Consider the following 72,089-nt stretch of genomic DNA (forward strand, 5'->3'; position numbering starts at 1 on the left):
GGCTCGGCTAGACCACACTTTCTGTTTCTCGGTGCTGCGTTTTTCTCCCCAAGGTCCCATAAATGTGACCAAACATCTCTTCAACGACCCGGCAGGTAGAGTTTAGAGGGTCTGCTGGGGAGTAGCTATGCGACTTCCCACTTAGATTTCATCCCAAACAAATAGGGGGAGTGTTTCTTTAAACTTTTTAAAAATTAAATGTATTTTTCTTTTTTGTTGAAGTCCAGTTGGTTTACAGTGTTGTTTGGGTTTCAGGTGTACAGCAAAGTGATTCAGTTACATAAACATGTATAATTTATTCTTTTTCAGATGCTTTTCCCTTATAGATTATTATAAGATACTGAGTATAATCCCCTGTGCTATACAGTAGGTCCTTGTTTATCTTATATATAGAAGTGGGTATCTGTTAACCCCAGGCTTCCCTGGTGGCACAGCTGGTAAAAGAATCTGCCTGCAATGCAGGAAACCTGGGTTTGATTCCCCTTGAAGAAGAGAATGGCAACCCACTCCAGTATCCTTGCCTAGAGAATTCCATGGACCGAGGAGCCTGGTGGGCTACAGTCCATGGAGTTACAAAGAGTTGGACAGGACTGAGCAACTAAGGCACACACATCTGTTAATCCCAAACTCCTAATTTATCCCTCCCCTCCGCTCCCCTTCCCCTTTGGTAACCATAAGTTTATATCTATGTTTGTGAGTCTGCTTCTGTTTTGTAAGTCAGTTCATTTATACAATATTTTTAGATTTGGAAAAAGTAATATAAATTACCACTACTATACATGAAAAGGAAGCTAACACTATAGATTGAGAGACATTAGAATACTATTAAGATAATAATACTATGAACCGCTTTATGCCAATAAACCCAACCAGAAAAAAAGTTCTTCTTGTTAAATGTTAATACAGTCTTGATGTTCATGTTGATATTGGCGTTACAAACCTCTACACCACTGCAAGGAAGGAAAGCATCAAAGTCCAAGGAAGCTGGAGAAGCAGGTGCCCTGCTCTGCCACTCAAAGCCTCATGTGCTCCTTTATGATGGATGAGGAGGAGGCAATCTAAAGCAACCGTCCACCACCCCCGACTGTGGATAAAGTATTATTTACTGTGCAGTTGAATTAAAAACAAGGACTCGCTATAGCAACCACTCTAACAAGGGGCACTATTCACAGGCTGCCTTGCTGCCTGGGGTCCGGCGCCCATGAAGCACCTTTTTGAAAGCACTTGTGGGCAAACCAGTGGCATATGGGGCTTTTACAGCATGTACGAGGCGGGGCTCCTGCCATAAAAGGTTTCTCTGCAGACTGTATTGCTTTGGGAAGGGAAATGGGAGCGCCAGCAGCTATGTTTTCCTGCAGTTTAGGATTAAGGGAAATTTAATTGAAAATAAAACACAGAGGCACTGTGGTGGCCACTGAGGAAACACAAAGAGCTCTTCATGGAGCCAGGCCACCACGTGGCAGCAAGGGACACACTGCCAGCTTCATCTGCTTGTGTCCACGGGACATCCGGGGGCTGGGAACAAGCCACTTTGTGATCACCCATCCTGTGGCACCAGTTTTGGGGATCTGAGCATTCCTGAAAGAACTAGGGAGGATTCTGCAACATCACAGAGAAGGGTGTGTCTACTTAAGGTCTCTGTCATTTCTTCTCACCCCAGCAATCTTTTCTTACATCTTGCCCCTGTGCTTTCTAGAGCCTTCTTTGTTTCACATAATATCTCTGGAAATCTTTGTTTCATTGCATTTTTTTAACCTCAGGGAAAAGAATCATGCAATCTCTTTCTCCCTCTCAATGAATTTTTAAGAAGACAGAGATATTCATTATAACATACTCTAGGCAAAATTAGATAAGAATAAAGGGCTGAGAGGATTTTATCTTCTCAAAGACAGTGACCTGAGGTCTCTGGCTAATCTGAGCGACTCTCTTAAAGCTTACCAGGTATTAGAGATGAGCAATTTTTTTTCCGCTGTTTGTGTGTGTGTGTTTATCCCTTTCTATCCCCAAATAACAGCTTCTGGTATATTCTGGCATGACCTCTTCCAGCACCAAGTCTCCATGTCAAGGTGACATCTGTCTTAAGTGTCTGTTTCCCTCCTGCTTTCTTCTTTAGAACAGCAAAGTTTACTGCCAAGTATTACCACTGCTTCCTGAGAGAGTCTAGCACAAAAAGCACCCTCTAGCTTATTATGGCCAAAGAACTCCAGGGGTCAGACCCCTGGTTCTTGTGTCAATTACATTAGCTGCCTTGGTTGAAAATGTCTGCCTTATAAGTACTGTTTTTTCGTATCAGTCTTGATAATTTAAATTCATGCATTCTGCTGTTTTTACTCACTACCACTTCCACACCACTCAGAGACTGTCAGAGCCTAGCATGGTGTTTTGCACATATCAAACCTTAAGTGTTTTGTTGTGAATGAATGGTTGGATAGATAGAGGAATCAAAACGTTGTTCTGCATTGGAAGACAGCAGTTTGTTTTAACCTAACTGCAGATGGAAGAAAGCAGCCTAAAACATAACTTTCTAAAGTGCCAGCTAACTTTTTCGAGGAGCTAATACATAAAGGACACTTTGATTTAACTCATATTTGAGATGGAGAAAATAAGCACAAATAGCACAGCGAAGCATTCCTAATTTTGATAATCCTGCTTTTGGAGAAGACAGATCCCTTACAGAATACAGGCCCCAATTCCTTATCCGTAATTCCAGAATCCAGAGAGTTTTAATAAACAGAAGCTTTTCATAAGATGTCTAGGAGGAACCTGGCTTGAACTGATACATAGCTATTTGGAGCTTTTGTTTGCATTTATCCTACCAAGAGGGGCTATTCACACACTTCTGCAGAAATGTTAATGTTTGATTGTAGGGAGTTCCAGATGTCCCTGGAGTGTTGGGTAATAGGTGGTATGCTCACGGTATTTATGCCCTTTCTAAAATCTAAAAAATCTTGAATATCAACACATATGCCCTCAAGGGTTTCAGAAAAGGAATCAGAGATCTGTATTAGCAAGATGTTGCTTTACTATGTTGAGGTTTATTCAGTAACTAGAACAGATTGCCAGCAAGACATCCAGACGTCTTAAATATTGTATACAAAAGATCCTAGGGCTTAGGACTTTACAGCATTGTATTTTTGTGGAATTTGCTCAGCGTTCAAATGATCTTTCAATGAATTTGTGGGGGAGAAAGTGGTCTCCCCGTCCTATTCCTCCGCCATCTTTGGACTGCCCCATCCCCAGCATTGTATTTTTAAAGCACAAATTCTTCATCCAGCAAATAGATCATGGACACAGATCAGGTGTCTGCATGATCATACGGTAAAGGAAATTGCCACCTCTCCTTTTCTCAAGGAGCTGAGTCTCCTGAATAATTTTATAAGAAGTGACACAAAAATTACTTACCAGAGGCTTTAAAACATGCTTTCATTGTGGATCCATTTGAAGCTTTGCTGCTTTTAATTTTTCACCATTAAGACTTGCAAAAACCATCACACGATTCCTTAATTGCAACCACATTAACTGAGGCCGACTTTTAAAACCTGGGATGTTTTCTATCACAATGGGGACTGTCTGGGTGCTTCCATTACACCGTGTCTTCTGTGGACAAACAGCACCACTGATCACTCAGCACACCAATCGGAGACGGCAGATGCTGGTGAAGGCTTGGATCAAAGAAACTTTGAAGTTACAGCTCAAGCCCAAATACCAGCTCTGGCAGGATGCATTTCTGTTTCTAAAAAGTCACAATTACTCCTGAAAGCTAAATGGGTTTGAAAAATTCAGCCACCAGCTCCAAATCCCAAGTCAGTCTTTTCAAAGTGGGTGGAAAAACAAATGGGGAGTTCCTGAGGTGGGGAGGGGGGTTGAGGGAGGAGGAAGTGAGGGGAGCCCAGCTCACTCAGTGACATTGTCTCAGACAGAAGCCTTTGCATCAGATGTTCAGGCCTTCAAAGCCCAACTTATAACTAGTTTGATGAGTGTAAAAGCTACAGATTTCACTGTATCAAGAAAAACTGATGTTAAGCAAATTCTGTGTCTGGCAGTTGAACGCCATATACTGCAGTCTGGGCCATATTCATTGGGAAGCTTTGTGGTGTCCTGGCACTTAGACATGCAGAGCTTCTGGACACAGAGCACAGTGACTTCTGTGTCTGTGTTTCTGAAGCACAGAAGAGTCTTGGCGTATACTTAAAGATTTTGGTGCACTGTGATTTGGTGATCTTTTAAGGAAGCGCTTTGGCTGGTGTTTCACTGTTTCCTATAGCAGTAATATGGGAACCCACTCCAGTACTCTTGTCTGGAGAATCCCATGGGCGGAGGAGCCTGGTAGGCTGCAGTCCATGGGGTCGTTAAGAGTCGAACATGACTGAGCGACCTCACTTTCACTTTTCACTGTCATGCATTGGAGAAGGAAATGGCAACCCACTCCAGTGTTCTTGCCTGGAGAATCCCAGGGACGGGGGAGACTGGTGGGCTGCAAAGAGCAGCCTGAGGTCACACAGAGTTGGACATGACTGAAGCGACTTAGCAGCAGCAGCAGCATAGCAGTAATAAAAGCTCCACAGAACTTGATAAGCAGGGCAAGGGGAACCAAGGGCTCATCTAAACCTTGACTTAAGGGATACATTTGGTTCTCCCCACTATGTCCCATGGCATCTTTGTGAATGGAAATTTTGTTCCACTCTTCGGACCCTTGCAGGCTACTTGCGCTCGTATCTCCAGGGGGACAAATTCTATTTCAAGGAAAAGAGCTCCTCTTCTCTTGCAACAACAGATCTGTCACTACTGCAGAGTTTGGAAGATGCTGTGCACAGCCCTGGGTGGGAAGATGGTGCACTGAGTCCACCCTACAGTGTGAATGGTGCACGGTCATTAGGTGATGACTTTCATGGGAAATGTCCTGAAGAATTCCAGTAATGAAATTCCAGGCAGGAGTCTTGAAAGGCCTGTGAGTACCAATCCATTCTGGAGTCTGGGTTCAGAACGGACTTTGTCAGGCGTGAAGTTGGGCACTTTCAAGGCATGCTTTGACATGGCTTTAAACAAAGAAGAGCAAGTCTCTAGCTCTGACTTTTATTCACTCACAGCGTATCTCAAGAAAGGGGACAGACTCATCTCCTTTGTCAGAGCTGTCATAGTATTGAATTTCTGGCCAGCCAGAGGTCACTGGGGTGATTTTGCAGATGGTGGTCAGGGAAGATTTCTAATCGTGAAGCTTTGGAGGAGACGAGGGGGTAAAGATTTGTATGGAGGTGGATTTTGGTTTTGGTCTGGTTTTCAGTTTTCCAGGAAGGTGCCAATCTGGAATTCTGCTCAGGGATAAGCTTTGCGACCCAAACCAACCACAACTCAGTAACAATTCCTCCTCTGGTTTCTATATCCTATTTTCTTAATTGGGTGGGCGGGAGAGCACAGTTTCACATGGAGCGAGTAGGTGGCACAGGCTGCAGAAACCCATACTTGCAATCCTTGGCAGAGATACGTACTGCCATTATGCCTTCTAAATGTCAGCTGAGGTAGGAGCCGGCTCCAGATCTGAGAGGTGCCAGACACCTGCTCCCTCGGCTCCAACACAGGCTTCTGCTGGTATGATCAGTAGCTCGTACACAATGCTTTCTCAACACTCTCTGAGCCTGACTCCAGCAGTAGTTCAGAGTTCTGGGTATGTTCAGATTCTCCTCTCAGTTCTTAACTCCCATCCTCCTTGCCCATGCTGCGGTCTCGTCCAGAAGAGGAATGGGCCAGGAGGAATGCGCCACCTGGGCTTTCATTAGGTACTTAAGTCCTCAAAATCCTTGAGATGCTCCTTGTGCTGTCCTGCCCCTCTGCAGAAGCTGCGACCTTGCAAAGAGCCAAATGCCTCCACCAGGAAGCAGTGGCTTTCAGGACCACCTTCCTTACAAGGAAAAGTTTCTGACTTAGAAGATAAACTAGGCTGGCTGAGTTGCCCATGCAAAAGAATGGTGGGACTGACTTAATTGACAGTGATCCTATTCTGGGTTATTTTCACTTCTTTTCACTCACAAGTAAGTTTTATAAACGGTTTTGTTCACTTTTTCTAAAATTGAGAATGTGTGTGCTGTGTGTGTGTGTGCACTCAGTCGTATATGTCCAACTCTTTGTGGCCTCGTGCACCATAGCCCACCAGGCTCCTCTGTCTATGGAATTTTTCAGGCAAGAATACTGGAGTGGGTTGCCATTTGCTACTCAAATGGCTCTTCCCACATCTCAAGTGGGTCAAACCTACATCTCTTGTGTCTCCCGTACTGGCAGGTGGATTCTCTACCACCACACTACATGGGAAGCCCTAAAATTTAGTATGGGAGCAACAGTATCTAAAATTAGATGGACCCAGCAATTTAAATATAGTTACCAGCCCCCAGATCCATCAAGTTAGGATCTAAGACAACGATAATTAACCTCATTTGAGCATTTACAACACGCCAGATACAAAGAGCTCCGTCATACTCATAACAACCTTATTAAGCAGACAAAGTTGTTATCCCCATTTTACAAATGAAAAATAAGAAATAAGGGCACAGAGAGATTAACTAAGTTACTAGTTAGTTATATAGCTGTATAGTAATCATAGCAATATTCATAGAGAATTTACTCTGGGCTGAGCCCTGTCCTAAGTGCTACAAAGCAATTACCATCCACAAACATGTTGACTCATTCATTCTCAGAACAATCCTGGAAGTAGCTTCTCTTCTTATCACACTTTATATATCTGAAAATTGAGGTACAGAGAAGTTGTCACATGCCCATGCTAGCACAGCTAGTATGAGGACAGGGATTTCATGAACCTAGACTGTCTGGTTCCAAATTCTATTCTCTTAATCAGTATAAGAAAGCTGAGTGCTGAAGAACTGATGCTTTCAAGTTGTGGTGCTGGAGAAGACTCTTGTGAGTCCTTTGGACAACAAGGAGATCAAACCAGTCAATCCTAAAGGAAATCAACCCTGAATATTCATTGGAAGGACTGATGCTAAAGCTGAAACTCCAACACTTTAGCCACCTGATGCGAACAGCTGACTCTTGGAAAAGACCCTGATGCTGGGAAAGGTTGAAGGCAGGAGAATGTGGGGTTGACCAAGGATGAGATGGTTGGATGGCATCACTGACTCAATGGACATGAGTTTGAGCAAACTCTGGGAGACAGTGAAGGACAGGAAAGCCTGGCGTGGTGCAGTCCATGCAATCACAAAGAGTTGGACATGACTTAGGGACTGAACAACAATTAAGATGCTATATTGCCTCTTATATAGTCTTTATATATTGTTATTTTTAATTATTTTTAAAATAAATGCTTCATATTATTAGGATTACATAGTATACTCTATGTGAATATAGCATAGTACCTGACACCCAGGAAAACACCACCATAAATTTAAGTTACTATTATTATTGGCTGTAATAATATTCAGGCTGTAGAAATTTTTCCCAGTGGGAAACAGAAAGAGAAGAATACATTTTTATCTTCCTTAATGCAGTTGTACAAGAGTGCCCAGCGAAAGCTAATAAATAAAACATATTTTTGATAAGTAGAAATATTGATAAACTATATTATTTTCTGCTCTTCCTATGAATGGGAACCATTGCAACCATCTCTGTTACCCTTTAGAATGTTCATTACTGACAAGCCTCAAAGCCAAAAAGTCAAGTGAAAAGAACTGATGTCCTATTAGATTTTAAGTAGGAAAAAATGTAATAGCCTCTTCATTTCCAAAATACAGATGATAAGGCCACCTTATCTAGTTCTCAGAGAGGGTATGAAGCTCAAATGAGATAGCAAATATGAAAAACCTTTGAAAAGTGTGCCCCCTGACCACAGTGATATCATTCATGTGAGATGATGGCCTGGAGAAATCCCAGATTTATACAAGTCACAGATGCTGTTGGGCATAAGGGCCATGCTGGGAAGCTCAGACACGAAACGAGAGGCTGTTGAGAAAAGGGAGCCAGTTTGGGGAAGGAAAGAAGAGAAGGTTTGCTTTGGGGGAGGCCAAAAGGGAAAATCCACAGGATAACAATTGCAGGAAGAGAGATTTCTGTGTAGGGAGCCAGTACCAGAACATCGACCGTGCTGATGTCAGACACTTCCTCCTGCACAGCTGCAGACAACTCCGCCCTTAGTTAGCCTCTGCCCTGTAGCTCAGCCTTCCCTCTTGAAGGAAGAGACCAAGACCAGGAGCAAATGAGGGACAAGTCTTGGTGGCGGTGGGGGTGGGCAGGGCAAAAAGTCAGCAGGCAGCACATTCCTATCCAGCCTCTGGAGCCACCTCTAAACAAACTGTGGAATGTGTGTCTTCAAAGAAAGGATTCATGTGTTTAAATGCTATGTTAAACTGCCTCAGTTGTGTCTGACTCTTTGCGATGCTATGAACTATAGCTCACCAGACTCCTCTGTCCATGGGATCCTCCAGGCAAGAATACTGGAGTGGGTTGCCATGCCCTCCTCCAGGAGATCCTTCCCACCCAGGGACAGAACCCTCGTCTCTTACATCTCCTGTGTTGGCAGGGTCTTTACCACTAGCACCACCTGGGAAGCAAAAAGAGCCGAGAAAACACAGACAACGGCTGCCACACCAGCCTCAAGAGTCCTAGTCAAGGAGAATGGGATAATTCGAAATCTCTTCAACAACATCACCAACTCTGATCTCATCCCAGGGCAAATTCCCTCCAGTCTGTTTCAAGCCAATTCTGGCAGAGGCATTTGATCAGCCAAACTGGGTGTCAGAGGACTTGCAAATAGGCTTATTTGTTAAAATGGAAAATTGTGATTTACTATCCCTGCAACTAGCCAGATTAACAAATGAGAATGCTTTCTAATGATAAATTGTGCTAATTTGGGTTTCACTGGTCAAGTGAGATGTTACTCTGTATTTCACAACCAAGTCTGACGACAGGAATCACTGAAGATGTTCCAATCATATTTGGGGGAGTTTTTCTGCCAAGACTCCAAACAGTTGAGCAATAACAGTTGTCTCAAATTTCCTCTTAATAAGCAAAGTTATTTGGGTGTGTTTATGTGTTCCTTGTGGATTTTTGGAAATCATTTCTAGCTTATTTGGATAAACTGCTTCGTAAGGATTAAAATATCAACACAAGCAAGAAAAACAGAATAGAATATCATTAATCATACTTACTTTTCAAAAGTCTTTTTTCCTCCACTTTTAGGAGAAATATATACACATTTTAGAAGTAATAAAAATTCATAAAAGCTCAAAATTAGTCATTGTTTGTTTGGTAGTAACAAAAACCCAGCTCAAATCAGCTGAACTGGCTCAGCTGGAGGAAATTCAACTGGAGTGGATAGCTTCAGGCATGGCTGGTTCCAGGAACTCCCCCTGTGTCATATGCTGTGGGAGGGGCAGATTAAAACAAAACAAAACAAAACAAAACTGCTAGCTTCACGGTGCACTACAGACAGCCAGAAACAAAATAATAGCCCATATTCCAACCCCTCAAAACAATCATGCTTGATATTTTAACATATTTTCTTCCTGTCTCTCTCTCTCTCTTTTTTTTTTTCCCCCTTTTTACATTGTTCACTTGTAAATTTTAAGCCAAGCCAGCCATTGCACAATGGAAAATGCAATGAGGACATGAGTGTATTTGCATCAGCTTCATCAAGATAGGCCCTTGGACAATCCTTGCTCTATGGCTGTCTTTCTTCAGGGACAGTACCATCCGAGAAGATTTTTGGCAGTGATAGAAATGTTCTGCATCTGCACTGTCCAACATGCTAGCCCCTCACCACATGTGGCTGATGGACCTTTGAAATGCAGCTAGTGTCACTGAGGAAATGAAGTTTTGGTTTCAATTAATTATGGCAGATTTAAATCTAAACAGCCACAGGTGGCTAGTAGTCACTGTATTGGACCACACAAGGTTGACATGACAAATTACACAAGTGGAAGCCACAGCTTAGAGTTGAATACACACCAACCATAGCCCTCTCGGGATGAAGCAGCACTGAAGGGTCAGGTCAGAAAAGTCTAATTAAAAGACACTTAATGAGCTTCAGGCTCCTTTTGTTCTTGAGTGAAGCCCTTCCATCTGGCGCAGCCTGGAGCATGGGTCTCTCTGCTCACCCAGGGCCAGTCTTAAGTGCTAGCCTTTCCCCCACACAGAGCAGAGCTCCCAGGAAAATTAGCAGGCTTTCCGGTAAGGTCTTCATTTGCAAGTTTCTTCCTGTTTTGTCCTGAAGAGGAAAATATAAGAAGGTAAGAAGAAGCCTGCCTGGATCTCAGACCTTGGCTGTGAATTCCCACAGCTTTAAAAAATTGCTAAAGAGGGTGACATCTTTGTGATTTTAGGGTTTCCACTGAAACAGAAATGTGTATCATGTCATGATTCTGCTTTCTTTCACGTTTTCTTTTTCTGTTAGTGAAGTTTTGCAGTCCTTTGGCAATTAAAATACAGACCCCCATTACTGTCACTGTGGTATTTATTTTTATCAGCATCAGTGTTGTAAATACCCTAAGTGGTGCAGCAGAAAATCCTAACCTTCGAGGAGTGCCAAACACGAGACTTCAATGGCAAACGTACACTCCAGTATGTTAGTCTTAAAGATACAATAGCGAAACCCCTTCAGGAAGAGCCGCGATAATGTGAAATCTGTTATATGCCTTCTGTTCTAGATTTCAAGCTCTTAAAAGGTAGGGACCCATCTGTCTACTGCCCAAGATGGTACACCCACTGGTAGGTGAGCAGGAGCCTGAAGACAGGGCTGTCTGGCTCTGAAGACATCACGCTTTCCCAACAGCAGCCAATCACATCTCCCCTGGGTGATTATCGGCAGCACGAGGAGGGGCAAAGAATTGAGAGGCTGTGGGCTTTCCAGATGGGCTAATGGTAAAGAACCTGCCTGCCAATGCAGGAGACATAAGAGACTTGGGTTCGATCCCAGGGTTGGGAAGATCCCCTGCAGGAGGAAATGGCAACCCACTCCAGTACCTTTGCCTGGAGAATCCCATGGGCAGAGGAGCCTGGCGGGCTACAGTCCATGGGGCCACAAACAGTCGGACATGACTGAAGTGACTGAGCATGCCCCCAAAGAATGCAACCAAGGGTTACACAGGCTTTGTTCCTTTCATCCCATGTCTTCATCCCCAACGCGCTTTTGAATCATCACATTTGTGGTGACTGTTGAACGGTACAGTTTGAGTTTGTGGTTGGGTTTTTTTAGTCCTAATGTGAGGGCTACTTGAAGAATGCCAGGTACCTGCCAGGCACCTATGCCCAGTGCCATGTTGCCTAGCATACCTGGCGTTCCACAGGTCTCTTCCAGATGAACTCAAGCTCTGTGCTTGTTCCAGCCAAGGGAGAACCAGACCACTCACTCTCCCTCAATCCTTCTGAGCCTCAGTCTTCACATCTACCATGGGGATATTCATACCACCGTCTCTCTGCATCAGGTAAAGAACTAAGGCCTGGGGAGCAAATACGGCCCTGCCAATTCCTTTATTTATTGTGTATGGCTGCTTTCTTGGGCAGAGCTGAGTAGCTGTGACGGAGACCATATGGTCCATAAGACTACCTCGTTCTTTCCAGGAAAAGTTTGCCAATCCTGTTTGTGAGACCTGAATGCACAGTAAACACTACATAAATATGAGCAGCTAATATTATCATTGTCAGGCTTCTCTTCCATCCTGAACCTTTGTCCTTTCCTGTTTGGTTCCCTAGTTTCATTTCTTGCCGCAAGTTGACGTGTGTGTGTGTGTGTGTGTGTTTTCTCTTCTTCTCCCACCGCACTCCTATAAGAATGTGTTGAACATTCTTCTTGTAATAAGTTTAAGTGCTGTCCTTTCTCTCTAGATCAAAACTATGCTCTCAACCTGAGTTTTCTGGCTTTGATGGAGTGTGCTCACCATGATCAAGTCAGGCTTTCAGTCTCCTCACCTCTGTTGAGGTCATGTCCCCTACTCAATTACCCAGAGCTTGGGCATGTGCTTCTTGAGGACATGAGCAGGGAGCTCATTGTGTGTGTTGTATGGATTGACCATTGCTCAGCCATATTAATGGCAACCCACTCCAGTGTTCTTGCCTGGAGAATCCCAGAGATGGGGGAGCCTGGTGGGATGCCATCTACGGGGTCGCACAGAGTCAGACACAACTGAAGCGACTTAGCAGCAGCAGCAGAGGCAGCCATAGTTAGGGGCTCTAGGGCATATGAACACCAGCCTTGGGCTCCTTGTTTGTTCTGCTTTGATTTCTGACTTCCTGTCTGCTTTCCTGCTTGGAGACAAACCCCCCGTGGCCTTTGTTGTCTTTCTCTCTTAAGTTTGTATCCCCACTGAGCAACCAACAAATGTTTTCTTTTCCCTGTGGCCTCTCTGATCTGCTTTGCCCTCCTAACCTGAGAGCCTTCCTAGAAGAAAGCACACCCAGTCTAAGTTTTTTTTTTTTCTCTTATATCTTTTTTTTAAATTCAGGTGTAGTTGCTCTATAGTATTATGTTAGTTTCTGCTGTACAACAAAATGAATCAGCTGTGTATACATATATCCCCTCTCTCTTGGAACTCCCTCCCAGCCCCCCATCCCACCCCCTAGGTCAACACAGAGCACTGAGCTGAGCTCCCGGTGCTATACAGCAGCTTCCCACTAGTGTCTGTTTTACACCTGATACTGTCTATATGTCAATGCTACTCTCTTAATTTGTCCCACCCTCTCCTTCCCCTGCTGTGTCCACAAGTCTGTTTTCTAAGATATGGTATGTGTATACAATGGAATATTACACCGTCATCAAAAGGAATGTGATTGGGTCATTTGTAGAGACATGGATGGACCTAGAGACTGTCATACAGAGTGAAGTAAGTCAGAAAGAGAAAAACAAATGTGTATTAATGCATATTTGTGGAATCTAGAAAAGTGATACAGATGATCCTATTTGCAGGGCAGGAATAGAGATGCAGGTGTAGAGAACAGCCCAAGTTTCCACTATGTCAGATTAGTCATGGAGGTGAACACTCTGCTAGAGGAGGAGGGAAGGTGGTTCGTCAAGAGCTGCTTTCCCCAGGACACTGCCCCAGTGGGCATTTCTGGGATTCAACTACAGTCCTGTGAAAGGGAGACTGTGATTTAATGATGAGGGAAGGAAATGGGTAGCCAAGAGCACTCTCTGGATCATACTTTTAAAATCCAACTCTTGGCTTTCCCTATGTCCTACACCAGGCACATTTTCTCCATCCTATTATCTCAAACATTCCTGAAATGTGTCTCAGTTTAACAAACAAAGCAATATAAATTCTAATCTGTAACATCATGTATTATATCCTCCATTGGGCTGTCTTTCATCCTATCCTCAGAAGTGATTTTTCTACCAAGTGTTTTAGGCGCAGTAAGGACTTTGGATAGGCTTCCCTTTTGGCTCAGTGGTAATGAACCCACCTGCCAATGCAGGAGATGTGGGTTTGATCCTTGGATCAGGAAGATTCCCCTAGAGGGGGAAATGGCAACCACTCCAGTATTCTTGCCCAAGAAATCCCATGGACAGAGGAGCCTGGTGGGCTACAGTCCATGAGGTTGCAAAAGAATCGGACATGGTTTAGCTACTAACAACCACAAGGACTTTGGATAGTGATGTTTCCTCAATAAAAGTAAAGATGATCTCACTGTTTCCAGTCACACAGTGGCAGGGGTTTTGAGAAAGAAGTCAACTTTCAGACTTAAGATAAAGATGTTATTTGGGGGCAGTTGTTTCCAATTGGTCTGTGTTTCAGGGGCTGTAGGTGGAAGAGATAGTGGGGAATCACCTGGGAGACTTTTACAACTCTCTATGGCGACCAAAGGCTCTTATGCACCTCAATTCAGATACATTCCTCTCTAAATTAAAAGCCCTTTATAGATGAATAAGGGCTTCCCAGGTGGCACTAGTGGTAAAGAACCCACCTGGCAATGCAGGAGAAAAAAGAGACATGGGTTGGATCTCTAGACTGGGAAAATCCCCTGGAAGAGGACATGGCAACCCACTCCAGTATTCTCGCCTGGAGAATCCTACGGACAGAAGAGACTCATAGGCGACAGTCTGTAGGGTCACACAGAGTCGGCACAACTAAAGCAACTTAGCATGCATGCATAGATGAATAAAATGCAAAGACTGTGAATTAAGTCTGTGGGAAGCTAAACTTAGCTTAGGCAGCTCTAGGTTATGAGAGGGAGTTTTAAACTCTAACCAGTTGTTTTCTTTGCTCAGGAGACTATATCCCCAGGATGAAGACGATAAGGTAAGACAGAAGGGCTCAGAGACAGCATGCAAGCCTAGTTTGCTTTTTATCAAGGCCATCTCAAAACAATAGCAACAAGAACCAAATTCTTCAATTATGTAATCTGGTTTGATTCAATTGCATTAAATTCCAACTCAAACTGTCCTAGGTATAATTAGACACAAAGAGAAAGTTAGAAGTGGCTTGGCCCTCAGGGAGTTTGCAAGTGGGTTGAAAGCCATTTCCAGTGGGAGATTTTCTTCTGTTCTTCTGGAAGACATAATCTTAATTGTGGAGAAAAAACTTTTTAAGAGTCTAACACAGTATACATGAAAGATAGTTTGTCCATGGAAAGCACACAAATTGATACAGTCTTAAATAAATTTCCCCTAAAGGGACTTTCCGCTTTCAAGAATTTCTAAAACCTGACCCCACACAATAAGAAATTTGACCCACCCTACCATTAGTCTTGGCTAATCCAAATCCAATTTAGTTCTATCCATGATGTGGCCAATGTTCTCATCCTGTTAAATCCCTGAATAAGACAATTCCAGAAGTTTAATCATGAGCAGAAAACTGCTTTTCTGCCCATTCCAGTCTTACAGGGATTTCTGTATATTGGATATATGTGCCTTTTCTCTAATCAGATTGCAGGTCCCTGAGGTGGGGATGTGTATCTTTTTATTCCTTTGGATGCTCTCTTCTTTCTAAATACCCCCAAAATCTTAGCATATATTTCTTAGTAATAATATTACAAATAAATATTTACTCTTTCCCAGGCACAGTGCTGAATGGTTTACAATCATTACTGCTTTTGTTCCTTACAATTACCTTGGAGATTTTCCATATCCTTGGAAAGGTTAAATTAATTGACATGTACACACTGGTATATTTAAAATAGATAACCAACAAGGATGTACTGTATAGCACAGGGAACTCTGCTTAATATTCTGTAATAGCTTAAATGGGAAAAGAATTTGAAAAAGAATAGATACATGTCTATCACTTTGCTATATACCTGAAACTCACACAACATTGTAATCAACTGTGTGTACTTAGTCACTCAGTTGTGTCCAACTCTTTGTGACTCTTTGGGCTGTAGCCTGCCAGGCCCCTCTGTCCATGGGATTTTTCAGGCATGAAAACTGGAGTGGGTTGCCATATCCTCCTCCAGGGGGTCTTCTAACCCAGGAATCAAAGCTGTATCTCCTCTGTCTCCTGCATTGGTAGGTGGATTCTTTACCTGCTGAGCCATCAGGAATCAACTGAACTCCAATTTAAAATAAAAATTAAAGCAAATATTTTCCTAGGGCATAAAGCAAAAAGTGGACTATCTAGGATTTGAACCCGTGCAGTCAGACCAGAACCCACATGTTGGCACACTACGCTGTCGTGTCCTGCACTGCTCTCTGGGGAGGCTGACCAAAATGCCACAGGCACACGGCGTTTGCTTGCATAAGGAGAACACTTCTCCGAAGAACATTGAGAGGCATCCACAGTGTGATTCCACGATGAGATAATGAACATCTGCAGCCTCCCTGTGCTGAACGCCTGGCTACATCAGCTTCACTTATTCTACTGGAGATGCACTTGATGCTGTTTTTATGAGATATGTTTTTTTCGTTCACAATCATCCAAGGAGGCAACTCACTTAAAATCTTCCCTTTACTGATAAATAAAGGCAGAGAAAGAAGAGTGGATTACCTGAGATTAGGAAGAGAGTCAAGGAAAGCCAAGGTTTGCCTCTGCAGTCCTCGAATTCTTGCCAACTCTTAATCCAAGTTTTGTTTTTCCCTCAAAAAGCGCCCCCCCCCCCCCCCCGCCCCCACAGACCTGTAATGGTGAAAACACAGGTTAGGAGACTCCAAAAAAGAAACAAGATAAAACCATGAGGGAAAAAAAGGAACAAGATAAAACTATGCTGGAGAAGAAATTACAGTCATTCACTAGTATACTGGTAAAAATATTTTAATGTATTTGTCTATGTATAGCAATCATGTTTAATATTCTTGGGATTCAGACTCCATATCAGCTCTTTGTGCTAAAACAGTTTCTAAATTATAATTTAAGATAGAGTTGTAAAAATCACTCTGCGTAATTTGTCTTCCAGTTTCTTCTTGGAAATATCGAGAGAGTCTTGAAAGATGTCCATTACATCCAATTAAGCAGCACTGGTATTTATACCATGTTCTATGTGACGTGTCTTTTGCACCTCATTTAGAGTTATTACCAATATGGCCCAACAATTGCCTGATTTAGCAGGTCTGCGTGCAAATGTAGAATATGAAAATGGCCCTAGAATAGGAATAATATATTTAGGATACTTTAAACAGTGTTAGGTATATTTAGTACATCCACTTAATTCCGTTTTGGATGATTTATAGCCTGGGCTATGCTATGCTTCTTAGAAGTTATTCTGGTTATATTTCAAATTTTAATTTGAAAAATGTTTTAGGGAGTATAAAACAAACAGAGGTGGGTCCAAGTTTTCTGGGATTGCTGAAGCAGCAGTGACAGAATCTGATACAAATTCTGGGCACAAAGCGGGCTCTCGCGCCATCTCTGCCTCTTCGTAATTTTTTACTATCTCTGGCAGTAAGAGTGAGGAGACAACTTGCTGAATTTCAAACGTCCTTCAGTAACTGGAACGTTGCATTCTAATGCATTTTGATGAGTCAGATTAGTTATTTGTCACATATGTTGGTAATGCAAGGAAATGTATTCAGTCCAGAAAATTAATCCAGGCAGCCAGCCATGAGCAGATGAATGAAACTGACCAGAAGCACAATGGAAGAGAAAGCCAAGGAAGGTATTTTTAAGGAGGTTATTCAGTAGCCAAATCCTCTTAATGTTGAGGCATAGGTTTAAAAGGTTGAAATCTCTACCTTTTTGTGAAGAAGGCAGAAATCTTTTCCTGGTTTGGGGGCTGGGGAGGAATCAAAGATTTGGAATGAGAAGACTAGATAATTTTCTCTTCCCTGAATGTATGTATCTCACTTCCAGGACATATGTGGGTTCCACTAACCTTTGGAAAGAAGGTGAATTGGGATGGCTCCATGGCCAGCAAACTGTTTATTAGAGGTTAGGAAAGAGTTTGGACCCCCTGACACAGCTGGCTGGAGACCCCTTGCCTTGGAGAGCAACGGGAAAGTGAAAAGTCTGGACTAAGTTTTGCTCTGTCGCTGGTCAAATTTCTCCCAGAGCTGAAAATGACATCACTCTTCCCAGGCTGCTGAAATGAGATAGTGTCGCATCCCAAATGAGATCACCAGGTCATAATCTCATCCTCAGTGTGATTTTCTTGGCATGTGTGAGCATCACTGGGAGAAGGGGGAAAGGATGAGAACAGATTGAACAAAACCGTGCCTTTAATTAAGCTCCCAGCCATCTCACCTTCTGCTTTGATTCCATCAGATCTCAGCAGTTAAACAGGGTTGGGCTGGGGGTCAGCAATTACTTTGTCTCTATGGCTTGTACTATTGTAAGGTGTAAGCTGAAGCCTTATGCTCCTGGCCAGGTGTGTGCTGCTTTGTGGGCTTCGCAGAAAAGAATATTAATAAGGCAACATCCAAAATTTTGGCATGGCATAAATGCAGGTGATGTGTTTCGCTGTCAATATTCTGATACCTCAATCTAGAGATTCCTGAAGGCAAAGCCTCTTTCATAAATCAGAGAGGATTTGCAGTCAACTGAGAGAAATTCCAGCCTCCTTGGATGTTAAGAGAGTGGAAACAACCATCAGGATTCAGTATTTGGATGAGGGAGGGATGGATTGGGAGTTTAGGATTAGCAGATGCAAACTAATATATACAGAATGGATAAACAGCAAGGTCTTACTGTAGAGCACACGGAACTATACTCAATTTCCTGTGATAACCCATATGGAAAAGAATACGAAAAAGCATACATACTTTGGCCACCTGATGCAAAGAGCCGACTCATTAGAAAAGAACCTGATGCTGGGCAAGATTGAAGGCAAGAGGAGAAAGGGATGACAGAGGATGAGATGGTTGGATGGCATCATTGACTCAATGACATTAGTTTGAGCAGACTCTGGGGGTGAAGGACAGGGGAGCCTGGCGTGCTGCAGTCCATGAAGTCGCAGAGAGTCAGACACAACTTAGTGACTGAACAACAAATACATATGTGTATATATGTGTATATGTAGGTCAGCTGGTAAAGAATCTGCCTGCAATGTGGGAGACCTGGGTTTAATCCCTGACTTGGGAAGATCCCCTGAATTGGGAAGATCCCCTGGAGAAGGGAACGGCTACCCACTCCAGGATTCTGGCCTGGAGAATTCTGGCCTGCAATCCATGGGATTGCAAAGAGCTGCACAAAACTAAGTGACTTTCACTCTCACTTTCATATATATCTGAAACACTTTGTTGTACAGCAGAAATTAACACAACATTGTAAATCAACTATTCTTCAATAAAATAAAGTTTTAAAAAGATTCAGCATTTAGAGGACTGTCTCTGGCAAACAAATCTTTCTATCCTGGCTTAGGAAACAATTGAAACCCAGGAGTTCTAGGTGTGTTTTAGTCACTTAAATGTGACAGAAACTTGCTGAGACTGACTATGGATCTTGCAAATCCCATTAAAGGGCTAAGTAGCTACAATGATAGTTTGCTGTGTCTGCCTGCAAGAGCCATCTTCTCTCGATGGACAAGGAGCTCTCTAGTGCAGACAGCCGTGGCTTTGGCCCTTAAACTCAGCGGGAACCTCAGTAAATGGAGGGCTAGAGAAGATCTAGAAGCAGACGTCTTTGCCCCCAAGCCTTCACACTGGAATGGTCGCATGAAAGCAAGCAGAAAAATCAAGGCCGTCTTTGAGAAGGAAAAATAGTAAGGGAGCTATCTGTTAACTGCTGCTTCACTTAATGAACGCCTGTGATATGTCTGGCTTCATCGTCTGCTTTAATCCTGTATCTCTGCAATTTCTGCAAGTAAATTCCAGGTAAGAGTCCATCCTCATGGACTGACGTTTAATCCCTTTTTTCCTTGCAAGGAAAACAGCAACCATTGGCATTGTGGTTCAATAAATATCCTTGCCCTTGACTGTCACTCAGTCTTCAGAGAGGAGTGAGGAGGAAGGAGAGGCCTGGTGGAAGGGGAAGAAATAGTGGGTGGTAGCTCCAAGATGTCATATCCCCCACTTTTGTTCACAGTAGCCCAGCTAGGTGCCATGCACAGACCACCAATAAAGAAAGTGGGGGACACTCGTCACTTTACTTTTTCACTTCATTGCTCCTGAACCATTTTGATTCCTCAGGCTTCGGCTTTCTTCCTCTTTTAGTCCTGGCCCTTTAGGGTCAATTACCAGAACCAGAAGAGACTATATTTAGAGAAAGAGCTGCCTGAAAGGAGCCAGGACTCTATATAGGAATGCAGCTGTCCCCAAACTGACCCGAACAGGAGGACAGACTCTTATTCTGGGATTTAATCCAAAGAAATCTAGAGAGGTAAAAGATGAAAGGAGGTGTTAGCGATGATGAAACCAGACATATAGGATAAATACCTGGCCTCCCAATCTTCTTACCCTCTGACCTCCCACCAATGCCTTCCACTAACCAAAGTCAACCAGTAACCAAAGGGCGAGGCAGCCCACAAATAGGCCAGCCCCTTGGGGCATGCAGCTGGGCGGGGACAGGACCAGAGGAGCAGATAGACAGTATCAGTAGACACCACACACTCTGCTGGCTATTTTGTTTGTTTGATCTGGGGATCTGATCCGAGATCCAAAGGGCTATCTTAAAAGCAAAAACAATCCAGAACAGAAGGACAATGTTTATTACTCCAGATAAGTATACAGGTTTAACACACTTTCAACCCAAAGCCCAGTGGGATTGAGGCAAGGAGATGGGGAGGGGTGTACTCTGTAAAGTTAGCCTTTATTCTTCAGAAGTATTTCTTTCTAACACAAGCTTGCCTACAAAGCTACTTTTACATTCCAAAAAGTCCCAAATGTATGACCACTCGCTCCAGATGTGTTAATAGTGTGAAAGCAGCTCACAACAGGCTACTTGAGTTATTGAATAAAAGAACTCAACAGGCAGCTAAGTCTTCCAACCACACTTTTTGACCTTTACACACTTGATGTCAGCTTTCAATAGGCATTAAATTCTCCCCTTGTTTTTATTCTTTGCTACAGTAGCATTAGTGGAGAGACCTGGATAGCTGGACTACAGCTAAGTATCCTTAAATACAGGTATTTGAGAAATCTCTGTGTGAATGTGAGTTCCAGACATAAATAATGTCCAAGGGGGAGACTTAAACACTGAAATATTCAAAGAAAAGGCAGGAAGCTTGAGTCCTACCTCTGGTTTATTATTCTTAACTAGTCCCACGGGGTCATCTTGAACAAATATCTTTACCTTTGTAGGATTCACATCTTGCTACTGCAAAGTGGAAAACTGTTCTATTATCCGGGAGGAGATGTGAACTAGAACAGGTCCACGTCTACCATCCTGGGCTTTGCTGAAAGTGGACAATTCTTTCAGGGCAGGGAAAGATGAATTTTGTTGTGCCAGTTGCTTCTAGTCAGTTGCTTCCAGGGGATTCATGGGTTTGCAGTTTAAGAGACAAGCAAGCATGAAGATAGAACTTGCATTCAATGGCGCCTGTATTTCTGGTACCAAGACAACCTATGAAGCTGTGTTCCTTGACTTGGTTTATTAATTTTCACATCTGAAAATTTTTCCATTGCTCCATTTCCTACTGCAGTTTAGTCTTCCCCTGAAAGTATTTCATGGTGAGTTATTTATTTAGTGTGACAGGAAAGGGATTAAAAATATGAAAATCATATCCTCATCTTCTGCCTGTCCGTGTAATGCACCAGAAGCAGCAATAAGGTGATAGCTCTGGGAAGGTAGCCAAAAGCAGGTGGAATCGAACCCTCCTTTACCTTTCATCAAGGCTTCAGGCTGCTGAAACCCATTTTCTATCCTTCTCAATATGTGTCTGGCCGGTGCCTCCCGGGGCACGTTTTTCACAATATGTTCACATCACCAGAAGCACTCAGGGACTTGCTAGATCATTTTAAAATGTTTTCTAATTCAACATCTTCGGTACGGAAAACTCAAAAGCATCCACACATCTTTTAGAACCATTCTTATGATTTATTTCACGTTTGTCGTTTTTATTTTAACTGGGATTAAAGGATATAATGACAGGTCTGGGATGTCACTTCAGCAACTACAAAAGGAGAGAGAGATTGGGTAAAATGGACTTATCCACTGTTAAATGAATACCAACATACCTGCTTCAAAGGAGAAATAATTAACTAAATAGGTATTCATTAAACCTGTTATTACTACCCCCACAGTCAAATAGTCTTCCGAACACTTAACTCTTGGAGGAAGCTCCTATTATTCAGATAACAGCATTTTTTTTTTCTTTGTCCATGCTTACGTTGAGAGAGCTCCTCTGCTGACTGAGAAAGAGCAAATTAGGAAGCCAAAGAGAGAGACACATATGAACTTGAGTGGGGAAGGTGAGAAAGGAAACGGCACAAAACAAGGAAAGTGAGTCAGTCAGTTCAGCGGCGCAGTCCTGTCCCACTCTTTGTGACCCTGTGTACTGCAGCACGCCAGGCCTCCCTATCCATCACCAACTCTCGGAGCTTGCTCAAGCTCATGTCCATCGAGTCAGTGATGTCATCTAACCATCCTCTGTCATCCCCTTCTCCTCCTGCCTTCAATCTTTCCCAGCATTTTCCCAGTCTTTTCAGATGAGTCAGTTCTTTGCAGCAGGTGGCCAAAGTATTAGAGTTTCAGCTTTAGCATCAGTCCTTCCAATGAATATTCAGGACTGATTTCCTTTAGGATAGACTGGTTGGATCTCCTTACAGTCCAAGGGACTCTCAAGAGTCTTCTCTAATAATACCACAGTTCAAAAGCATCAATTCTTCGGTGCTCAGCTTTCTTTATAGTTCAACTCTCACAGCCATACATGACTACTGAAAAGCCATAGCTTTGACTAGACAGACCTTTGTTGGCAAAGTCATGTCTCTGCTTTTTAATGTGCTGTCTAGGTTGGTCATAACTTTCCTTCCAAGGAGTAAGTGTCTTTTAATTTCATGACTGCAGTCACCATCTGCAGTGATTTTGGAGCCCCCCAAAATAAAGTCTGCCACTGTTTCCACTGTTTCCCCATCTATTTGCCATGAAGTGTTGGGATCAGAGCCATGATCTTAGTTTTCTGGATGTTGAGTTTTAAGCCAACTTTTTCACTCTCCTCTTTCACTTTCAAGGAAAAGAAATATCCATTCACTAAGTCTGGAGCAGCTTTGTAAAGAAACCAGCTCAAAACCCATTTGTTCCTTCATCTGCAAAGCCAAAAGTGTCATCCTTGTTGGGAGGTTGAATTTTAAGGACTAGCATCTTGGAACAATGTCCATGCGCAATATGTTTCTCAGCAATTGTGACAGGGCTGGATTTCCAAAACTTCAGCCATGTGTTTATTGCCTTCATCATTTTATTGTATGTGCACAGCGGTGGCCATGAGAACAGACTGCTCAAGCCTCTAATTTTAGGGAGGAGGGTTCCAGCTGCTGCCTCTGAAACCTGTAGCCACATTTGCAATGAGCTGGGCTTCCCATGGCTCCTCCCAGCCAATGGTGGAATGCACCAGGGATATTAAGGCGGGTCCACTCCTGGGAGATGTTTCTAAAGTGAGAACACATGAGACAAAGGCTTGGTTGGGAGTTCACTTGGAAAAGTATCCCAGGAAGCAGAAGTGGGTCTGAGAATTTGAAACAGAAAAGAAGGGACAACAATACCAGGATGGGTGATGGAGGCCTCCAAAGATAGTCTTGCCAAACTCTCCATAGAACTGCTCTGTGGTCTGAGACTCAGCTACCTGATTGTCCTTCCGTCCTTCTCTCCTTCACTCAGGGTCAGACCCTGATGGTTCTCAGGCTTTCCTGGCTCCCTCTCCCCTTGCTCTTATAAATCTTTCTCCTATCAAGTTTCCTGTATAATCAGCGTCATTTTATGTCTGCATCTCAGAAGGACAAGATTAACACATGGAGGTAATACCACCCGCATTTTGTATGTGATTATACATAATTATGTACAATTATATTCTTATATATAATTACATACCATTATGTATATAACATGTATGTATTTATAACAGACTTTCCATGTCATGGGGACACCTCCAGATCATGATTCAGTTACTCTTGGTCCCACTTCTTACTCCAGCCATACTGCTGAAGCAATCAGGTTCAAGTAGGTTTTAACCATCTTTGCACAGTTACAGCTTGTTTAGTGCATCAGAATACCTGGCAGAACTGCTGGCCACTCATACCCCCACAACCTGGAAGTGTGGGGTGTGAATGCTCATGGGGCCATCTTTGATCAATGGGTGATAGATACCAACGGGTAGATATTTTCTCCTTTCATCCCCTGAGATTCATGCCGTGGGTGCCTCAGAAGGTCCTGAGGATCAAGTGCTAATAAAGCACAGCAGTGGTCCAATCAATCATGCATCCATCTCTTGGGTTTCCTCTATCACTGTTTTCTCCCCTAGACTCACATCTGCTTCCAAGGCGGTATACCTTTCCAAGTGAACATGCTTTGCTGTAACTTTCAGGGGAAATCCATACTTAGGATTTTCCTCAACCATATCATGTATGAAATTACATATAAAAATAAATGCCTAAGTGTCAAAACTAAAAATAATTAGTATAGTACCTAAAACTAACTCACATACCTCCTGGTACCCATAGCTTAGGAACACTCTAATAAAAGATATTGAGGTATTTATGTTCAGACACTACTCTCTCTTCCTATGGCTATAGTTAAAATCTGTGTTATACCACTGAGTAAAACTGTCCAGTGACACTGAAAAAAAACAATAGATCCTCGGGTTCCCTGGTATATTTTGCTTTTGTGTGTTTTAGACACACTCAGTGACAATAGAGTTCATAAGCATTTTGTTCTGTTTGGCTTTGTATAATCTGAGTACGTGGTGATTTACTATTTTATAGCCATTTGGTTACAGCTTTGTTTCTTGGAAAGGATTTTTCCAGGTAGCTGAAATTATGGACTGTAGGCTTCTTGATGTGGTAGACAGCATTCCGAATACATCTCCTAAATCCTGTCCCTTGGTTAGTCAGTCAAATACTAAATTATAAACTGCCAAAGGACTTTGCAGATAAAATTGAGGTTATTTTTGTGTGTGAGAGTTGAGTTTTATTTGGGGGCAAAACAATGACTGCAGCCCAGGAGACAACAGCTCAGATAGCCCTGAGAAACTGCTCCAAAGAGGCAAGTGGGGGAAGGTCAGGAATCCTGTGATTTTGGTGAAGGGGGAATGCATGCAGTTAAGCACATATTTTTCTAGACACTTTCTACTAGTCTTGTGAAGCTTTTGCCAGTCACCAGGAACAGTAGCCCCCATGAAGGATTTTAATGCTTTTCTAGGTATGGAGAGATACAAGAATTGGGCTCATAAAATCGGCTCCTGAAAATATCTAGCTATCTGAAGACCTGTTCTGCAAGTTTTTCCCCAAGTACAGAGTGTCTCATTTGCAGATAGAATTAAGGTTATTAATCAGTTGACCTTAAGAGAGACAACTCTCCTGGAATTATTAGGGTGGAGGTAGGCAATGTAATCATGGGAACCCTTAAAAGGAGAAGAGGGAGTCAGAGAAGTGGCAGAAATGGAGCATGGAGGAGAGATGACGTAGAAGGGGAGGCTGAAGATAAGCAGCTGTTCTGCATCACCAAGCAGTGAAAGCAAGGACAGGACTCAATACGCTCAAGAGGAGTGGAGGCAGCAGAGTCTGTTGCAATGACATCCAGGAGTCCCTGGCCCGATCCTCTGCTGCCACCACACCTCTTGTTATACAAGGGAATCAGAATCCTGTTTGGTGAAACCACTCTTGATTAGGCTTTCTAGTATTTGTACCAAATACATTGTTCAGTAACACAGGTCCCTTCCCAAAAGGGCTCACTAATGTCCAACGAGAGTCTCTAGTACTCTTATCAGTAAAATGCTTTAAAGTTTGCTATATTGTATAATTAGATATTACAGGGGGCTGGCTGGGGCAGTTTCCCTGGGTCTGCCATGTCCAGACACAAATGCTTGATGATTCCCCCCACCCCCACCAAGGTGTCACATGCCTGTGCAAATGGCTTTTTTTCCCCCACAGTTACATGTATTTACAAATATACTGAGTTCATTTACAAAGGTGGAAAATGTCAACCTCGAAGTAGCAATGAATAACCTGAGATCATTGATTTATCTGTATTGAGATTATTTCTCTTTTCAGCCTAAAACTTGTAATTGTTGATTGTAAGTTTTTCCTCTAGCTCCAGTGGTGTGGCATCATCAGGATTTTGCCCATGTGGTGGTTACCTCCTGCGTAAAGTATGCACAGCTGGCACAGAATTAAATCACTGCTGCCTCACTGTCCCCCTCAGAACAAAAGTACTTCCTGTTCGTGGTTGAAATCACCCCATGTGGTTATTTGTCAGCTAGTTGCAATACAGCTGACAAATCCCAAAATCCTGTTGTGAAAGACAACCCTCTCCTGACTTGTCCAGCACATCCACTTTGCAGCCAAACCATAAATGCCATCCCAAAGGTATTAGGTGGCTCTTTTTCTATGTTCATGACAAGAAACAAGAAAATGAAAAGTTGCACGAAGCTGGGAAAATTGCAGAAACCTGGCAGGGGATGACTTTCACCTGAGCAATTTGTCAGTTCCAAAGGGACATCTGAAGCAAGTTTTAAGAATAAGAAGTATCCGGTTCTCATTCCAACCTGTTTGCCTGGCCATAATTATTGCAATATGGACTAACATTCCCAGCCCTGCAATGCACCTGGGCAGGCTCAATAAATACAACCAACCTGCAGTATTAATTAACGTCGATGACAAAAGTCAGAGAGGTCTTTATTTATTGCAATATGTTCTCTTTTTAACAGGGGACATATTTTGTTTTCCTCGCTCCAGTCTGTCAAATTATCCTCAAATATATACACCTTTCACCTTGAGTGCTGCCCCCCAGTCCTGTTCCCAGGCTTTCCATCCCCTGGGCCGAGAGCGGACTAATCCAGCAATGGTGCAAAGTGGTACAAGCCCCTCCAACAGATATGAATCTTCTGGAACTCAAGTCACTTGGTGAACACATGCCCAGAGCTTGAGAAATCTAATTTTAGTTCCCTCCTGCCCAGACCCCCAATCCTACTGGATTTGTCAGGACCTAATGGATTAAGATAATACCCAAAGTGAAAGGTCAATTTTTTTTTTAAAAGGCAGTGGATTTGAAAAGAATTCAGGGTCAAGGACTGTAAATTCTAATCCTTACTCAGTCAATAGTTTACAGACTTCTCCAAGCCTCTTAATTGCTATGCCTTTGTGTGAAAGAACTGAAACTGCCCTTTCTTACACTAATGTTCTGAGGATCCGTAAGTGCCGGGAATCCCTCTGCAAATATGAACTGAAATGTAAATAGTAGCAAGGTGCTTGAGGAGATATTACTGAAGAGATCTTGAGCCAACTGGCCCTTCCTGACTTTGCTCAGCACTTGGAATAGTCACACACACACACACACACACACACACTCATACTCACACTCACAATGGGTACTATAGGATTTATCAATGACAATTCACATGGCAATGGATAACTTGAGTGCAAGCTTATCTGATGGTTGCAGCAAAAACCAGTTGACCTCTTGAAGCCTATAATTTCATGTTGATGATGCTAACTTTAGTGAATACAGAGTGGAGACCATATCCAAAAGCACCCTTCACAGTAATGACAATGCTTATCAGGATTACTAAATTTTGGTCTACATTTATAAAGTGTACTAGCATCAACCATTTCACAAATATGTTTCCCAGAACTGCTGTACTATGCAAAACAAACAAAAGAACTGTGCAAGATTCAGTGCATGTTATAATATATGGCACAATGCTGAGGGTAAGAAAACAGTTGTAAAATTATTCCTAGCATGACGTGATGATACACAAAAACTTTCCCTTTAAACAATGTCTGTCAATTTACCTACATCAGCGAGGGAATCACTGACATGCATCATTTTATCCATCAGTATGATACCCGGTTATTTGAAAAGAGTGAAAACTTTATGCCGCTTTCCAACATGATGGCCATAACCTTTAAATACTAGCAATAGCCCGGATGTTTCAAGTTGCAGATTTCCTGAGCATATTTGTGGGTTTTCTCTCACCATCAGCTTCACTCTCTCTTCACATTACAAGGTATTAACAAAGTTTTGCTTGTCTCTCTTAAGATTCACATTTGTAGTCACAAAGGGTGCTCAATTCTACTAAAATGGTTATCTGATTATGAAGAGAGATTGTGACATGTGCACTGAAGTATAGTTTAAAACAAGGGTTTCTTATAGAATAGATAAACAATAAGGTCCTATTGTATAGCACAAGGAGCCATATTCTGGAAATGAATATATATAGTCATATATATATATACACGCACACATATGTATAACTGCATCACTTTGCTGTACACCAGAAGATATCACAGCATTGTAAATCAACTACAATTACAAAAAAATTTCCTTCCTAGGTGCTTCATGTGACACGTAGCATGAAGACAGAACAGGATGTCACATATACACTTCCAGTCCTATTTGGTTGTCTTATTCAATGTACTAGTCTCATTCAAAATTCAGACCTAGCCACACATAAAAGTAGTGAATGTTTGGCTCTGTGTTGTCTTGAAAGAGTTAATAGTCTTTTCCAAGTGATATACTGAATTCTCAAAATGTAAATTTGCCTAGAAAATAATTAAAGCTGCATATTTGCATATGTCACATAATTCAAATGTGCATTTATATGCTTGGAGTGTATATGCAAATGAAATTCATTTCAAATTTTCAGGGCATGGATGACCTCCCAACTGTAATGCCCCATGACTTCTTCCCCCACTTCCTTTATGTCACAGCAACATTTGATGCCCTTCTCTTAGAAATTCTGTCTACTTTTAGTGACCTTGCATAAACGTGGCTTCATCTAGGATTCTATGATGGGCACTTGTTGGACTTTCTGACCACCTAACATCTGAATTCTCTTTCTTGTTTGGAGACACTCACTGCAGACATAGAGAGGACCACACAATTGTTCTTTGGGAACCTTAGCAGGTGAGGGCACATGACCTAAGCTTAGTCAATCAGATGACCCATCTAGAACTCTGAGCCTGGACGAAAGGATGCAAAGAAGCAAGAACAGTTTGCCATCCACTGTGATGGCAGCAGTGGGTTTACAACCTGTGTCCTGAGCAATGGTAGCATGGAGTCAGGAGTCCAAGAGTGCCCACCAGCAATATTGTAAGCGGGCGTAGGGGGTTCTAACCCAGTGAGTCCTGCAGCACACTCAGCTATGTCACAGCGTCGTCAATTGCCCATATCCCAAGTCTCCTTCTCAGCCTTCTTGTTGATTCCCTGGGCTACCAAGTACATTTCCAGTCAAGCTCTTTCACGCTTAAGTTAACCAATTTCTTGGTTTGTTTGCAAACAATAAGTTGCAGGGCTGATTATTTGATGCACTCCCCTTCACAAAGAAATGGCTGAATGGCATCACCGATGCAGGGGTCATGAACCTGGGGAAATTTCAGGAGATGATGAGGGACAGAGAGGCCTGGCATGCTGTAGTCCTTGGGGTCGCAAAGAGTCGGACATGACTGGGTGACTGAACAACAACAACAACTTTCACAAAGTCGTGCCTTGGATCATGTACTAAAATAAAGCCCTCTTTATCCTAGTGATTTAGGAGGCTTGGACAGCTTTCTCAATTTAGCTTCCATCTCCATTCTTCACATTTTATACTGTCCAGTCAATACACTGACCACACTTTGTTCAATCAGGTGCCTCCATCTGCATCAATATCCTTGCTTATTAGAAGCTCACATATCATTCAGATTCATATTAATTTGGCTAGAACTTAGACGATGTTTAATATTTGCTGTAGCTATATGTATTGGAGGTCTCAGGCTTCCCTGATGGCTCAGCAAGTAAAGAATCTGCCGGCAACACAGGTGATATAGGAGACATGGGTTTGATCCCTGAGTGGGAAAGATTCCCCTGGAAGAGGAAATGGCAACTGCTCCAGCATTCTTGCCTGGGAAATCCCATGGACAGAAGAGCCTGGCTAGGTACAGTCCATGGGATCGCAAAAGAGTCGGACATGACTGAAGGAACTGAGCACACACACCGGAGGTTTCAGATTCTTCCAGATTCTAGCTCCCCTATCAAGATTTCTCTGACTGCTCCCAACCCATGGAAAACAGATGTGGCCTCCATCTTCCTTGATCTCGTATAGCATATTACATCCATCTTATGTCAAATATCACATTCTGCTTTGGAAAAAAATAGTCATTTATTTTGTATTCAGAATCTCCTAGATCGTAAGCTCTTACTAATGTCCTGGAAGATATATCTTATTTGTTTTTTTATCTGTACATTTTCTGCTAGAAATCTCATGATTCAAAAATGACAGTTGAAAAACCAAATGGATATGCACACATTTTTCTTACTCAGATGGAGATTATTATTACAACTCTTCAAATACACAACTTCTTATGTCTCTAAAATTCCACCACCCATTCAATTCAGTTCAGTTGAGTCACTCTGTCATGTGTGACTCTTTGTGACCCCGTGGACTGCAGCACGCCAGGCCCCCCTGTCCATCACTAACTCCCAGAGTTTACTCAAACTCATGCCCATTGAGTCAGTGATGTCATCTAACCATCCTCTGTCATCCCCTTCTCCTCCTGCCTTCAATCTTTCCCAGCATTTTCCAAGTCTTTTCAGATGAGTCAGTTCTTTGCAGCAGGTGGCCAAAGTATTGGAGTTTCAGCTTCAGCATCAATCCTTCCAATGAATATTCAGGACTGATTTCCTTTAGGATGGACTGGTTGGATCTCACTGCAGTCCAAGGGACTCTCAAGAGTCTTCTCCAACACCACAGTTCAAAAGCATCAATTCATAAGTGCTCAGCTTTCTTTATAGTCCAACTCTCACATCCATACATGACTACTAGAAAAACCATAGCTTTGACTAGACAGACCTTTGTTGGCAAAGTAATGTCTCTGTTTTGTAATATGCTGCCTAGGTTGGTGATAACTTTTCTTCCAAGGAGCAAGTGTCTTTTAATTTCATGGCTGCAGTCACCATCTGCAGTGATTTTGGAGCCCCCAGAGATAAGGGATGGGACTAGATGCCATGGTCTTAGTTTCTGAATGTTGAGCTTTAAGCCAACTTTTTCACTCTCCTCTCTCACTTTCACCAAGAGGCCGTTTAGTTCTTCTTCACTTTCTGCCATAAGGGTGGTGTTATCTGCATATCTGAGGTTACTGATATTTCTCCTGGCAATCTTGATCCCAGCTTGTGCTTCATCCAGCCCAGCATTTCTTATGATGTATCCTGCATATATGTTAAATAAGCAGGGTAACAATACACAGCCTTGATGTACTCCTTTCCTTATTTGGAACCAGTCTGTTGTTCCATGTTCAGTTCTAACTGTTGCTTCCTGACCTGCATACAGATTTCTCAAGAGGCAGGTCAGGTGGTCTGATATTCCTATCTCTTAAAGACTTTTCCTCAGTTTGTTGTGATCTATACAGTCAAAGGCTTTGGCATAGTCAATAAAGCAGAAGTAGGGCCGCCACCCATTGACTAACTTAAAAGAAAGCTAACACATTGTATTTAAAATTATATTCTATGATTTCCACCTAAACATGGAAATAATATTTTTAAAAGTAAAGAGTTTAACCACTAAGCATTTAGGAGGTGAATGAGTAACTTAACTATATTTATTTTGACTTACTTAACTGGATTTTTAGGTATTTCCAACATTTAGGTATGTATAGTTAGCGACTACAGGTAGGGTTTTCAGGCAGACATTGTATATCAATGAACAAGTATGGTTCTCATGGCAAACATTTGCCATTATAAGCTTGTTCCTAGCCAGTATTATTTATGTATTCTTTGTTGTACAGAGTTTCAGAGATAGGAATAAAGGAACTTAAGACAAATTTAGGGGAGAAAGTCAATGAACTGTTTGTATATTTTATTTCTCAGAGGAACGATGTTTGAAAAAAGCATAGTTGTATGCCATTAATAATTAATATGGATAAGATAGAATCAGTCAGTAGCAAAGAGGAGATAGAAAAAGAACCAGGAGTCCAGAAAGGCTTCAACAAGATGGATACACAAGGCCTATGTGGAAAAAATTACTGTGCATATAATGCATTTCTGGAAGGTTTGGTGAAAAACTTACTTCTTGTGGGGATTTTGTTTTCTTTGAAAAAAGAAAGGTATTTTTCTCCTAGCTATTTTCCTACGTGAATGCATTTAGAAAATGGTTGAAGGATAAGTGTATTGGGACGCTCCAGACAGAAATGGTTCTAGAGAATTTCTTCCATTAATATTATTTCATAACAATGCATCGATGACAGTTCTAGATTAGACAGTCTGATCACATTTGGGGAAGATTTCTGTATAGTGAGACCAGTTCCTACAATTCTCTCATTCCCCTCGTATCCCCCGCCCAACCCCAGCACTCTAACTACAAGCGTCTGTCTTTGCTCTTTCCTTTCAGTATGGCTTCCATCCAGAGCCAATTACAGAAAACAACAGCTCCCTAGCCCTACTGCCGACAATAATCTCAAAGAAAGAATTGCACCTACTCAAGCCTGAGAACATATTCAAGAAGTTAATTATTTTCCTCATGTGGTTCTTGGAGCAGCCTTTTTTTTTTTTTTTACCTTGTTTCACTATAAAGTGCCATAGGGTATTATTCCTGTGGAACATATGGGGTTCTATATAAAACCAAGTTGTTGCTGATTTTACTTAAAATCAGTTTTTATTTCCCATTTTATGTCTGCTTACTTACAGCACCTTGCACCATCTTCCACTTGTCTGCCCAGTTCTGAGGTTCTTCCACTCAGAGCGACTGCTCCCTAGTTCCGAGCCCTCTCACTTCAGGGTGCTACATGATCCCGCATGCTGAGAGAAGAAAAGAGGGAGTGCCAGAAACTCATTTTCCAATAAAATGGCAACATGATTGAAATGCATTTCTCTAAATTCAGTATCAATTAAGTTTAATGGTCACAAGTCTTTCATCGATTTATAGAGCTGTGTATATCATGATTTTTAGAGAGAACATTACTCCCGAGACAGCTCTCTAATTGAGAGGAGGATTCTATAGCACAGAGACCTTCAGTGAATGGTCTATAGAGATAATTTGTAGCTTTTTGTACGGGTGGTCCCTGGGCCAGCCACACACACACTTCAGTTAGCAGGTTTACAAAATGTGTCTGGAATCACAGCAGACTGATCACTGTATCCTCCATGACAACAGAAACCTGGAGAAAGCGGTCGTAACTGACAGGGCTTTTGTTCAGGCTCATTTTCTGTTATGGGCAAATTCTCATGGCAGTATGGAAATCGTGAATAGGAGACACGGATGCCTGCCCCCAAGAGACACAGTGGAAAAGGAAAAGAAGGGATGTGACATTCGCTTGATCAGCAGCGTGCTAACAAAACAGGCAAGGACTTGGGACTGGGTTCTAATGCTAGCCGACGATGCTGTCAGTGTGGACAGGGTGACCTGCTACTAACTATTCATTCCTGGCTTGGGGGCAGGTTATTTAATTTCCCAGAGGCTCAGTCTTCTCAGCTGTAAAGTGAAGTCATAAGAATGAACATTGGTAAAGCCTAGCATATGTGTCCTCACATGGGAAACCATCTGAGCGTCAGCTGACTACGCTGGTGGGTGTGCGACTTCGCCGTCCTAGGGTAACCAGTTAGAGGTCTTAGGAGTGGGAGAGGGCGTGCCCCTTTCCCACCTGCAGACAGTTCCATTCTAGTTGCCTCTTGGCTTTTCTGTTTTTGTTGACGGTCACTAGTGTGCTAGCAGGACTTCCTTGGTAGCGCAGACAGTAAGGAATCTGCCTGTAACACCGGAGACCCAGGTCTGATCCTTGGGTTGGAAAGATCCCTGAAGAAGGGAATGACTACCCACTTTAGTAGTCTTGCCTGGAGAATCCCATGGACAGAGGAGTCCGGCAGGCTGTCGTCCATTGGGTCAAAGAGTTGGAAATGACCAAGCGAGCAAGCATGAGCATGAGTGTACTAGTGCTGGACTCGGTTGCCTACAAACTCAGCTTCCCTCAAGAACTATCAAGCTAATTGGAGCCTCCCCAGAATGCAGGGCAGATATTAAAATGCCATAGGTATGAGCCAGTCAAGATCTAAAGGAGTCCAAAGACAGAAAAGTAAGAAACTGGGAAAGATGGAAAATCTAGGAACACCTTGAAAGTGAAAGTTGCTCAGTTGTGTCTGACTCTTTGTGGCCCCATGGACCATACCCCGCCAGGCTCCTCTGTCCATGGAATTCTCCAGGCAAGAATACTGGAGTGGGTAACCGTTCCCCTCTCCAGGGTATCTTCCCAACCCAGGGATCAAACCCAGGTCTCCCACACTGAAGGCCGATTCTTTACCATCTGAGCCACTAGGACACCTTAGGATTTGACATATTTCCTTGGGTAAGTCACTCTCCCCCCACCACCCCACTATGTCCCCAAGCCTCTAAGGCCTCACCATGCCCTGACATCCTGCAATATAAGCAATAAATGGCTCTCTGCTGGAGAGTTGCAGTGGCCACCACTGAGCATTCTGGGAGACCGGTGCTGACAAAGGATGTCAGGTGTGTCAGCTGCAACTGGGTTTGGACCATATCTCTGCCACTGGCCGACTGTGAACTTGATGAAGTTCTTGAACTCTCTGGGGCTTGGTTTCCATCAGTATAAGGGGGAGTTCATGGGATTGTTGTGGGGATAAAGTGAGCAAATGTATTTAAAACAAAGGGCCTGGTGATACGAAAGATGTTATAATTAAGGTCATCTATTTAGAGAAGTTCAGAAAATCTTTCCAATGTTCCATCTCCCTGCTTTGTAAAATGATTTTGTAATAGCTGCTACTTTTTAAGGCTGTGGGGAGGGTTAAATGAACTAGTCAATAAATGGCACCTGCAAATAGCCCTGATGTTTATATCCTCCTTATTGGGCCTCCTGGTGGCTCAGCAGTAAAGAATCCACCTGCAATGTAGGAGACAGGTTCAATCCCTAAGTCGGGAAGATCCCCTAGGGGAGGGCATTGCAACCTTCTCCAATATTCTTGCTTGGATAATCTCATGGACAGAGGACCTGGCGGGCAACCGTAGAGTCACAAAGAGTCAGACGCAACTGCAGCAACGTAGCACACATGCATCTCATTATTCATTCCCTGGACTGTTGGTCTTCCTCTCTTTACCCATCACTCAGCATCATGCTTGGCCTCCTACAGATATCTCTCTTTTAATATTCAGATAGGATTCCCCAAAGAGCCTTAGCAAGCCTCCAGTGAACACCATGGCTCCCCAGTGGGGTAAGTTGGCTATCTCTGTTCCGATAGTCACCATGAGCTACTTTGAAGTTAACTTCTGCCTTTCCTGAGAGCAAAGGCCATTAGCCAAGTAAGTAGGACATTTCAACTTTTTGCAAAAGTGAGGAGCATGCTAAAAACATTACTGACCATTTCACAGTTAATGGGCTTCTCCTTGAAGAGACGATGTGTCTCTGTCCTTGTGGGGAGTCTTGTGCTCACTTCTTGTCATGTTGTTTTGAGGAAAGGGGCACAGAGATTGAAAAATGCTGGCGAAGGGCCTGACCTCACTTAGAGGTTGAGGAAGACTGATGGACTATGAGAAGCAGCGAAGAATAGAATTAGGTAAAGATAAGGATGAATTTGATAGCAGCACTCAGCATGGTGAGGGTTTAATAAAAACTCTGTGGTCCTTCTTTGTCAACATAAAGAAAAATGTGAAAGCAAGTGACTGCTTCACAATCAAAGGGCAGCTAGTGAGAATCCATTCTAGGAAACACTTATTTCCATCCAGTGTTTACTTGTAGAAATGTTTATTGTCAAAGACATCTCTGTATCCAGAATTCTGTCTCCATATTTTAAAAGACCGAACAGTTTCATGCAATAAAAATATGTGATTATGCAAGTATGTCCAATATGGGTAATTAAATTTCATGCTTCAGGAGACAAATTAGTTGTTGAGGGATATGTGGAAAACAATTCTTCTGCATGTATGTCATTTCACAACCAGCCAGCCTCCCCAATGGGGCTGTGCCTTCCTGCTGGGAAAAGAATAGGGGGTCTGTCTCGAGGAGCATTTAATAAGACAAATTCTTTTAGTTTTTTGCTTTTTATTCTTAACATCTCTCACCCTCAGTTTGAGTGTCTTTTACCCCTTGGAGTCTGAGTCTATTCTAGTTTGAAGAGACCAGGTCAGTCAGTGTATTTAGTTTTCTAGTGTTGCCTGGAAGATCTATCTAGAGGTCTTGAACTAAAATCCTGAGGTGACCCCAGGGAAATCCCATTTCCCAAGTCCTTTGGGCCTGAATGTGTCAGGCAAGGGCTGTCACTGGGGAGCTTTAGTTTGCAGGAAAGGAGGTCTGGGAAAAGAGCTGGTGATACCTGGATTGTGGGCTTTCTGAAGCTCTAGTTAATTGCAACAATGAAAATGCACATTTTCACTTAGTTATCCTTTGCTGGAAAAAATATAATTTTTCATTAAAACTGAAGAGTGAATCAGAAAGAAATTGGCAATAAGATTTTATTTCCCATGAAAGAAGACTGTATCTTTTGAGGAAGAAGAATATTTTGAGAGACTCTAAAACAAGGCTCTTTGCAGAGGAGATATAGCAGAGCCGAATCAGATGATGTTTGGTCCAATAGATGGCATGTTTATACTAATTTATACAGATCAAATAGAAATATCAAAAAGTCATAAAACATTTGAGATGATAACTTTATTTGGATAAACTGCTTGTTTCTGACATCTACATTTTCATATTATTTTCCAGGGCTATAAAGGACAGAGCTATTGTCAGTTTCGAACTCACTTTTGCACTGAAGTTGAGTATTAAACTACACTTAGCTTTCAGTACCTCACTGACTTCTGTGAAAAGATCTGTAGATCTAAGGAGTCTTGGATCCTATCTGGTCATGATCAGATTTGAATTCTTGACTCACTCATGTCAGCTGTTATGCTCTGTCTGCCCTGAAGTCCAGGAACACATGGTGGCTATAACCCCATGGCCATCAATGGCTCAAGGAAACTCCCAGGGGCACATCAGGGATGGTAAGAAATAATACTGCACTCTGTTGGGTTAGAATCCTCACCAAAATCATTTAGTTTTCACAGCTGCCTGCCATAATGTGTATATATATTTTGTGGATAAAAGTTAAAGCTCAGAGAGACTGAAAGTCTTGGCTAGGAGCACATAGCCAGTCAATGGTAGAGAGGATTTTAATCCTCATCTGAGTGGCTTCAAAGCCCATGTTCTATTCACACTCAGATCAGAGCAGAAAGAGAAAGAGACTATGGCATATTGTAGTTTCCCAAATTACGGCCACAGTAATGTTTCCAATCCCATGTGCTCTTTTATAAACTTGCCCGTGTCATCAGGGGGCAGAGTGTGCGTCCACTTCCCTTGGATGTGTGTGGGGCTCTGCAGTTGTCTTGATGAACAGCTGTAACAGAAGTGACACCATGAGGTTTTCAAGGTCAAAAATGGCAACCTGCATTCTTTTGTCTCCCTCTGAGTGAAACTTCAGATGATTCAGCTTACAGCCTTTGAGCTGGCCCAGCTTATACCACCTGGAGCAGAGATGAGTTAAACCTCACAGGCCTAAATCACAGATTGGTGGACAAATCAGCGTCACCACTGTTTAAGCCACTGCCATGTGTCCCGGTAGTGCTAGGGGTAAAGAACCCACCTGCCAACGCAGGTAGACATAAGAGATGCAGGTTCGATCCCGGGGTCGGGAAGATCCTCTGGAGGAGGACATGGCAACCTACTTTAGTATTCTTTCCTGGAGAAACCCATGGACAGAGGAGCCTGGCAGGCTACAGTCCAAAGGGTCACAGAGTTGGACATGACTGGAGCGACTTAGCATGTGTGCATGTTCTGAAGTGATTTGTCACACTCAGGGCAGTAGTGACAATCACAGAAAACAGATCAACTCAATACTTAGAATCATGATTTTAGCATAAAGGACAAGTTCATGCCTCTCTCTTTCTCTCTAAGCACATGCATGTGTTTGCATGCATGCATCAGTTCAGTTCAGTCACTCAGTCATGTCTGACTCTTTGAGACCCCATGAACTGCAGCACGCCAGGCCTCCCTGTCCATCACCATTCCCTGGAGTTCACCCAAACTCATGTCCATCGAGTCGGTGATGCCATCCAGCCATCACATCCTCTGTCATCCCCTTCTCCTCCTGCCCTCAATCCCTCCCAGCATCAGAGTCTTTTGCAATGAGTCAACTCTTTGCATGAGGTGGCCAAAGTACTGGAGTTTCAGGTTTAGCATTATTGACTTCCCTGGTGGCTCAGAGGTTAAAGTGTCTACCTGGAATGCAGGAGACCAGGGTTCAATCACTGGGTCGGGAAGATCCCCTGGAGAAGGAAATGGCAACCCACTCCAGTACTCTTGCCTGGAGAATTCCATGGAGGGAGGAGCTGGTAGGCTACAGTACATGGGGTTGCAAAGAGTTGGAGACAACTGAGCGACTTCACTTTCACTTTCACTTCCAAAGACCATCCCGGACTGATCTGCTTTAGAATGGACTGGTTGGATCTCCTTGCAGTCCAAGGGACTCTCAAGAGTCTTCTCCAACACCACACTTCAAAAGCATCAATTCTTCAGCGCCCAGCTTTCTTAACAGTCCAACTCTCACATCCATACATGACTACTGGAAAAACCACAGCCTTGACTAGACAGACCTTTCTTGGCAAAGTAATGTCTCTGCTTTCGAGTATGCTTTCTAGGTTGGTCATAACTTTCCTTCCAAGGAGTAAGCGTCTTTTAATTTCATGGCTGCAATCACCATCTGCAGTGATTTTGAGGCCCAAAAAAATAAAGTCTGACACTGTTTCCCCATCTATTTGCCATGAAGTGATGGGACCAGGTGCCATAATCTTCGTTTTCTGAATGTTGAGCTTTAAGCCAACTTTTTCACTCTCCTCTTTCACTTTCATCAAGAGGCTTTTTAGTTCCTTTTCACTTTCTGCCATAAGGGTGGTGTCATGTGCATATCTGAGGTTATTGATATTTCTCCTGGCAATCTTGATTCCAGCTTGTGCTTCTTCCAGCCCAGCATTTCTCATGATGTACTCTGCATAGAAGTTACATAACCAGGGTGACAATATACAGCCTTGACACACTCCTTTTCCTATTTGGAACCAGTCTCTTGTTCCATGTTCAGTTCTAACTGTTGCTTCCTGACCTGCATACAGATTTCTCAAGAGGCAGGTCAGGTTGTCTGGTATTCCCATCTCTTTCAGAATCTTCCACAGTTTATTGTGATCCACACAGTCAAAGGCTTTGGCATAGTCAATAAAGCAGAAATAGATGTTTTTCTGGAACTCTCTTGCTTTTTCCATGATCCAGTGAATGTTGGCAATTTGATCTCTGGTTTTTCTACCCTTTCTAAAACCAGCTTGAACATCTGGAAGTTCACGGTTCACGTATTGCTGAAGTTTGGCTTGGAGAATTTTGAGCATTACTTTACTAGCATGTGAGATGAGTGCAATTGTGCGGTAGTTTGAGCATTCTTTGGCATTGTCTTTCTTTGGGATTGGAATGAAAACTGACCTTTTCCAGTCCTGTGGCCACAGTGCAGCACTTTCACAGCATCATCTTTCAGGATTTGAAATAGCTCAACTGGAATGCCATCACCTTCACTAGCTTTGTTCGTAGTGATGCTTTCTAAGGCCCACTTGACTTCACATTCCAGGATGTCTGGCTCTGGGTGAGTGATCACACCATCCTGATTATCTTGGTCGTGAAGATCTTTTTTGTATAGTTCTTCCACGTATTCTTGCCACCTCTTCTTAATACCTTCTGCTTCTGTTAGGTCCATACCATTTCTGTCCTTTATCGAGCCCATCTTTGCATGAAATGTTCCCTTGGTATCTCTAATTTTCTTGAAGAGATCTCTAGTCTTTCCCATTCTGTTGTTCTCCTGTATTTCTTTGCATTGATCTTTGCATGAGTGCATAAATACATGCATATGTGAAGGCTTTGAACAGGGCACTGGTCAAATTCATGACAAGGATGCACAAACCTACGCCTCCTGTGCCTTCTCTGTTCCTTGCTCATCTCAGAAATAGTTCCATGCAGTTGAAGGGTAAACACTCCCTTGCAGGTGGTAGTTTAGAGCCCTTTTTTTGTTATAGTGGTTAATGGCTGCAAGGGCTTTTTCCCGCTCTGCATTTTTGTTTCAGGTCCCTTCTTGTTCCACTGGAGAATTCCTTTTGTGTTCCATGTGTCCTCAGGAGGTATCAGTTATGATGCCTCATCGTTGTCCTGACATTAACACCACCTCCGTAGGATGTACAGGATCACAGAATCACTCAGGCTGACCCAGAGTTCACCATTTCCATTATAGAAATTGGTTTCGGGATGCCCACGCCCTTCAAACAAGGCCCAGTTGTGGGTACCCTGGGATGGAAAACTAAACCCTGGATAAGAGAGATCATCTGTGGTCATCTGAATTTATTAATTCTAATTCTTCACCTGTCTTCACACTTACCTTCTTTGCTGTGTATCTCTGCAGTTCCTCCAATTACCTTGCCCCTCCCTTTTGGACTTGATCATATGGCTTTTTGGTCAATGGAATATTGCTGAACTCACCCACTTGTATCTCTGTTTCTGTCTTGAGAAGAGCTTCCTTGGGGTAGCTTCTGCCTCTTCACCCTTGACCGGAGAAGAAGCACACATGGGGCACTATTATTCCGGCTGCCTTAAGTGAACAAAGTCTCTGCATGGTCAGATGTCAAACTGATAAGAAATAAATGCTTTTTAGTGTGTGTTATTAAGATCTCTGGATCTTATGCAGCATTTTTGGAAAACAAATAGCTAACTGATATACCTTCTTTCCATGGAGTGGCTAAACCAGGAAAACATAAATTCAGATTGCTTACGGTTGTCTTGCGGAGACAGCTCAGCTGAGAATGAGGCCAGGCAGGGGCCAGAGGAGCCGAGATGGAGAGCAAAACAAATCCATTTGAGCCCATGGATCCAGGTGGTGCCTAAAGCATTTGGATCTACCCTTGGCGTTTCCAGTGACAAGGAAACAGATTCCTTCTTTTGCTTAAGAGAGTCTGAATATAGTCCCTGTCACTGGAAACAAGAATAGCCTAGGCCAGTACACGTGTCACATATAAGCCATGTCTGATGTGTTCCCTGCCGGTTGAGTTCGCTACTCCCTCCTGCCCACACTCTTTCGAGGACCTGAATAACCTGCTTTTATACAGATACCATCCCAGAAGATATAAAATATTTTACAGTTGAAGTTTTCTCACAAAAGTACATTGTCACATCTCTCCTCCCCTCCTCCTGTATAAAAAGTAACAGAGCCTGACCTGCAAAGGACATGGCTTGGTGTCCACCTGCTGGGGCAGGGTTTGGGTTGTCATTTGAGAAGACTAACTGGGTTCTGACTCTCCTGGGGTCTCTGCAGGACAGAAAGTTGTAGCCGAATACAGGAGACTTCAGCTTTCTCCTTCTTCCTGGAGGCAGGCAGCAGCCTACCAAATTTAGTAAACAGAACTGGCAACTTCATGCTTGATTTACAGTTTCTAACCCTACAAAGTTTCTTTATGTCCCAGTGGAGTACAATTCATGCTGTACCATGAATTTCTAAATGAAGAGGCCCCCCAAACTGTATACCTGTCTGTTTCTCCCAGTTCTCTGGGTACTTGAGAAATGTAGACTATGAAAGTGAAAGTGTTAGTTGCTCAGCCAAGTCTGACTCTTAGGGACCCTGTGGACTTTAGCCCGCCAGGCCCCTCTGTCCATGAAATTCTCCAAGCAGGAATGCTGGAGTGGGTTGCCATTTCCTTCTCCAGGGGATCGTTCTGACCCAGAGATTGGACCCACCTCTCCTGCATTGCATGCGGATCCTTTACAGTCTGAGCCACTAGGGAAGCCCTTAGACTGTAAGGTACACCAAACAGTTCATCCCTGAGTGGACAGCACGGCCGTATTTGGAGGACTGCGTTTTCACCAGTATTCAGGCTCCTAGTTTAGTCTCAGGTTGTTCTTTTCTCACAGGTCTCTTTCATCTCCCGGCCACCCCGCCCAGCTCAAGGGCTGTCTCTCCTACACCTTCCCAGCAAGATCACAAACCCAGCTTCCCATGCACATACATCTGCTTTGTATGTGAAATGGAAGGAGGGTGCATGGACAGGCCAAGTGGAGGCCCCAGGCCCCTGCCAGCACCGGAGCCGTGTGCTGTTCTCTTGGTGGTGGCCACACCGCCTGCTAACGAGCGGTCCAGCGGGCTTGCGTTCTTTCAACTTTAATCATGAAGCAGGAGTGTAATGAGGCTGCATGGCAGAGAACCGCTGTGAAGCTTGACAAGGCATTTTATCAACATGTCATTACATTCAGACATCGGTGAGGCCGGAGGATGACGCGCAGCGCCAGCACCCATGGAGGACTTGGCAGACCGACTCTTCCTGCGCTCCTGGGAGAGCTGTCGGGGAGAGAGGCTGACCACCCTGAGCAGGAGACTCCCTGAGTGTCGGGGTGGGGTCGGGAGTGCTGATGGCAGCCCGGGTCCCTGTGGAACCCCTCAGGGCATGCTGAGCCTCCTCCTGAGCTCACGCTCCCATATCTGCAAGAGGGATGAGGCCCCACCCCAGTCATGTTGTGAAGGGCCCTTAGGTGCGCTGGGCTTCTACACAAACGTCTCCGGTAATCTTCACAACGTGCTGTGAAGGAGATGGATGTGCACCCTGCCGTGGCCTCTCACATCCATCCACCCCTGTTTTCTACCCAAAATAAGAGCAGCTTGCTATTGTTCAGGCTGACAACCTGCCAAGGAAGCCAGCTTGAAACCGCAAGCTTCCTTGCAGCTGTGGGAGACCACATCGCATAACCCTGGCCGGTGAACAGTTAAGTGTAAGTCTACCCAGGAGGGCTCTCAGGGGAGCTATTGTTGTCCTGACCAAAAAAATAAAAATAAAAAGACACATTCAGCTGGCATATGCTTCTAGCCTATTACCTACCCTCGCTCCTTCTTTCAGCATGGAAGCAGATCAAGCTACCTGGAGAAGCAGTGACTGTCTCGCAACCAACCAAGAGAGGGTGGCAGGGCAGGAGGCTGGAAGGACCTGAGAGCCCTGACGAGTAGTAGTGTTGTCATCGTCTTCACTTTGCTGCTGGTTAGCCGCTAAGTGGTGTCCAACACTTGGTGACCCCATGGACTGTAGCCTGCCAGACTCCTCTGTCCCTGGGATCTCCCAGGCAAGAATACGGGGCTGGGTTGCCATTTCCTTTTCCAGGGGATCTTCCCGCCCCAGGGATCAAACCTGTGCCTCCTACATTGGCAGTTAGGTTCTTTACCACTGTGCCACCAGGGAAGCCCAATTCCTAGGATAGGGGAGCTAATTAGCAAGCATGAAGGAAAGGACATGAAGCGTGGAGGGCTCAGAAAATGCTGTCACAATAAGACTGGAAATTCCTGGCAATGCAATGAGGTTAAATAAAAGCTACCATAAAGAGAGAGTGAGGGGTGTCACTCAGTAGAAGTTATATGCAAATCTAAAGGAGGCAAGTGATCTCCTAATACTGTTTTAGGAATAACAGAGAAGATTTTCCATTTCTTCCCTGCCTCTTTCTTCACCCCATTAAAATGAATTTCAGAAGCACTATTAAACCAGAGAGGAAAAGAAAAAAAAAAAAAAGTTTGTGTTGAAGACACTGACTTTAAAATTTTTATTCTATTTAAAAGGTTTAACCTTCTGTGCCCTTTCTACCCAAGTAGGGGTGAAGTTATCTTGAAACACCACATTCTTATTACCTTGAAAATTGGATCTGTAAAAAAAAGGTGGTGGGAGGGGATCTTGTGAGGGACTTCTTTTCCTTTAATGAGCTGTGGTTTCCTGAGGTAGTCTGGATCTGCTTTAAAAGCGTCTTCATTCACATGCAGTTTCACTCAAGGAGAATTAAGCAGGTCAAACCCAAACAAGTTTTTCATTTATACCAAGAATAAATGATTTTCCCCTGGAAGCTCCTGGAGAAGAAAATTCTAAGGAGAGATTTGATCCTAAACTCTAGCACCCCATGAGCCCTGAATCCAGGGATATTGTTCCTGCTTTGATCACAGGTATATGAAGGAAAAGAAGAAATAAAGACCCAATATATTCTTAGCTATGTCTTGTCTTTAGATGAGAAAGGCCATATTGAGTTTCTCCCAAGAGGTAAGAAAGACAGTGAAGTGAAGTCGTTCAGTCGTGTCCGACTCTTTGCGACCCCATGAACTGTAGCCTACTATGCTCCTCTGTCCGTGGGATTTCCAGGCAAGAGTACTGGAGTGGGTTGTTGTTTCCTTCTCCAGAGCATCTTCCTGACCCAGGGATCAAACCCAGGTCTCCCGTACTGGCAGACGCTTTATCATCTGAGTCACCAGGGAAGTCTAAGAAAGACAAGCATCATTTAAAAGTAATTTCTGAAGGGATATATGGCTTAATACCTACTTTCCCCCAATTCATTAACTTAGTGCCATCTTTTCACAATCATCAAAGCTGTCTACCAGCAGTTTGGGACTATCCATGAGGTGAAAAGTGAAAGTGAAAGTTGCTCAGTCATGTCCAACTGTTTGCGACCCCATAGACTACATGGTCCATAGAATTCTCCAGGCCAGAATACTGGAATGGGTAGCCTATCCCTTCTCCAGCAGATCTTCCCAACCCAGGAATTGAAGCGGGGTCTCCTACATTGCAGGCAGATTCTTTACCAACTGAGCTGTCAGGGAAGCCCATCCATGAGGTCAGTCAGTCAGTCAGTTCAGTCGCTCAGTCGTGCCCGACTCTTTGCGACCCCATGAATTGCAGCACTCCAGGCCTCCCTGTCCATCACCAACTCCCAGAGTTCACTCAGACTCATGTCCATTGAGTCAGTGATGCCATCCAGCCATCTCATCTATAGTTATCTAAATGCCACAGTGCAATTGGGATAAACTCAGAGCTATAGGAAATGACAAATATCGAAAGGAACGGTTCCATATGTCAGGATTCAAAGCCAGTCTGACTACCAGCATCATGACAAGTTTGCATGAGGTCTAGAGCAGGTCATTCCACGTGCCCCTTCTCCTTACTGTAACGTTCTTATTTGGGAAAATTCAGATAAAGCCAAATACAGCCTTGAATAATAGACTTTTGAGCAAGGGCTGTAAGCAGAAGTGGCTCAGGGCCCCTGAAGATGTCTGAGGTAAGGACACCACCCTCAAACAAAGAACAACTTGAGAACACAAAAGCTGCTGATACACGGAAGATGTCACCCACATCTATACTGCGCAAGACAGTATGAGAGGCCTCAAAGGAATGAAGGCATGGCCTGGACTGATACATCATCATTTGTTCAGAAATTTTAACAATACCACCAAGTAGTGATTGAGTCCTTGCCTTGTGCCAGGAAATGTTTTAAAAACTTATCTATGTCTGACGCAGGATACAGCATGCTTGGGACTGGTGCATGGGGATGACCCACAGAGATGTTATGGGGAGGGAGGTGGGAGGGGGGTTCATGTTTGGGAACACATGTAAGAATTAAAGATTTTAAAATTTAAAAAATAAAATAAAATAAAAAAATAAAAAAAATAAATAAAAACTTTATCTAGAGTGTGTTGATTTGCTTCCACATCTCAGTGGGGGTGAAATCTATGGGATTCTTATTAGATCCTTCAATAGAAGAGAACACTAAGGCTTGGAAAAGTTGAGTAACTTGACCAAGTCAGCATGGTGGTTAGTGGTTGAACCATGACTCAGATGTGGGCAGCTAGATCCCAGCTCACTAAGAGTCAAACTATCACATGCTAGACAGTGTCTTGGGCACTGGGATACAAACATGATGGAAACATTTCTTCCTGGCTTATGGCCACTTTTTTCTACTTAAAGATTCATACAATTTAGTTATGGCTAATTTTTTTTCTACTCAAAGATTTATAAAATCTGGTTACTTCTTGAGATCTCCTAATGTGTAAAGGCTTTCCCTACCTCCTACCCCTCAAATTCTGGAGCTGCTTGTGAAATCTCCGTGAACATGACTGTCCCATTAGTGGTTCTCAGTTTGACTGCAGGGGACTCTCAATCAAGGGTTCCGAGGGATGTGGTCAGGGCATGGGTAATCTCTGTAAATCCCCGGGTTGTTCAGTGTTTGGCCAGAGTTGGGAAGCTTTGCAGTGGTCCGTGGGGTAGCAGATATCCCTCCCTTCTGACTGTGCCCCTATGTCTGTGTCAGCTTTCTGCCCTCAGTCTCATTCTCTGTGGCAGAGAATGAGGCCAGGTCTGCATGTAGGGCCATTTTCAACTCTGGGTTGTGAATTGCTTTGCTTTCTGTTCAGGACATGGTAGAGCCAGGGCCTCAATAGCAAATATAAAGAAACTGAGGTCTGGAAAAACTGAAGCGCAGTTCTCACAGTCTGGTTGCCCACAGTGGGTCTTGGTCAAGGGTGGGGTTTGTGGGGGGGGGCGGAGGGGAAGATGTCAGGTTGTTAACAGCAACTCCAGGGTTTTGCTTCTCTTAAACCCCCTTGGGAGGCATGAAAGCCAGTGGAAATGAGATGACGCTGTGTTAAGAGGGTCATTTACTCCTAATGATAAGATAAACAAAGTAGGTAATTGTTTCCTGACTAGAGAAAGGTCACTTGGTGACCTTGTGAATAGGTCTTATGAAGAGATACTTTTTAACCTCCATTTTGTCTTCCTTATCAATTACCTCTCATTACGAAAATAAAACTTCTACAGGGCACATGTTATTTCCCTTTTACAAAAAGATTTCAGTAATGACCATATTTGGCTAAAAAAATAAATTCAAAGAGAGGGGGAGTATTTTGGTGAAAATTACCAGCAACCAACAAGGCCACTTGGGATCATTCTGAGTTATAATCTTTGACTCTCTGTGGCCCATTTACGTCTCTTCAAGTATCTTTTCCCAAACATGATGCCAGTGGTCTACGGACTTCAGTTTATTGGCAAGTGCCAACTGGGTCACCAACTATAGTTATTAAGTGGTTGTGCAACCTAATTTAAGACCACTAGACCTGCTACCTACCCAGCCAACCCTAGAATGGCTAACAGATGTAGAGAGTGGTTAGAAACTACCCCTAAAAGGATTTATTCCCATCGCCACAGCCTTCACATGACACTCTGACCTCATTCAAGGAACACCTGTAGCTATTTCTCAAGGAATTCAGCAAGGACATGAAATAGTCTCAAGTTCAAAGTTATCCCATAGTTTTTATTCTTTTATAGGAAGCTGCTTGACGTCTCAGTCCTATTCACCACGTGGATTTTATAATAATTACCTGCTAAGTCCATGGCTAAATATAAAATACAGGAGTAAAATCGTATTTTAAATACAGGAGTATATAAAGCCTGGGCCTCCGTGAGTCCATTTTGTACTATAGTAAGGATGTAAAAAGTGTGTGAAATGTTAAATAACTAATGGTATTCTGGACCCCTCCACCCCATAAACATCCTTCAGTGAGTCATCTCGACAGCCTTTGAGACAGTTCAGCCCAAAGAAGTGGGTTCATTGGGAACCAACAGAGATATTCAAGAAGGCTTTTGCCAAATATCCTGTTGCTATTCAAAAGGTATTTTGGCATTTAATAGACTAATTATCCATTTAGTTCCTTGAGAATGTTGGATTTCTGAGTGCCAGGGCCAGGGACACCATCAGTATTCATGTTGGGAATGAGTCTGGCCAGTATGAATGAGGTTTGGAGGTTTCTTCCCCTCTGCAGGACCCCCACCCCAAGAACAAAGGCTCACTTCTCCCCTGCTCCTGCTGTCTTAACAGAAACTTTGAGTTATATGGGAGAAGGCGGAGAGACGATTGAAGGACTGGAAAATGAGACCTATGAGAAATAGAGAAAGGAGCAGGGATTATAGAAGCCATGGAAGACAAGGCTGAGGGGGCCTTTAAGAGCCTGGTGCTTCTCTCTGGAACAAACTCCCACACCAAGGAACACGGCCAGCTGTTCAGCATCTCCACTGAAGACCAACCGGGAGGAAACGAGTTCAAGCTACAGCACTAGGGATTTAGGACACAAGAAAGAATTTCCTGACTTTGAGAAATGTTTAACATCAGGAAAAGTTACCCGCAAGGGTTGAAGAATCTCTTTCTCTTGGGGTATTTTAAAATAGGAGATTTTTGTAGCTGTCTTGAATGATTTAAAGGCCCAGACTAACACTTGGGGGATGGAAGAGATATGACCAAATAATCTCTTTCGGGGGATCTCCTGGTATGCAAAACTAAGGAGGCATTTTTAGAATTGTTTTGTAAAAAAATAAGATACTTAAATAGAAACTTATAATCTCTGATGCTTATTTGTCAATTTAGTATAAAATTTCTGTTGAATTAGTATTTAAAGAGGAGGAAACATCAGGATTTAAGGCCAAAAAAACCTTCCTCATTTACAGTTTCATCTTTTTCAGTTATTTGTGCTTGAGAAGATAGAATTAATTACCTCAAGCTCAGTGTTCTCACCTGTAAATTGGAGCCCAAAATAACTGCATTGCTTACATCATGAGGTTACTTGAAGTATCAATTAAGAAACGAAAATGCTTTTAACAGCAAAATAATTATGTTATATAAGTGCAAAACATCATTATAAAGGTATTTTTATATAAACATCATATTTCTCTTTCTCTCGATTTCATTTCTTAAAGAACAGACTCAAATCTGACAAAAGAAACCCTAAACTCTCAAGGTACAGCTGGCTGTTCTTCCCATACCCCTGACCCACTGTCAGGAGGAAAGTTAGAGAATTTCACTTTGAAGTCAGGCCTTGGAAGATTTCCTGATAGTCTGACAAACGCAAGGGCTTCCAACTAGAATTTCAAACCTGGGCAAACATCTGAGCTCCCAATCAACGACTTGGCTCCGTTAGATCCAGGTGAATGGACTGTCATCCTGTTCCAACCATTCCCAAATGATTTTCTTGCGAGTTGGGGTGGATCACATGGCTTGAAAGGCAGCTAGGGAAAATCGCCCAAGAGACCCCAGTGCAGGGTCTGGAAAATGGCTCACGTTACAACATGCTGATGCCATTTGCTTGGCTAAGAGGCTGTCAGAGGAGACCACAGATGAGCTTCAGAGGCTCAGCCTTTTCCTTTCTCCTCTTGCAATGTCTCTTTAATTTGGTGAGTCTCAACTAATTGGGAAAGTGTTAAGAAACCACATCACCACTTTCGGGCCTGTTCTCAGGAGACCTGTATTTAACACAGAAGAGCCGCCACTCTCCCACTGCTATATATGTTCTTGCTGCCACCTTCCCTGTCAATTTTTTAACAGTTACTTTTTATTTACGTATTTATTTTTGGCCTTGCCAGGTGGCATGTTGGACATCTAGTTCCCCAACCAGGGATGGAACCCACGGACCCTGCATTGAAAGCACAGAGTCTTAGCCACTGGACCACCAGGGAAGTCCTTCCCTGCATTTTCCTTTTTTTTCAAAACTACCTCCCCTGGTGAGATAATTTCCCGGAGTGGTTGTTCTCCAGGAATCCGTGTTGATCTACTGGAAGAAATTTGTTGAGAATCTACTCCAGAAAAATCCAAACTCAGTTATTTTCAGGCTTTCCCCCTTGCTAATGGAAAATTTATTTTATCCCCAAAATACTAAGCAAAGAGGAGAAAAAGTCTTTTAGTGGAAGGAGTTGGTTAACAGCTAGAGAACCATAATGAGAATTGCTATTAAATCTTCAAGCTCAGGAAAACTCTGCTCCCTAAAAAAATGGAATAAAAAATGGAAAGGGCAGTATTTATTTGACAGCAACTAGGCTACATAACCCATCAAATTCAACATGCAAACAGTCATTGGGCGAGAACATGCATAACCACATCCTGAAATAGGCAGCAGTGACCCCCAATGTCACCCACCTGCCCTCCAGTCAAAACATGCGTTTGCAGCAAAACATTGAATCTCAAAAGGGAATGCTACTGAGTATTTCCATTTGCATCCTCAGATTAGTCCAACTTTTTCTAGAGCCTGACTCTTAAGAAAAAATTTTTTTTCCTCTCTACTGGTCCCTTGACAATTTCTTAGGTGTGAGAAGGAGAACAAGAGCTAAAACAAATGCTACTTCTGGGGAAAAGCCACATTGCAGATGAATTTCTATTGTTTAGCTCATTCCCATGTTTTCCTTTCTCCCTGGGGTTGAGAGCATTTTTTTTTTTTTTTACCCCATTCTACATGCGGCAGAGTTATAACTCAACATAGTGAAACTCACACCAAACCGAGTGTGAGAGGCGTGAAACAGATTTCCTGAGTCATGCAGTTTTAACTTTCGAATTAATACTTGCAGGGGAAGGTGGGAGGGTCCCCCTCCCCATATAGTTAGCTACCATAGCAAGTTGTTGGAAGGAAATTACATTGATGAAATGCTTAGACAGTGATTAATATGCGCCATAACTCATGACGAGATCCCTGTTTCAGCATTCTCCTCATCACAGAGGGATGTCCAATTACTCACTATTGATCAGCGATTGCATTGCATGGAATAGAATGGCAGCCTCAATTCATTTCATCCTATTGAGTTTCAGCCAATAACAATTGATATTTGGCACATTCTTCCCAGAGACATTTGTCTGCCATCAGGGAGTTGATTAACAGGTTGGCAGTTTGGATGTTTGTGAAAAAGGGAGGAAAAGTGTAAATTCTGCTTGTGAATTTGTTCTCATACCTGACGTGAAGGAAAAGGCAGTGTTCTCCCCTCCTCATCTAAATTTAGTCTCTACAATCAGCTCTTGGCCCCTGCCAACCTGTTCACATTCAGCACTGTTCTGCCCTTATTTTTTATTGATAATCATGTGAATAATTAAAGTCCAAGTACATGAAACCCACATAAATCATCTTCAGTGGGCACGTAATGAACCTGGGCTCAGCCATTGCTCACAGCATAAATTAAGGCCAAAACATTCACGGTGTAAACTAAGCAAGTCGTTGCCTGCTGCAGAATTCATACTGACCTGCTTGTCACTCAGAACCCATCACCTTCAAGTGAGTCAGCTAGCAAAGCACCCTCTTCTCCCCAACCGTCACCACAACCACTAACGTTTTTGGCTTCCATTTGACTCAACGATGGATGTTACATAAGCAGATGACATGCTATTTGTTTTGAAAGCCCCACTTGCTTCATTTGGCCATGCTTGCTGCAGGCTTAGTGTTTGCTCTGTGCTTACTTTTTTCAAAGCCCAAGCAGCACTGTCCAGGGCTATTAACCTCTCTCGCTAATGTCATCAATCATGTGCTTGGCACCTGGGCTTTGCTAGACAAATCTAACAACATCTGCCATGCATTCTGCAACTTCCTTTTGATTCCTCACACCTTATTTTCACTTTCATCTCTTGCTGGTGAGATTTATGTCTGATCCCGTTCAGATGCCAGGGAGCTGGTAACATGCCATTCCTCCACAGGGCAGCATGCCTTGTGAGAAATTGGGGCGGCCACTAACTAGGGGCTGGCAGGTGTTCCTGGTGCCAACATCCAATGGCCACTAAAGCCTTTTACTGGAGACGCTCCTTGATTGAGAGGATGCTGCAGCCTGAGAAACTGCTCATAAGCATACACAGGAACACGGCACAATTAAAGCATCTTTGGAAAACATCTTTCAGTTCAGACAGTAGGTTACACACTTCCTGCCCAGACGGAAGGAACATCCAAGAGCACCTTGTCAGCCAAAGCCCTGCTTGGTGTCTCTTCTGATCCCCTCCTTCACTGTCCCCATGGGCAAGTCCCACTTTATGTCTGTGACATCATAATTCTTAAGACCAGTAGTTGCCTGGCATCACAGGGTCCTACCTGCCATCATGGTTGTGGCGTTCACACACCTTAGATGACACCAAGATGTTTACTCTGATTGAAATGTTCAGGAACCCAAGATCAATAACTCTAGCTCCTCTTGGAGGTGATAATGACTCCTCATCCATTTCCTTATTGCAGACACGTCCTCCAGCCAGTGATCTTAGGACTTCCGGATTGATGATCTTCAAGGAAAAAACCAGGTCCTAAAATATCAGGTCTCTCATTTTATTAGTCACCTTGTAAAAACTTAAATTTGCCCTCAGCCTTTTGTGGTGGAAGACGAAGAACATGCAGGAGAGAGAGACAGATTGTTAAATAAAAAATATCTGCTTTCATGAAACTGTCACTAGTAATGAAGAATGCATTTCAAAGTTCTCTACAAGGCATCCAGGGCTATTTAAATGATCAAGGAAAGTGAGCACTCACACCTCAAAGATTTTTTTTTTTTAATTTAATATTCAGTAACTTCACTCTTGGCTTACTAAGCCTAATATTTATCTTTTTCAATGAGAATCATAAATTGTGAATCTTTTTTTTTTTTTAAGAAAAATACATGTTTATTTAGTTTACAAGCCCATGTGTCTTCCCTACATAAAACTTACTTTTTTATGGTAAGGCTATAAAATGAGAGATAATATTTTAAGGTCTTCCTTGTCTTAAAGAATTCTTCAATTGCCAGTGTTTGGGTGAGAGAAGGATAAGAGAGCTGATTCAGTCAATGCTGATGCAAGTGTATCTTAATTCTAAAGAGCTCTCAAATATTTAATAAAAAAAAATTTGTAATAGGCTTAAGTGAAGTAGGCAGCAAGACACACATCATATGATGCTTGTGATAAAGAGACCTGTAATTGAGGTGGTGTGAAAGAGCGAGTGCTGCCCTCAAATACAGTGATATTACATTTTTTTCCACTTGGATGCCCTCCCCACATACACTAATCCGCAGATCTGAGGGGGAATAATCCACTACCATCCAATTTTCTAGGAGAATTTTTTTTTCCTTCCTGAATGAGGCAATTTGTTCGAGAAGGAGCGTAAGTATTAACTCTTTCTCATCTAGATTGTCCTCACAAAAGAAAGATTAATTCTGGCATGGGAGATTAAGGTCACCAAATCAAAAAGCCTAGTCAGCTGCCCTCAATTTCTAGCCATATCCCCTCTCATTTAGAAAAATAACCAGAGAAACTGTGATTTTTCCAGGAAAGCAGAAACAAGAAAATTCACTATTGAACTCTCAAAAATCTTACAAATGAAATGGGGTAGCAGTTCAACCAGACCCTGGCTCTAAATATTTTCTACCTCTGAGACTGGGCTAGAGAAATACACACAGAGACATACACACACCGAGGTGGTAATTTGACAAACATTTTCTATGATGCTTAATTCAAGGATAATAAAATATGACCCAGGTTGCTCAGAGTGTAGTCAGGGAGACACGTTAGCAAATTACAGAAAGCATGGAAATCATTAAGAACCAAGTGTTCAAAAATTATGGAAATACAGAAAGCAAGCTTGGCTTAGCAGACATCAGCAAAGACTCTCTTATAGGGAAGGTAGGAAGGCAAGCAAGAGAAAAGCAAGCATGGCACCACCAGCGGCCTCAGAGAGCAAAATCACAATGTGGTTGACTGTCTATTATACGTTATTTATGACAGTGACTTATTTTGCAAGATCTGGTTCCCAGCTCTCAGTGTAGGACCTCAGGTCCCCTCACACTCCCCACCTCACCCCCTCAAATTTTTCATGGTGTCTCCATGGGGTATGGAACATGTGCCCACCTGAGAGGTCCCAGCAGTTTTCACCCGTATCCACTGCCTTGACCTCCTCTTTACTCTGGGCTCCTAGGGCTGGGCAGCCTTGAGTCTGCTGGCACTGCTGTGCTTGTTGGCACCACTGCCAGTGCTGCTGAGTTCCATGCCAGCCAGTCCCACTGTATCAATGCAACACCTCCTGATTCCCGCAAGACAGTGTTGCCCCGGAGAGCCCCACGGCTGCCACTTCCCCTCCCCCTTAAGTGTCAGGTCCCCAAAGCTGCGTCAAATGCTACACAGAGACCACACGTGTTACATAGTCTTGCAGAAGTCGCAGCGAAGAACTCTCTCCGCTTTCATTCACGGTTCCTACTCTCTGAAGACTCCAACACGGGGGACTAGGGACAGCCTCACTGTATTCCCAGAGTCACCCCCAACCCTACCCAGGCTTTCTCATCCCTCAAGTGGACTTCTCTCCCACGATGTGATTTGGCCCTTGTGCATTCACATACAGGGTAGTTCACTATGCGCCTGATTATCTCTGTCCTTGTGATGGATGTGGTTTATGATCAAGCTGAGACCCTCCCCAACATGTGACAACAAGCACATGATAATGGGAAGTTCCTTTAGAAGCCCCCTTTAAATGACCACAACTAAGAAGAAAAGTCTTATGCGTCAAAACTCTTAATTATGGGAGGTGGAAAAACTGATCTAAAATAGCTTTTTTAAGAAAAAAAAAACACAGGAAATTCATTAGTTCAGACACTTGAACAGTCAGATGGATCCACTTCTACACAGCTTGATTCAGCCCTCAGACAATGGGATCAGGACTCAGGATCTCAGCTTTTATTTCTAGGCTCCACTTCCTTGGCTCTGTGATCAGGCTGGCTGGTGCCAAGGTAAATGCCAGCATATCTTAGTACTGTATCATTCTCTGTGTATTACAAGCAGGAAAAGACAAGGCAAGGCTTCTCTTTCCCAGAAACCCTGGCAAAACATCTTCCTGTATCTCACTGGCTTGAGCCATCATGATGGCCAGAGAAACATGATATACTGAATGGCTTAGGAATGTGCCTCTTATCCCAGTCCTGGATCTGGAGATAGAGGCCACTCTACAGGGAAGCATAAGACTGAGTGTGGCTAAAGGCGCAATCTCCTGGAAGGAATGAGGAGGAGGATAGAAGTTCAGTTCAGTTCAGTTCAGTTGCTCAGTCGTGTCCGACTCTTTGTGACCCCATGAATCGCAGCACGCCAGGCCTCCCTGTCCATCACCATCTCCCGGAGTTCACTCCGACTCACGTCCATCGAGTCCGTGATGCCATCCAGCCATCTCATCCTCGGTCGTCCCCTTCTCCTCCTGCCCCCAATCCCTCCCAGCATCAGAGTCTTTTCCAATGAGTCAACTGTTCGCATGAGGTGGCCAAAGTACTGGAGCTTCAGCTTTAACATCATTCTTTCCAAAGAAATCCCAGGGTTGATCTCCTTCAGAATGGACTGGTTGGATCTCCTTGCCTGATGAACTATGGAATGAGGTTCGTGACATTGTACAGGAGACAGGGATCAAGACCATCCCCATGGAAAAGAAATGCAAAAAAGCAAAATGGCTGTCTGGGGAGGCCTTACAAATAGCTGTGAAAAGAAGAGAGGTGAAAAGCAAAGAATAAAAGGAAAGATATAAGCATCTGAATGCAGAGTTCCAAAGAATAGCAAGAAGAGATAAGAAAGCCTTCTTCAGCAATCAATGCAAAGAAATAGAGGAAAAGAACAGAATGGGAAAGACTAGAGATCTCTTCAAGAAAACTAGAGATACCAAGGGAACATTTCATGCAAAGATGGGCTCGATAAAGGACAGAAATGGTATGGACCTAACAGAAGCAGAAGATATTAAGAAGAGGTGGCAAGAATACGTGGAAGAACTGTACAAAAAAGATCTTCACGACCTAGATAATCATGATGATGTGATCACTAATCTCGAGCCAGACATCTTGGAATGTGAAGTCAAGTGGACCTTAGAAAGCATCACTACGACAAAGCTAGTGGAGGTGATGGAATTCCAGTTGAGCTGTTTCAAATCCTGAAAGATGATGCTGTGAAAGTGCTGCACTCAATATGCCAGCAAATTTGGAAAACTCAGCAGTGGCCACAGGACTGGAAAAGGTCAGTTTTCATTCCAATTCCAAAGAAAGGCAATACAAAAGAATGCTCAAACTACTGCACAATTGCACTCATCTCACATGCTAGTAAAGTAATGCTCAAAACTCTCCAAGCCAGGCTGCAGCAATACGTGAACCATGAACTCCCTGATGTTCAAGCTGGTTTTAAAAAAGGCAGAGGAACCAGAGATCAAATTGCCAACATCCGCTGGATAGAAGTTAAGTGACCAAAATTTAAAAATCAATATTATACCACAATTTGTGTTCCTAAACTATTGTGGTTGTATTGGCACAAAGGTGATTTAGCAACCTGGAGTAGAGCTATTTGCATTGTCGAAAGGGATCAATGGATATTAGATTTGGGGTTTGAGACATAGTCAAAGGCGTATGGGAATGGGCAAGAGAAGGGAGGTGGCTTGGGCAAAGAGACTCACCTGGAGTTCTGGATACCTGGGAGAATATTAGCAATGACCCATCTTCAGGGAATGGGGAAGGCCTAGCACCACTTGGAACAATCAGATCAGAAACCAGAGAAGAATCAGCCATGGGCCAATTAAAACACACAAGAAAAAAAATAGTAGAATTTAACATAAAACATAAAACAAAAAATATTTCAAGAAAATGTAGGAGACCATATAACCTATGGGGTTTCCCAGGTGGCACTAGTGGTAAAGAATATTTCTGCCAATGCAGGAGATGTAAGAGACGCAGGTTTGATCCCTGGGTTGGGAAGTCTCCAAAGGAGGGCATGGCAACCCACTCGAGTATTCTTGCCTGGAGAATCCCATGGACAGAGGAGCCTGGAGGGCTACAATCTATAGGGTCACAGAGTTGGACACAACTGAAGCAACTTTAGCATACATGCACACATATGACCTATGGGCTGAGAAGAACTTCCTAACCTACATTAGGAATTCAGAAGTTAGATAAGAGAATAGGCATATTTGAATATATAAAAGTCAAGAGTGTTTGTATGGCAAAAGACCCAATAAAAATCACAAACACATATCAGAATGAAAAAAAAAGATGTTTGTACCAGATTTAAATGCAGTGGTATCTATAACATGCGAAATCTTAACATTGTCAAGAATAAGTCAAACAATCTGAGAGAAAGTCAGTAAAAGATATAAATAGACAAATCACTGGAAAACATCTAAAATGGCCAAAGGCATTTTTTAAGTGCTCAAATTCACTAGTAGTCATGGAAATGCAAATTAAAGTAACAATGATATGCCATTTTATAACCATCTCATGGACAAATTAGTAAGAATCATCATGCCAAGCGGTGTGGGCTGGTAGGGATGAAATGCAAAGAGTATTTGTACATACAATGGCAGAAATGTGATGTGTTACAGCTGTTTAGGAAAGCAATTTAGCAATAATTACAAAAATTGGAATTATATTTACTATTCATCTCAGCAATTCTACTCTTGAAAATTTGTTTAATAGAAACAAAAGCACCAATACATGAAGATATTTGTGTGTGCCTGTGTGCATACCTGTGTGCCATCGTTGTTCAAAGTGACCAAAAATACTCTCTGGAAATAAAATAAATGTTCATCAATAAGAAAATAGCCAAAATGTCGTAGAATATTCACAACACAGAGTATCACAGCTCTGGTTGGTTCACTTTATGGTTGTTTATCAGTTGACCTGGTTGATTTCATGGACAAGTCAGAATGAGGAAGCACTTATACAATAGATTAGAGCATATAATCTATACTATATTAATACAGATAAAAATATGATGTATATACTTTAGATTTTTTACATTGATAACTTAGGAAGGAAATATAGGGGTGTAGAGAGTAAAGGTAAGCAATCATTCTGGTTTTCTTGGGACTGGAGGGTTTTCTGCTGAAATTGGGACAGTTTCAAGTACCCTGGGATGGTTGGTCATCCTAGAGATGTCAATGTATACAGTGAGAAGGGGAAGGCAAGCAAAAAGAGAAATATGATTCAAATTATGTAATCATACATACAGTCATGTGAAATTATTTATCTGGGTTCATATTTGTAAAAATAAAGCTGTAATAATACTTATTTTCACAAATCCCTATAAGACTTAAGGAAAAATTTAAGTGTTACTTACAGACTCCTAGGATTTTAGAGGAAGCTAAAGATACAAAGGCTAAAGTTATCTTAGACTAGGAATGATTCGTTCAGTATATACTATTAAACATCTATTCTGTGCACTAATTTATCTGTTGCTAACACAACACATAGGTCAATAAATGTGTTGAATGAAAAAGCAAATATCTGACCATAATTATAACACATACAATTCCAGTTGATCCTCATGCAACATGGATTTGAATTGTTCAGGTCCACTTGTACATGGATTTTTTTCAATAAATACTACAGTATTTCATGACCTGTGGTTGGCTGAACCCACAGATGTGGAACAGTAGGTATGGAGGGCTGCCTACAGACTTGAACATGACTATGGGGATCTTCACAGATGTGGGGTTTCCTGGCCCGCAGATACCAAGGCATGACTATTATAACCACAGTATAACATATATACAACGTGCCTTATAATAGCAAATGGTCTAATAGAGGTAAAAAGAGAAGCCTATGAGAACACAGAAAGGGGGCACTGACTGACTAGTGAAATCGTGAAAACCTTAAAAAGAAGAGTATTGAGGGTTTGAAGAAACAAGTGAGAGTTCACAGAATGGAGAAGGGAAAATCTCGAAAGAAGGGCACCTTGTGCAAGGCCAAGAACCCTGCAAGAGCACGGTGTATTTGGGAAAGAAGGAGAAGTTCCTGGCCTCTGTGTGCAGGGGTAAGGCAAGGTGGTGGAGCAGAGGTGAGAGGATGAGGCTACACAATTAGGGAGAAGTGAGATGTGAAAGGCCCCCATACCCCCGCCAAGGAGTGTGAACTCATTTTGAAGACACTAGAGAGACAGATGGAGAAGGAAATGGCAACCCACTCCAGCACTCTTGCCCAGAGAATGCCATGGAGGGAGGAGCCTGGTAGGCTACAGTCCATGGGGTTGCAAAGAGTCAGACACGAGAGACAGAAGAAGCCTCACACCAGGGATGAGACACAATTGCATTTCATTTTCAGGAAGATAACATGAGCACCAAGATGGCAAATTGTTGTGTCAAATGCCAGTTCCAATTGATTGGTCATGAGGGCAGGAAAGACAATGCTAAGAAAGAGCATGTGGTCACTCATGTCTGAGCTTAGTACTTAAAGGGCCATGACTGATTAGCACTGTCTACTAGGGATTAGGGAGAAGGGAAAGACTGACAAAGCTGCTGTGTGTTCCCTAACACTGCACCTACCCGCACCGTGGAGGACGAACCTCATGGAAGGGATTGTCGTCAGGCAGAGCAGAGATTCTGCCCATCTGCACAAGAGATGATAGATGTCAGTGACATCACAGAGCTAGAGCAGAGGAACCAGAGTCAGAAGAGATTTTGGAGGTGGAATCAGTAGGACGTGCTGCAGGAATTTAGAAATGGATGAGATCCAGGCACTGAGGGCATCTCTGGCCAACAAGCAAGTTTCAAAGTAGGACTGCTTTATGATCTCGGAAACAAACCCACTTGGCTTCCACGGATGCCTCATATGAGGGCATGACGACTCAGCAGTTCCGGGAGCTGCCAGGGCGCATCCAACGATCCTTGCCACCAAATCACTTTCCGGTGTCTGTGCCCTGGCTGCTCACCCCAGCAGTCCTTGTGATTTATTCTGCAGGCAGCTCTCGGAATTTGGAAGTTCCTCCTAGAGCCAAAAAACAGGAAGCATCTCCCCTCACCTGGCCAAGGGGCCAGGAAGGAATACGTGTACTCTGACAGGCCAGCAGTGTGAGTTCCCATTATGTCAGTAGTGTTTACCATCACCAGGCACTTCCTGTGACATAGGAGCACAGCTAAATGTCTTCCCCAGCAAGAAGGAAATGACTAACTCCAGGAAATCATCCCTTCGCCCTCCAGCCCACCCCCTAAAATGGAGACGCTGATGAACTTTCACTAAAAATATCAATACCATCTAAAAATAAAGTTCCTTGGCTCTGCCCTTGCCCCAGGAAATCCTGACCAAAGCTCTTACATCACCACCAGCCCTTGTCAAGTAGCCTCTCAGAGTCACACCCTACCTGTTCTCACAACTTCAAGTTCATTTGGAAATCAATCCCCACCTGCCTCCCCCACCAATGAGAGGGTGAAGAATTGCTGGTCATGATTGTATCAAACATGTCTTCCCAAGGGATGAAAGGTCTTCCAAAATTCTTCCACAAGCCCACACACCCAAGTGGGTTTGTTTCCTGTCTGGTTGACTTCCTCCAGGCTCATTAGGGTTTCTGTGCCATTTCCCAGAGCAGGAAAGAGTATAGGAACCAGGCCTCTAGCAGCCTGGGGTGGACACGCAGCAGCTGACCTGGAAGAGAAAGGTCTCCATGAAGCCATTTGTTAGGAAATCACTGACAGGCATATAAAGTGGTTGGTAGCAGAGCAATTCCCACAGCTGGTTCCTGGGGCACCTGGTTTGCTGCAGCGTTTATATTCTGTCTTGTGCCAAGAAGCCAAAGCTGCAAGTTGGTATTTGCCTTTGAGGAGAGGAGGAGAGGGTCCTGAAAGGCTGTGTTGATGTAGAGACAGAGCTGGGAAGAAATGCTGCGACCCAGTCCAAGAAGGAAGGATAGAAGAAACGAGGGAGAATTCTTGAATTCAGGACTGACCCTCAACTCCTACATTGCTGGAAGTTTCCCTGATAAAAGAATTATCAGTTTTACTTCCCAAACAAGGAGGCAGGAAGGGCTCAAATAGGGACCCTGACCCCAAGGGAAGTAGCAAACCATAGTGGACAAAGGCTTTGAAGTTAGACTTGTGGGTTTCCATTCTGTCCTCACCATGTACAGCTAGATGATGGTGAACTAGTTAGTTAGGCTCTGTATAACTCCTGTCTCTCAGCTAGGAAAAAATGGGAGTTGCATGAGGATGAATTAAAACAAGAAATGGACAGTGCCCCGTGCATAGCCAGTGCTCCCTGGGCAGTCCCTATCCCATCTCCTTACTGAGTGCCTTATCACGTGGCGCACACTGACAGTGCTAGAGAGACTCTGCAGAGAGCAGGATAGGCAGGATACCGTGCAGCAGGACACGGGGCATGCAATTAATGTGCCAGAGTGATCGGTTGATGGGAAGGGCACGTGAGCTCAGCAATGAATGCAAACTGAGAACTGTGTGGAGGAAGACATTCTTTCACTGAGTTTTCTCAACCCTGGCGCCAGAGAGCCTTGGAGGAAGAGGAAGGACACGGACCTCAGGAGCTTCTAGGGAAAGGTGGGAGGGGTGCTGCGCACGTGAGACCACCCTGGGCTGGATGATGTGCCCTCAGACCCCCTGTCTGCTGGAGCACTGTTTCCGGAAGGGCTCCAGGCAAGGGTTCAGTAGTCACCGCAGACCCCTAGCAACCCCGCAGGCAAAGGGACTCCAGCCACCTCCACGGCACAGCCGCAGCAAGGGGGCATAGCCAACGCATCTCCACAGTGGTGATGAGGAGGGAATTACAGACTGTCAGCAGGCACTGGAGGCGACCGGGAGGTGGGTACAGAGTCCTGACACACCAAGTGTGTGGGTTCAAATGGGGCCTTTGCACCCTAGCTGCTGGTGAATATGCTGGGGCCTCCTCTTAGCAGAAGTCAGTTTGACTCTGCTGACTGCCTCACGGCACTCCTTCCACTGAGGTTTCTTTTTTTTTGTAATTGAATTTATTTATTTACTTTGGGCTGTGTTGGGTCTGCCTTGCTGCACAGGCTTTTGTTTAGTTGTGGCGAGCAGGGGCTCCTCTGGTTGCCCTGGCTTCTCTTGTGGAGCACGTGTCCCAGGGCACTCAGGGTTCAGTCGTTGCGGCACTCGGGCTAAGCGGTTGCGTGCGACTCCTGGGCTCTAGAGTACAGGCTCTGTTGTTGAGGCGCACGGAGTTAGTTGTTCTGTGGCATATGGGATCTTCCCAGAGCAGGGATCGAACTGGTGTCTCCTGCATTGGCAGGCGGCTTCTTTACCACTGAGCTACCAAGGAGATTCCTTAAAGTTCTTCTCCATTCCCAACTCCAGGCCTAAGACAAGGATCAGATTCCATGATGTGCTGTAGCACATTCCCCAGCAAAGATACCTACCTACCTACCTACTGATGAATCCATAGATATGTGTACAGTTGATCCCTGAACAGCATGAGCCAATGGCACCCGCGGTCCATGCAGTCGAAAATCTCCGTGTCATATATATTTGGCCCTCCCTGTATATATTACATACGCAGTTCACAAACCCTCCCTACTGTGGTTCTGGATCCAGTGGCATGAACCAACTGCTGATAGTATAGTACTATAGTGTTAACTGCTGAAGCAAATCCACATATGACCGTAACACACATATACCACATAACACACACAGGGCTGTTCAGGAGTCAGCTGTATATGATATTCATACTACATCAAAACAGCCAATAACAAAAAAAAATGAACAAGAAAACAAATAGGAAAGAAGAAGAAAACCCCCATTAGGTCACAAGGAGGCAGGGTTTGCCTGTGAGCTGCCCCTGAAGTACTCACGGCGCACTGACTGCCCTTGTCTTCCTTTCAGTGTCTCCTGGAACCACCCAAGCAGGAGACAGCAGGTGTACAAGAGGGATACTCCTGATATTAACTAGATTCCAGACCCATGAGAGCAGGGATCTTCATCTCTGATTCAGTGAGAAGCGCCAAGTCCCCAACAACCATGTACCTGTAGCCTCTCAATAACTATTGGGTGAATGCATTTCGTCATTTGCCAACTCTACCCTATTCTCCCAAAAGTCTTGATCTGGTGACTTTGTTGTGAGGTATAAATGTATCATTTGCATTCAGTAAATACTGTGTAGTTAAGTTTTCACTTCAAAGGTTGGTTGTCATCTCAGATGTTCATTGAAGTCAATGCCCTTATTCCTAACATTTGAAGGAATCAAACCCAGGTCATATGTATCAAATTCTATTTCATAAATTCTAGTGAGCCCCACCGTGGTGTTAGATTATTCTTTAACATTCGTGCTGGCTCAGGAGTAACTTCAAAGTTCTACAGACTATCACAGTCAGGGGGTCAGCCCTTTCCCTCTAAGCCAACTTCACCCACCCCCGACGCCCAGAGATTTTGGGGTTTTTTTTTTTTTTGGTTTTGAGGGTCATGACAGAGTAGATCCCCTAGGGGGCAGTGTGTGCATACGTTTCAGCCAAGCAAGCTGCACATTTTATGGCTGCTGAGGTAATCGCCACAGCAACAAGAGATTTGTCTGAGAAACAAAATGCTCTGTACAAAGTTCTTCTTTAGGTCGAACAGAATAAAGGCGGCCTGAAAGAACTGCGCAGTAGAGGAAAACCTGGTGACACAGCAGAAAATTAGGTGATGGTACATTTAAAAGCTCCAGCCGCTGCATTGCTTAGGGTTCAACACAGGAATGATTTGACATGCTCCTTAGCATTTGCAAAAGGGTTTTTTTTTTTTAAATATTTTTATTTATTGCCTTTTACATTTCATGTTTCTGAAATCCATGCAGAATTGGGTTTCATTTTCTTATCTATTCTGGGTGGCAGTTCAAAATCAATTAAAGGTAACCATTTTTAATTGAGGAATAATAGCTCATACTGTGTCATTGAGGGCTTATAACGTTCTGAGGGTTTCACTGACAGGACACAATTTAATTATTTACATTACATTGTGTAAAGCTCCCTCTGTCGCTGTGAGATGAAGACTTATTTAGTGACGTGGAAACGGCTATGGTAGACATAACTCACTCAAGATCCCAGGCTTCAAAGTTCAGATCAGAACCCACTCTATTTTACCTTCTAAAGCAGTGCCTCTCAAACTTTAGTGTGTATACATATTACCTGAGGATCTTGTGAAAATGCAGATTCTAATTCAGTAAGTCTAGATAGGATAGGGCCCAGAGAAGGCAATGGCACCCCACTCCAGTATTCTTGCCTGGTAAATCCCATGGACGGAGGAGCCTGGTGGGCTGAAGTCCATGGGGTCGCTAAGAATTGGACACGACTGAGCAACTTCACTTTCACTTTTCACTTTCATGCATTGGAGAAGGAAATGGCACCCCACTCCAGTGTTCTTGCCTGGAGAATCCCAGGGACGGGGAACCTGGTGGGCTGCCATCTATGGGGTCGCACAGAGTTGGACATGACTGAAGCGACTTAGCATCAGCATCAGCAGCTGCAGCAGCAGCAGCAGCAGCAGCAGGTAAGGCCCAGGTGTTTGCATTTTAAGGAGCAGCAGATGTTGCCAATGCTGCTGGTCTGTGGACCACAGTTTGAGTAGCAAGAACCCAGAGGAGTGTGTGGGTGGGGGTGGGGCAGACATAAAGGTGTGTATGGTACAGTCCCTGCCCTCAAGAAGGTTATACTAGTAGGAAGGGTTAAGACAAGGACACAAATACCAAGATTATGAGAACACAGATGTCAAGATCTACAGAGGTGCACACGCAGAACAACTCATAGGTGCTGAGTGGCAGCTAGGGTAGGACAGTGTGTCCCAGAGCTTTGGGAGAGACAAGTAGGATGGTGAAGACCCAGCTCCTATCTGCAGGGCACTTGGGAGCTGTGAGGGAAGACCAATGGATATACAGAAAAACCCTAGTACTGGCACAAGTTTCCAAAAGATGTTCTCAGGAGGGCTGTCTGGACAGGAAGGAAGAAGGCCCAAGGTGAGGTTAGTAAGAATCTCAAACGTGACTGGAATTAGAAAGCAATGTATTTAAGAAGCTCAAGAAATGATGCCTCTGAGCTGGCCTTTGACCTACAAGAAGGCTTCAGAAAGAGATAGGGTTAGAGGTAAACTGTGCAAGGCAGATGGAGTTTTGCTGGTCGATACAGAAGGTATTTCAGAAAAAAAGTCCATTTAAGCCAAATTCTGAAAAGTGAGCGTACCAGAAGCTACACTGAGGATGAGCACGGTATCCTGTGTTCCTGTCTGGACACTGTATGGAAAGTTATTTTGGAAGCCATGTTCTAGAGCAGGGATTCTCAATTCATATTAAAAATCACTTAAAGAGTTGATAATGACTTTGACACTGGGGCTGCATTCCCAGAGATTCTCATTTCATTTGTCTGGTGGTAGAGCTGGGTATCAGTATGTCTTTGAAGCTTCATATTTTTAAGTACATAGGATAAACGCGCAGTCAGGTTTGAGAACTGGTGCCCTGGAGAAGCTGTTCTCAAGGTGTGGCCCCTGGACCAGGAGCATCAATATCAGCTGGAAACTTATAAGAAATGCACATTTTCAGGCCCTACGCCAGACCCCTAAATAAGAAACTCTTGCGAGGGGAAGCAGAATTTCAGTTTTAACATTTTCTGGTGATTCTGTGTGCTGTGTTGCTGCACCATGTCCAACTCTTTCTGGCTGTGGACTGTAGCCTGCCAGGTTCCTCTCTCCATGGGATTCTCCAGGCAAGACTACTGGAGTAGGTTGCCATGCCCTCCTCCAGGGGATCTTCCTGATCCAGGGATTGAACCCAAGTCTTTTAGGTCTCCTGCATTGGCAGGCGGGTTCTTTACCGTTAGTGCCACCTGGGAAGCCCTCTCGTGGTTGGAATGCAGGTCAGAGTTGGAGACTCAATATTCTAGAGCCTTGCTATTCCAAGTGTGGTCCACAGCCTCGTTTACTACACTAACATCGCTTGGATGCTTACTACAAATGCTGAATCTCAGGCCTCACCCCATGGCTAATTAATGAATCAGATTGGAGTTTAACAAGATGGGTATGGGTATGTAAATATTGGTAAGCCCTTTTAATTTCTGGGTGAGAAACCTAAAGTTTTTAAGATAATAATGGGCAGCAGCTGAAGGTTATAGAGTGGTGACATAATTCATTAGGTTCTGGAAAGAAAATTTGATCATTGTGTATAGGATGGATTGAATATAACAGATCCTGCACAATACACCTTATTTGATCCTGCAAGATAGTCTTAGAAAATACCTCCCTAGACTTTCTTTCGCCTATTCATTCTTCATCTTATAGGCTCCAGCAGAGAACAGCACACTGGGATTTTGGGTAGGAGCCTGAGTCGCTGCTCAGAGCTCCTTTAATGGTGGATTCCTGCCAGCCATTGATCCAACAGTAGGAGTTATCTCAGCAGTGTGACTGCACTCAGGCCCCGATTCCAACTTGTATAATATTTCTGATAATAAGACAGCCCAAATGAAGCATCCTTTTAAGAGGCCTTCACTGTTAATTTGGCACAGGGAAAAAAGCCAGCACATTATACTAGGTTTTCCAGTCATCCTGCTTGTGCTATATAGACTCTTTGAATAGATGTCCATAATGAGATTACTCAAAATGGAATTCATTACCTGCCTTAAGATTTATTGCTTTTTAACTAGAAATACAAGGGTATACACACTGTGCTCCCAGAGTTGGCTATGTGACTACGCTGCTTCTCTGTTCCAGAATGAGTACAGGAAGTGAATGCTAGGAGCGCCGGGTCACAGAATGGACGAATGGAGCGAACAATGCACCTCATTAGGACGGGGACGCAGGGGCCCCAGGCCTCTGTTGCCAAGTTCTGTTTCCACAGTCTCACCATGGGGACTGTGGATGGGCCAGTCACCTCCCCACTAGCATAATTGGAAAGACTCTAAGGGGCCCAGCAATGCTAAAGTGCTGTAAATTAGCGATGTTCAATTCTGATGAACATTAAAGGAAGTGTGTAGTTAATTCCTTCACACATGCTGGTCACAAAGTCTTCCCACTGGGGGCTTTTGGCTTGGAGCATTATAGGCCCATTTGTTCTGCCTGGCTTCTCCATCAGGGCGAGAGCCTCAAGGTGAGTTAATAGGCTTGGCTTCTCAGCACTTTGTTGTAATCAGTATTTACCATTGTCATATATATTTTAACAAGCCTCTGCAGCATGGCGCACCATTGAGCCCTGAACAAAACGGAGAAGAGTGGCAGGGCCCTGGTCTCCTTGGCAGAGGAGGGCAACTGCATCCAAGGGGGCACTGAGGATGCCCTTTCTTGCCCTCTGGCTCATGTTGCTGCTTGGTTCCCATGTGGTTTACCATCTGCCACGTGTCTTTGTAGGCTTTTGCTTCTTTATACTGTCGTGGGCCACCTCCACCGGACTGGCAGGAGCAGAGGGAGGTCACATCAATGCAGTCTTCCAGCTGCAACCACTTACACTGGAACCACTGCCTATCTGAGTACCTCCATCTTCACCCCCTTTCTTAAGCACTTTCCCTCTGGCCTGCGATGCAAAAATACTGCTGATGGTGGCTCTACATGAGATAATAATCTTAAATAGATGATACTTACATGGATAATAGCATAAAGTAAAACAGGATGGGCAAATTGATAATTGCAGATTAGAAGGAAATATAATTAGCAACCCAAACAAAAGCCAAATTTAGGGGGGTAATAAGCATGATGTGTTAGAATTGTTAAGAACGAGATATTTTCATATGTCTTTATCCCTGAGGTTAAAAACCTAAGCAGCCTCTCTGTGTGTTGTGGAAGTGTATCTGATATGGTGTGTTCTATTTGTTTGTTTCAATATTTCACATTTTAAAAGCAGAAGAAGCTATTATTATGGAGATTTTGTTCTGTAGCTTTGGGAACTAACAGTGGGGAAAATGTCACCATAGGTTATAATATTGCCCTGGACAATTGCAGGACAAGCCACTGGCCTGAATTCTTGTTATTATTTTAATTTGTATATAAACTTTGTCAGATATCCAGGCATATTTTTAAAATGCAAACTAACAGCCATCATCATCTAATGTTCCTGAGACAAATATGACGATGACAAGGTGCTATTAAAGGCCATGTTTGCACTATCAAAATAATGAGACAGTGGTCCTGGCTGCCTGGTCATTTCAGCTATCTTTTAGTCCATTTGAATTGTCACTTGGACAACACGATAGATAGGTCTGGGATTAGCTGTTTCTAAAACTAGAAAATGTCACATTTTTCTCTTTTTTGGTGAATGCAAGATGGTACTAGCTTCTTTGTGTCCCACAACCTTCCAATCTAATATAGAGAATACTTCTAACACCCAACCCCCAGTGCTGACTGGGTGCTGGGATGTGCCCCCCTAGTATATTTTCCCTGGCTTGAGGCCCATGAATACGGATTCTGTTACTATCCAGGGTGGTGAATTCTAGGCCCTGGATTCCCTTCTGGGAAGCTGTCCTGTGTCCTACCTCCTTTTCCAGTTTGAGTCTCTTCTGAGAAGATCACATGGATGCTTTCAGGTCCTCAAGCGGATTTCTAATATTCTCATGCAGAAGTCACGGAACATTGGTCAGTGAGTCCCCGCATGCTCTTGCCTGGGCTGGGGGCCACTAGAGTCATCAAGAGGATGTTCCCAAATGGTACATTTAGTTTATGAAATTGTTAAACAAAGATCCTAAACTTACTGATTTTCATTATTGTTTGTTGATGTTGTTCCTGTAACATGTCACAGAACAAAACCAAGACTCTTATCTGAAATAAGTATTAATCATCCATGGCTGGAATATGCTTGAATTGTAGAAATTGTCTAAAGGTTGGGAAAGGGGTGGGAATTGAAAGGATTTAGCAAACTTCTAAAAGAGAAAATATCTTGCACACTAACATATCTTAGAAGTTTAAGAAAACACAAACATACTTTCTCCAGCTGACTGTAGTTGTCACAATGTCCACTCCTTTTTTTTTAATCCCATAAACCAATAATGAGTTATTTCTCACTATAAAAGATTGAAACATTTATGTAAACTTACAGAGAAAAATTTGAAAGTTGCTTTTCATTCCCCCTTTTTTCTTTCTAAACTCTCACATCCTTTCCAGGAAAGCAGATGAATCCTTCCAATTCTGTTCCTATGATTGTATAATATATGTGCTCAGACACTAAGTCATGTTCAACTCTTTGCAACCCCAAGGACTATATCCTACGAGGCTCCTCTGTCCATGGGATTTTCCAGGCAAGAATACTGTAGTGGGTTGTCATTTCCTTCTTTCTCTAAATATACATGTACATGCTTACATAGCTTTTAAAAAAATTAATTGGATCACACTATACACACTGTTCTGCAACTTGACTGACCATTGAATATGATTTGAAGATTTTTTTCTGTATCAGTACATATGGCCCTACCCCATTCTCTTTAACAGGTGCCTAATGTTCCATAGGATATCATAGGATATTTGCATATTATTCTATTAAATATAGAACTTCCCTGGTGGCTCAGACGGTAAAGTGTCTGTCTACAATGCGGGAGACCTGGGTTCGATCCCTGGGTTGGGAAGATTCTCTGGAGAAGGAAAGAGCAACCCGCTCCAGTACTCTTGCCTAGAAAATCCCATGGACGGAGGAGCCTGGTGTCCATGGGGTCTCAAAGAGTCGGACAGTCTTAATTATTAATAAATAATTAAATATTATTTATTTTTATTTCATTTTTCTGGTTTCAAACTCTGAACATTCTAGAGCCAGTATACAAGTATACTTTTAGGTTTTGTCTCTGGATTAGAACTGCTTTTATAATTCTATTAACTATAGCTACTTCCTTTCCAAAAGGGTTCCTCAACTATAGTGGGATTTTTGCAGATTCATAGTCAGAGTACTCTTCAAATGTATTCTCTTAGAGACACTGGTCTCAGTACTTTGGAAATAGACCTGCATTTATATCTCAGTCACTTGGCTCCCCGGGCAAGCTCACCAAGCTTCAGTTTCCTCGCCTGTAAAATCAGGATAACAATTACTGATCATTGAAGGCTGTTGGGAGGATAAAGGTGATAACATCTAAAAAATACTTGGCACTTAGTAGGTGCCTGATAAGTGATATTTATTATTTGTGAGTCCATCATCTGTCCACAACTTGAGACAGGTATGGAACCAGCAGTTTCCAGAAACAGAAGTCCAACCCAAAGAGCAAAAACAACAACAACAAAAATCAGATAAATATATAAATGCTGCTAAGTTACTTCAGTCGTGTCTGACTCCATAGACGGCAGCCCGCCAGGCTCCCCCATCCCCGGGATTCTCCAGGCAAGAACACTGGAGTGGGTTGCCATTTCCTTCTCCAATGCATGAAACTGAATATATAAATAGAAGCCACAGTTTGTTGATTTTGAATGTTGTCAGTGTTTCTGTCTCCTTGTTATTGAAACCACGAGAAGCCACTCACTCTGTTAGTTTCCTCAACCTTTGATCTACATCTGTAATTCGTCTCCAGAAGTGAACTCAGCACAGACCACATTCCCAGTTTACTTCTGGATATTTTATGTGTTGTGGAAGTTTATGCAAGGAGTTATGCTTTGTTAATTCTAGGTTCCCAGGTTAATAGTGAGATTAACTGGCATTCCCTAAGCACACACTGATGTAGATGTCCAACCTAATTTATCACTCTGGCTTACAAAGAGAGTTGGCTTTCCCTGTCCCACCCCCACTGCCTCTGTGGCCAAATTTATCTGTATAATTGTCTCTAACTCAGGTTCTCAGCTTTATATTATAGTGTGATTGTTGGCATGGGTTGCTCTTCATGTTTAGGGAGAGGGAGCTTCTAAGAGAACACATTTTTAAGTTAATTTACCTCATTTGATTCCTAGCTTTCAGCTGTTTCAGCAAACCTGTTATGCACCTGATCACTCAGATTTATACAGAAATACCTGCCATATCAGCCTATGGAAGCTGGGCCACTCATTTATTGCCAAGAAATCATTTAGGACTTATAAATGAGGAGGGGTTTCCAAATCCCCTTGTCCAGTAACATCCACATTGCCCTAAGCTTGTGTTGTTATTGTTGTTGTTCAGTCATTAAGTCACTTCCAACTGTGTGACCCTATGGACTACAGCACACCAGGCTCCTCTATCTTACGCTATCTCCCAGAGTTTGCTCACATTCGTGTCCATTAAGTCAGTGATGCTGTCTAACCATCTCATCCTCTGCTATCACTTATTTAATTCTTTCTCTTAGCTACCAGCTGCCATCCACAAGGAAAAGCACAGGCAAATATAAAAGGATAATTACGGGAAGCCTGTTTTTTTTTTAATGGCTTTTCTTGCTTTTAAAAATGAAGATATAAATCAAAACCAACAAAATGCAGTTCCAGCAGAACCTTTGGAAGAAGTGTGTTTTGAAAGCTTCTAGATCTTGGAATGGCCTGATGGAGAGGAGAGCTTCACAGCTAAAACAGTCTCTGGTCCCACTTGACCTTGCCATTGACCAGGTGGGGGACACTGGGCATGTTACATGGCTCCTGTGTAATTCCCTCATCTCACCAATAAAATGAGGTTAATTTCAACACCTACCTTATAATGTCAATGTGAGGGTTACATGAGTCTCAAAAACGTAAAGCACTTTGTGCGCCACAGAATTATATTAGTGTTGGCTACTGGTATTTGTATTTCACAGTCCAGGGTCTGGGATAGGCTGCCTGAATTCAAATTCTTGGTCTGTTGCATCTTATCTGGGCAACCTGGAGCAGGTAATTTACCCTTTTGAATACGCTTCTTCATTTGTTAAGGGTGGATGATGACAGTATTCAGGGGATTCTTTTGGGAAGCAATGGATTATACATAGTGTTTGACATTTAGAAGGTATTCATCAATATACAATATCAGCTCATATTATTTTTGGTGAACTATATGACAAAATATTTGTTCTATGTCCTTAAAAAAAATGTTCTGTTATGAGTGGCCATGGCTTACTACACTCTCTTCTAGTTTCTCACAGAATCTGGTTTTAAAATATACCTGCGAGCACAGAAAACTATCTGGAGACATGGAATGCCATTCATATTAATATGTTGGGATTTTATTGATGAGGCAACATATAACCGGTGGACCTTGGGCATCAGCCAGAGCAGTCATTACTAAAGTAACAAATGGAACTCTTTTTAAGGTGGCTTTACCTAAAAAGGTCAGTCAATGCCATGGAACAGAAGGCTGGCATTATGTGAAGCTTCTGGTGTATTATATTGCATGTCAATATTAACACAAGTTCTATTACTGCTCCATGAATGGTACAGTATTTAGAAGCATCAGCTTTTTATTCTGTATGCATAACCATGCAGGTGTGCACACACACACACACTCACACACACTCACACACACATGCTGTTAGCTGGGACCACTAGTCACCCACAAGTCCCATGATTCTGAATGCTGACTTTGTGGCTGAGGGACTCCTATTTTTCAGGCTAGTTGCACAGTTGAAATGAGTCCTTGCTGCTTGGAAGTCTTGTTCCATAATTTCATTTGGCTGAGGCAGGAGACAAGTACCTCATTTTAATTAGAAGTTGAAGCAAACTGCATTATGTTGTTGTGTGTTATTCCAAGAGAATTTACCACATCAAGGACAGCTGTTGATGGAGTAAAGCATTCTGTTTATTCTGCCTAAGAAATAAAAATCTTTTCTTTCACTTCACAAGCTCTCTCATGATGCTGCTTCTCACACATCCCGCTAGCACAAAAAGATGTGTCCTGAGGCTCTCCGAGACAGTCAGTGTGTTAAACAAGATGCCAGGTAATAAGCATAGTGCCCAAGACTAGGTGGCATCTCCGTGTCATTAGCGGGCAAATTACAGATCTTATCCTGCTCTGTCTCTGCTGGCTTGCTGCACATTGCAGAACCTTCTAAGGGATCCCCTTTCTGCCCGTTGCCCTGAGAAAGGTCCTAGCTTGTGTTGAAGAAAACTGGAGGCTGCACTGCCTTAGACCTGCGATTAAGTCCCTGCTGCTCTCCAAACCAATGAGTCCTTCCAAGTAGTAATCTGATTTATTTTTCCCATTTTCTAAGTAATGACAGTGTAAGCACGTTCATCATTTTAGACTCGCTGATTCTAATTCCTAATTCAGACTTGTTTGTTCAGTAGAAGGTAAACAACCCCGAGCTATCACCCACTCCCATTTATTTGGAAAGAGTGAGTTTCAGTGGGAGAAGATAAATAGCGTGTCAAATGTGGTTTGGAGGGGCTGTGACTGAATAATTTCTAGTTTCCTTTGCCTGTCTCCAGCTGTTGTGGCCCAGTGTGACTCTGGTGGCTGTGTGCTGGCTTGGCTGAGCTAATATTTGGTCA

The sequence above is a fragment of the Capricornis sumatraensis genome, chromosome 3 (genome assembly GCF_032405125.1).
Source record: "Capricornis sumatraensis isolate serow.1 chromosome 3, serow.2, whole genome shotgun sequence".
NCBI lineage: Eukaryota > Metazoa > Chordata > Mammalia > Artiodactyla > Bovidae > Capricornis > Capricornis sumatraensis.